Consider the following 72,089-nt stretch of genomic DNA (forward strand, 5'->3'; position numbering starts at 1 on the left):
CACAGACCATGAGATCATGATCTTAGCTGAAGTCAAACACTCAACCAACTGAGCCACCCGGGCACCCCGTTTGCTCCAAAATATTTATTAAATAAGTATTTACATATACACACTCTCTTAGTTTTGATCTCAGTCTTCTGAAAAATCGAATCCATTTGTCTCTTTATTGGAGAGAGGTAGTTGCATGTGACCTGAATAAGGACTGACAGCTACTTTCTGGTAACCAGTCTTTCTGTCACTGGGAATGAATTTTTCCCTGATGACTGGAAAAAGAGTAGCAACATTATCTAGTTCATTGGTGCTTTTCCTCTCCCCGTGGGGAAAATAAAATGCATTATGCATATACACATAATTGTACGTATACTTCCATGGCCGTATTAGGCAGTATTAGGCAGTATTAGGAGTATACTCCCTAAGCCACTATTTTATGGGTCCTTCTGCTGCAATGAAAAAAGAAATGTGTATTGGGAGCAAAGACATGAGGGTTCAAGTCTCATATCTGGCATTAACTAGTTGGTTGTCATTGCTTTGGTTTGTTGTAATAGCTTTGCACTGAGTTTCCTTTTCTCTGAAAATTAAGTAACCATGGATTCTCTATCTCCTTGAGCCTTAGCAGAGTAAACTGAGATAAAGTATAAGAGGAGGTTATGAGGAATAAAAAGGCACTAAGTGTGTATATTATTGTTATATATACTAGTAATAATAAAAGTAAAGAATATTTATGATATTACTGCAAAGTAGTTTGTTTAAAAAAGGGACAGTCTGGTTGGAAATCTTCCCAGAAGAGCCACAGAAAATATGTTCGGGTCAGAAATAAGACTGACCCTGATTTCAATTAAGGGAACCACTAAGCTTTTAAGAAATTTGGAATGAAATCTAATTGACTTATTTTTAACCATTACTGAACTGTAACAATGTATGCTTTCTGTGTGTTCCTAGAGGTACATCCATTGGAATGCCACGAAGTCAAATTCTTAGCATGTTTTTAAAAAACCATATAGGTCTTTTCAAGATGTTAACATGTCTGTTCAGAAACATCCTATCAGAGAATGCCAAAGCAGAGATTCACCATCTTGCTTTACAGAATTTTTTTGCTTCCTCATTTTTAATGTCAGATTTCTGCTGGAGATGGACAGATCTGGGAACTTAGTGGATAGCTCCAATCCCCTGAGGTTGCTTGACGATCACCCAGGAGGCAATTCCTCCCAGAGAGATTGGGAAGCAGTCTGCTCCTAACACCCAGCAGCCGGCAGGACCAAAAACAAAACAAAACAAAAAACCCCAGAGATTTTAAAACAAAGATGATTTGCACATTTACCCTTTAAGTTAAAAATATTCTTTAATTAGTCAAACGTCAGGAGCAAACTTTCCAAACCAGAAACTGTGGCCATACGTATTGTCTTCTGTTCTTTGACACTCCTCCTCCTTAAGTTGAGCTTTGATCTATGGTCTCTGATAAACCTCCTTGAGCACTTGATCAGATGCCTGGCCTAGAGGGAAAGAGAATAATTCAAATTGAATGAGAACACGGGACATCCAGGAATCCTTCTGGGCAAGAGAAATCTAATTGTATGTCATTTCTAAATTCTGACTCATTGCAGCAGGCTGAGAACAACCACACACAAATCGATAGGCAGATACAGTGAGTTGAGAGATAAATAGCACAAATAAGGAGGCCGACATGCAATAAATACGACCACTGATGTGAAACCTCTCTATGTAAACAGCAGCCCAAGTTGGTTGAACATGGAGGCCCAGCTGTTAGTTAGACAGGAGTTCCATAGGTAGAAAAGACGTAATTGGATAGAGTAGGTAAAAGGATTGACCTAGCCGTTTATACAAGTGTCTACTCCCCATTGGCATTTCAAAGAATGAATGCCCAGGGACTCAACTCCAGTCTGTATGCACCATCCATCTGCCTGTAATGAGGTCTATGAATCATGTTTCTCCTGAAAGACAGCCAGATCTGTCACTGTATTGGACAGCTGTCAATCCCAACAGCCAAGAGGAGCCTACCTTCGGCATTATTTTCTGATATTTACCGAATCCAATCAAACCATGAGCTCTCCATGAAAAGTGCAGATGCAGGCTGCAACCACTCAATTGTCTCAGAGTCCCTTACAATTTGTTTTCCGTTATTGCTCTGGTGAAGCTTTATTCCATTAAAAGACATCAGAGGGGACTATTTCTAACCCTGAGCACTGACACTTCTGTTAATGAGGTACTAAGAGGTAATGCCTACTAAGAGGTAATGAGCTTTGCTCAAACTGCAGTCTTTCTCCGTGCAGTAGTGATATCATTCCTCGTTCTGTGCAGGAGGCAGGCCTCCAATGCTTCCCCTCATGCGTGAGCTCACCTGTCTACTACGGTGTATAATGGGAAAACTGAAAACCCTGGGGTGTTGAGGCTGCCAAGAAATGGAAAATGGATCAAATACTGTTACCCTTGTCAAGGAGATTTTTTTAAATTTATGTGGAGTACTAATATCTTTTTTTAGTGCCTCGCCTCTAGCAGAATTCCAGAGTATTTTATGAGCTGTGTACAGCATGTGGGGAAATCACTTTGCATGGCCATGCCATGCAGCGATCTCTATAAGGGTATATGGAAGGAGACAGGTAGAGCCCAAGCAAAGTAATGCAGTATCGCCAAAGCAGTATGTCGTGGGAGGATGTTTCTGGAATGGCTAGTGGCCCAAGGTTTTGTTTTCACTTTTCATATGCTGACTGTACCTTTAAAATAATTTAGGCTGATGCCTGTGGGGGATTGTTGGTTTCTCTTTGGGGACTGTAGCCCCCCCCCAATTTTGATGCACCTCTTCAAACCCCCCCCCCTTTTTTTTGGACATGATGCTTAGTGACAGGCACAGGGTAGATACAATATCAAGATGTAGCCGGCTTTGGTGAGAAGTCTTTTTTTTTTTCCCTAGAAAAGGCACAGCAATCCTGTGAGGTAGACAGCGTGGGTATATTAGTATCCTTATTTTACAGTTCTTGACACAATAGATAGGTTCCTAGGACAACAGATTTGTTCTTTAGGGTACAAATGGTAGAGCCAGAACTTAACCTCAGGTCAACTGACTTTGAATCCTGTTCGTATGAACTTGTCTCATAAGATACACAATGGTTGTAATTCCTCGATGTCCCTCTGGAACTGCTGAAGTCCAGTGTGTCCCAAACATAGAGCTCCCTCTCTGGGAAAGCCACCCCCTCCAACTCTGCTCACTATGGAGCTTCCTTAAGACCCTCAATTAGACACTGATTTAAGGCAGTTGTGACTGGTGCTCAATATTCTCTACCTTGTGCAGCTAGCCAAGCCCTCAGGTACAACTAACTGCACGATTTCCTTGTCCATCAATTAACTTGTCTTCTTTTCTTGGTCCCTGAGTCCCACTTTCAGCTCGGTGTTCTATTGTTCAACACCTTTAGCTGTTTCTTTCCTTTTGCACATTTCAAGTTAACATCACATACCAAAATAGCTGTTTTCCCAGAGCGGACAGAATGTGACATCGTGTTTACCATCAAGCAGCGTTCAAGAATCTACACGGAGGAGACAGAGCCACAAAGGTTATGCTTCTCTATGGTTGACATCCCACTACAGGAGAACACAGCGGCATAAGCTGTTGTGCATTAGTTCCCCAGTACAGGACAAGATGGTGGAAACCAGAGTCTTTTCAAAATGTGGAGAAATTGGAGTCTGCCTTTTGGGAGATTGTTTCTTTTTTTCCCTAAAGTTTATGTATTTGTTTTGAGAGAGAGGGGTGGGGGGGGAGAGGAAGTAGGGGTGGAACAGAGAGAGAGGGAGAGAAAGAGAGAGAATCTCAACCAGACTCCATGCTATCAGCACGAAACCCATCACGGGGCTCGAACCCACAAACTGTGAGATCTGTGACCTGAGGCAGAATCAAGAGTTGGAGGCTTAATTGACTTAGTCACCCAGGTGCCCCTGGGGAACTGTTTCTAAGGGAGTAGCTGGGCAGACAATGCTAATATACAGGTATCTCAAAAATTGCTCCCTGCCCCTCCCCCTTTCTAGGAACATAGGCCTGGCTCAGTGACCCTTTTAGATTTATATAATTGGTCTGATATCTGATAGATACTTCACCAGTCACAGACATTCCCTAGTATTTTTGAATATCTGGTCAGAAAAGTGTGCTTCTCAACCGTAAGTGTGTGTGTGTGTGTGTGTGTGTGCGTTGACTGTGGACATGAAAGGATGAGATTGATGAGAAGAGAGAGGAATAGACATAGAGAAGTTCCCTTCAATGTTTGGGTCCCTCCATCCAGTTTATCTAGACCCCATCTCTGACCGCCCCCTCCCCCACCTCAGGGTTAAGAAAGCCAATCATGTCTTTGGATCTAAGCTGCTTGACGTTTGGTTCCTCTCACTCGCAATCAAAAGTGTACTGGATTACATGCCTATGTGCTCCTACATGGAATTGACTATAATCCTGACCCGTTTATCTATCTACCTACCTACCCACCCATCATGAAGTAGGTGTTCTGTCCAGGGGAGGTTGGCGTGACTGGATCAGTGTGAAAGTCAAAATGACATTGAGGTCAAGATTTATGAGTAACTGGAGGAAAAGTTTTCAGCAAATGCATGAGGAGGCTATGGCATCTTGGAATAGATGCGAGACAAGGGGGAAATCTGGTTGAAGCTCAGACTGAGGACAGAAGAGTGGTAGGAAAGGAATGAATTCAATGGGAGGAAATGCAACCAAGAGTATAGAACACAGCTGTGCTGAGAATCAAGCTTTCCTACTTCTGGCTTTGCTTCTCTTACCACATCTCTTGCCTCCGCTTCTCTCAGTGGGATAACAAGTTTCTTGCTAGAATAAGATGTTTGGAAGAAGGCGTTTGGCATAGGGAATCAAATGCATGCTCCAAACCACTCCCTGGTGCCCTATGCCACCTGACAGAGCTAATGTTTATTTATTTTTGAAAGAGAGAGATGGAGCACAAGCGGGGGAGGGACAGGGAGAGAGGGAGGCACAGAATCCGAAGCAGGCTCCAGGCTCCGAGCCCGCAGCACAGAGCCCGACACGGGGCTCGAACTCATGAACCGTGAGATCATGACCTGAGTGGAAGTCAGACGCTTAACCGACTGAGCCACCCAGGTGCCCCCAGTTACTAGAGCTGTTGTCCAGTTATTAGAGCTTTCCACACTTCCGATAACAGATTAAATCCAAGCAGTGGTTTCTGGACCAAAGGATCTGTTCTAATTGCTCTGTCTCTGGTCTTGAAGAATGAGCTGCATTTTATAGATCGGGGCTGAGCAGAGAGTATGTAGGCTGTACTGTGACCCACAGAGGCTCCTGACAGCTGTAAACCCTTGCCTCCTCTACCTAACGAAAACCACTGAATGTGCTCTCGTTAATATTCCAAAAGTATAAAGGAGGACGCAATGCTACAAAGCTTCTTTTAGAAAGTGCAAACCTTAAAAGCTACGTGCATTTGTGAGATATGTGGGCCTGTGTGTGTTTTATCCAGTTCTAAGGACAATACCCAGGTTTCAAAATCCTTACCAAAGAATTCAAAATATCAAACAGTTTAAATCTCCAGTGAAACATCCAATGGAAACATGAAAAGGAAAGCGAGGGAGGGAGGAAGGGAGAAAAGGAAGAAGGGAGGAAGAACGTGAGGAAGGGAGGGAAGAGGAAGGAGAAAAGGAGGGAAGGAGGGAGGGAGGCAGGGAAGGAGAGAGAAATCCTGCACCAGCCAAGTGCAACATTTCTGTGATCACTTTAGCTTAATTGCTGCAATACTATACATTGCAAATCATTTAGCCAAGAAAATCTCCCCAAATCCATCACCTCTTAGGTAATTACTGCTTCATTATGCTGAGTTTATAATGATCCATTTACAATCATGGAATGAATCAGCTCCCACCACAGAGAGCAACAACAGAGGCTGATTCTTCCAGCACCTCTTCCTGTCACCCAGCCTCAGGGAGGGCTTCCCTGTGGTACAGAACTTTCGCAAAAGATCTGCAGAGTGAACACCCAGCGCTAATTGGGGAAGGGAGCAGAGAGGAGAGGGTTGCCCAGAGAAAATGCTATAACCAAGAAAATCATACTGACATCTATCAATTCTTCACATAAACGTGAAATCATTTAAAATTTTCTCCTCGGGGGGCGCCCTGGGTGGCTCAGTCGGTTGAGCGCCCGACTTCTGCTTAGGTCACGATCTCCACGGTTTGAGTTCGAGTCCTGTGAGGAGCTCTGTGCTGACAGCTTGGAGCCTGGAACCTGCTTCAGATTCTCTGTCTCCCTCTCTCTCTGTCCCTCCCCTGCTCAAGCTCTGTCTCTCGCTCTCTCAAAAATAAACATTAGAAAAAATCTTGAAAATGTTCTCCTTGGTTCTTCAAAACGGTGTCTGACTTCAGAAAGAGAGAGAGAAAAAAGCTGGAAATCAATGACCTTAGCTTCGAAGCATGGTCAAAGTGATAGTCACACGGAGGCCTTATGCCATTCTACCTTTTAGTTAGAAGACCACCTTTCAAGTAGAAGGTGGTGAGAGCAGGGGCTCATGGAAAGCCCCAATAATGGAATGCTTTATTCATTCTGTGGATAAAGGAGGAGAAGGCGGAAAAATATGATTTGATGAAATGGAAAGTAGGAGTCAAATAATGGAAATCGGAAGACAGTTCACTTTCTCACATTAGATGGAGAAGCCCCAGCATGAGGAACAAAGTAAGCCTCTAAAATTCCTGACTTTGAGCCTAGGTATCTAGACTCTCATGTGACAGAGCTCCTTCCTTTCCCAGGAAAGTGAAGAAACAGACAGTCTACCTTCCCCCTCTCCGCTGAGGCTTTTTTATTTCTTTCTCATGTGCTTCTCGTCTGTCTTCCTTAGCTTGGCTACCCACTGGTTCATCAACTGGTTCATCGATTCCTTCGTTCACACATGTATTCAAAGCTTTTCCTTTGTTATCTACTCTGAATCTGCTGATGTTACAGGGTCCTTACTGAACTTTAGATGATGTAACAGTACAGGTGGATGGAGCTTGTAACTCTTTTGTCTAGTATACCCACTTCATTCATGCTTGTTAATCCCTTTCAAGCGAACTATGTCCATTGAGTGCACTGCTCTATACAAGGACTGTACCTATTCCAAAGGACATGGCCAGGGAAGTGAAGGAAAAGGGATGTTCCACATGCAGGATTGAGCTGAGGTTGACTGCGGTGGTAAGCCCAGAGAAGAGAGGGTTCTGATTAAGTATCATAACTCCCTTCACAAAATAGAACTGTAACTTTTTTTATGCTTTATTGTATAGTTCAGTGTTGCTGCTGGTTTTACTAATATAACCATGTATTGACCATGTGATTTGCACTGAGCACTATACATCATGTCAGGTAGACCTTGCAATGATCTAGTGAGATAAATATAATCCATTTCACAGGTAGTAAAACTGAGTCATGTGGAAGTAAACAACTTGCCAAGGGTCAGAAATTATTATGGTAGAGAGCCAGAATTTAAACCTAGGTCTGTGTGATTTGAAATGACAAGTTCTTAACTCTACTGTTATAGGGATTCACAAATTAAGATAATATATATAATGTGAAAAACCATGGTAATGCTCCATCAATAGACAAACTCTTCTCTTTCTCCTTTGCCTTCTTTCCTTTTCAGTTAGAGGTATGTATTAGCCAGAGTTTTCCAGAGAAACAGAATCAGTAGAATTTATATATGGATATAAACATAGATAGATAGATAGATAGAGATAGATAGAGATAGATTGGATATAGATATAGATGATATAGATATAGATATAGATGTTTGTCAAGGAAATGGATTACAATTATTGAGGAATAGAAGGAATTATAAGGAATAAAAGGAATAACAAGATACACAAGGAATATGCTTATGGAAGCTGAGAAGTCCAACCATCTACCACTTACAAGAAAGAGACCCAGGAAAGCCAGTGATATAATTCATTCTGAGTCCAAAAGCCTGAGGCCAGGGTAGCTGACGGTGTTAACCTCAGTTATATCTCAGAAATATCTCAGATATATCTCTGATATATATATCAGAGATATATCTCTGATATAACCTCAGAAATATCTCAGTTCACTAGTGAGGCAAAAAAAAGGGGGGGAGCAAATCCCTCCTTCCTTGGCCTTTTGTCTTATTCAGGTCCTCAATGGACTGGATGTTGTCCACCCACGCTGGAAAGAAGATTAAAATGTTAATCTCATCCAGACACACCCTTACAGACACATCCAGAAATAATGTTGGATCTGGGCACTCTGAGCCAGTCAAGTTGACCCATAAAATTAATTATCACAAAGTGTTTCTTATTCTGAATGGAGAAAGGACCAGAAACAAGGGTGGGAAGCTTCCAGGAAAACGTGGTGGTTTTGTTGTTGTTGTTGTTGTTGTTGTTGTTCTTATTTTTTGTTTTTGAATTTTAGAGAGAGAGAACATGTGCAAGCCAGGGAGAGGTGCAGAGGGAGAGGGAGAGAGAATCCCAAACAGGCTCCACCCTCAGTGCCTGTACTGTTACATCATCTAAAGCAGCACAGTGGGACTCAATCCCACAACCCTGGGATCATGACCTGAGCTGAAGTCAAGAGTCAGACAGCCAACCAACTGAGCAACAAAGGCAACCCCCAGGGAAACACTTTCTAGAGGTCCAAAGAGCTATCCTTGTGCGACAGAGCCACCCAGGAAAACACCTTTTAAAGAAAGACTCGAGAACTGCCCTCCTCCTGATGTGGTTGCTGTCCCCTGGTTAAAGATACACAAGCAGCCACATAACTACTTTTGCAAGGATGCTGGTCGAAGGCACTTGATCACCGAATGGGGACTTTTCCTAGGAGGCTTTCATGTTCTTTCTGACCCTGACATTCTCATTCTATGAGGCTTTGGAAACACCGACCCTGTGTCACCAAGGTATGTTTCCAGATTGCAGGTGGCAACCAACGGGTCTCTCAGTGTAAGCAATCTGGACTAATGTCATGGGAAGTGGGTGTCGATTAGTAAACGCACTTGTACATGGTAGGCAAATCAACAGTTCAGCACATCCAGAGTTGCCGAGCAGTCACTTGCCCAAGAATGAGTGTGTTTTTAATAATCAATTGCTGTTTATTTGACACATGGCTGTCTGGGTAAATTTAAATGATGTGTATTTAGGAACCTTGATATAAACCACTACCTTAGAAACAGAGTCATTTGTCAGGGACTAAGTTGTTGTTAATAACCTTCCCCAGGGGAATTGCAGGCAAATGGTTATGTATTTGGTGATATGGGGCCTTCAGTCAGACGCTCTGGAAAACTTAATCTTCCATTTCGGAAGAATAATAGGATGTTATGTGGTAGAACAGTGACAGGGTCTGCAAAATAGACTGCATTATTCTCTCAGAGTATTAGGACAGAGGAGGGGCCGGGGTGCACATGAATTTTGATTCTCAATGTGCTCCGTTTTGCACCAGAGGAAGCCTTATAAAGATGAGGTGAGAGTTCTCTCATGGAAAGAACCACAGAGTGTTCCAAAGTGGCACATCATCTGGTCTAATCCTGTAGTCAAACACCTTTGTGTTACTGATGAGGAAAGTTGGTGGCGAAGGTGTTGAAGTGGGGTGGGCAGATGTGCTGTCCAAGGTCTCAGCGGGAGAAATGGAGGAACTCATGTGAGAGAACAACCAAGATACCACTCTTCCTGGTTTGCAGCTCAGCGCCAGCAGTGACAGAAAATATACAATTGAAGAAGGAATGCTTTGGCTAAGTGACTTGCTGGGGGATGCAGCCAAGAAATGTGGAGGCCTCTGGCGTCTGGGAGGATGTAAGAACTTAGTGACTTGGTGTGACAGTGACATTGAAATCGTCAATGACGAAACCCCATTACAGGCAGAGGAAATGTTGGCACGGACTTGGGATCAGAGCCAGATAAAGCATAGCTAGAAAATAGTGTGTGCTAAACACGGAGTGGGCAGGAGTGAAGGGAGGTACCCGCATGTAGCAGGAGAGGGAAGGGGGGACAGTCAGGAGGGGCTACATCAGTGTCTGGGTAAGAGGAAGAAAAGTTCCTTCTGCCACCTGAAGATCTAAAAACTTGAAGGGTCTAGAATTGTATGAAGTTTGCAACTGTATCTGTCCAGTCAAAGTAAGAGAGCCAATAATGATACATCTTTCTAGTTTAGGACTTCTATAATTTTATCCTCGTATTTTTTTTTTAAATGTCAACTCCTCTGTGCAGTCTTCCAAAATTTCTTATGCTTCAGTAGTTTGCGTAGTGCTTGGAGTAGCAACATATTCATTCTCTCCTAGCTTTTCTTTGTGTCTACTGCCTCTGACATTCTTTGTTACCCTATCTGAAAAATCTTGATGACTTTGATATCTAGTACAATTTTCAGAAGATAATAAGTACTCAAAGTATAGCAAGGGAATAAACACATGTAAAATACTGAGTATTATGTAGGCAGTACTTTCTAGTTATACAAATGCTTTCACGTCAGTTATCCCTTTCAATTCTCACAATTATCTTAGGAAGCAGCTCTAATTATTATTCATAGTTTTTAAATGAGGGAATGTACTCAGGTTAATTATCCAAGATAGTGCAACTGGGAAGTGACAGAGATAGGAAGTCTTATAACTTCAATTTTATCATGCTGGGGAGGAAGCGCGGGGTGGGGGGGGGGAAGAGCCAAACTATCACAGGTAATTGCTTTAAAATTCAAACTTGCTTTGCTTATGCAGACCCAGCTGTCATGCTAGAATGCAACCAAGAAACTAATGCGTAATGACACCTGCTAGCTGTCCAGCTGTCTAAGCTAAAATCATCCGTCATGTTTAAACTTCTGTCCCACCAGGGACAAAGCCTTGACGTAAATGGAACAACTGAGTTATGAAGAAATGGTCTTGGGACCAGAGGAGGTGGGAACCATCAGTTCAGGGTGAAGAAATCTCAGAGCAGAGAGAGGGGCTGTTGTTGGACCAGGACCTTGGGAGATCAATAGGAATCTGGAATGCTAAAAAGAGAATGAAGGTTTTCCCAATTGGATGAAATGACTGGGCTAACAGCAAGAAAAAGTGTGAATATGTAAACATACTTGAGGACTTGACAAGGGTCTGGGAGAAGAAAGGAAGTGGGTGGTAGATAATTGGAGAGATATAGGGGAGCCTAGAAAGATAGGGTGACCATAACGAGCTGCACCATGCCATGGGGTTTGGACTTCACGCTGTAAATGAGAGAGCCCTTGCAGAGGTTAGAATTGGAGCCATGACTGGCCCAGACATGCCTTTCAGAACAATTGTTCTACTGACTTTGTGGAGAGTGGATTAGCTGGGACACAGATAGATCTTGGAGAGGCAATTGTAGAGTTGAGATCAGTACTCCTCAAACTCTAATGTGTGTTTAGATTACCTGGGGATGTTGTTAAAATGCAGCTTCTGATTTAGGTCTGGGTACGACCCAGTATTTTGCATCTCTAACAAGTGCTCAAGCGTGGAGTAACAAGGGTGTATGTGACAGATAAGAAAAGCCCATAGTAAAGTCACAGTAGTAAGAATGGAGAGCCAGGGATGCCTCTGAGACATTGCTGAGCTGCCCCACCCCCAACCTCCCCCCCCCCCCCCCCCAAAAACCAAACTCTACCTCTCTTTTATCGTCTAGCCAAATTTCTGCCAGGTGTTCCCAGCTATCTCTTGCCCACAGGTCTCCTTCTGCACTTTGAAAGAGCTTAATTTGCCATGCGCTATTTGGGCATCCAAGCAGATTTTTTTTTCATAGAAATTTATCATTATGTGTGCGCATTTCCTGGCTCCAAAATGAAATTAAAATTCCCTAAAGGTCACAGATTATATCATAATCTTCCTGCTGCACTCCAGTGAGCACATAGTATTTGGCACTAATAAATACTTATTAAACTTAGTATGTTCCTGAAAAACAAACTTATTGGCTTCTTTTGATAAAGGTAAATCATATTTTTAGTGCTGGAGAAGGAAATGTGACGCTCACAAGTTAAAGTTGACCTCTAGCCCCAAATGCTCAAAAATGCTTTTGAAGTATGAGTAATTATTACATTTATTTAGTAGAGTGAGATGTTCAGTAATAAATATCCTCCTTCTATAATCTCACTTCAGAAAGGTCAACCTAACCTAAGTTTTCCATATAAAGAGAAAATTCATACCCATGTGTTTTCAGAGCAAAACCTTGAGCCCCCATTTGGGACTCAGAATAAAAATCTAAGGATTCAGGAATTCAGTGAAGATAGGGCAAGTTGTGGCCCTTTGAAAGTGATAAAGTCTGATGGTAGCAACGGTAATAGCCGACACCTTTCTTCCCCAAGAGAATGGAAACAAATTGGTTTTAAATTCAATTGAGTTAACTCTGATTCTTTCAAATTGCTTTAGATGCCTGAGCTGGTAGAGCTTGGACTCGAACTTGGCTTATACCATAGCAATAAAATGTCCTTTACGCTCCCTAAGTCTGGAAATGAAAATGCCGCATGGCCTAAGGAAATGACTTTTAGAGGTAGACAGATGCGAGTTAAAAAATCTCATGGCCCTATCAAACACCAGAAGTATTAAGTAATTGTGGGCAAGTCATATAACTGCACTAGGCTTCAAAGTATTCATCCATAGAAGTGGTAAAAAATCATACTTGGGATGCTTAAATGGGACCCAGTGTTCTCACTGTTCAGACGTTTTCTTGTTTATGTTTTTGTTTTTGTTTGCATTTGGTCCATTCAGATCCTGACTTCCTTTAAGGCTGAGGGTGAAATCCCAGGGGTACCTGGGTGGCTCAGTTGGTTGACAATCCGACTTCGGCTCAGGTCATGATCTCACGGTTTGTGGGTTCGAGCCCCGCATCGGGCTCTGTGCTGTCAGCTTAGAGCTTGGAGCCTGCTTCAGATTCTGTATCTCCCCTCTCTGCCCCTCCCCTGCTCATGCTCTGTCTCTCTCTGTCTCTCAAATAAATAAATAAATAAATAAATAAATAAATGTATGTAAAAAAAATATATATGAAAAAAAGACAGGGCAAGGACATGGGCAACCAAAAGTTCTGGGTGATACTAATTATACAAAAACACAAAATGGATTCTTATCTTGTCATAAGCTAAATCTTGGCTTCAGTTTCAAACTTGTCACTGAATGTATAAAATGTCTTCGGTTGTCTGAGAAAATGTGAACAATATAAACTTAAGAGTTCTTTATTCTCAGTGTTAGGGCAGGTAGAATGTTGTGTGGTAGTCTGCCACCTTTTGGTTGGGTGGATCAGAGGGAGAGAGTCTTCTGGATGAATAGAGTTCACAAGACAATACAAATCTTCCAGTCATTCCAGTGGGATCAACTCCCATGTGAATTTTTTTTTAAGCAAATCTGCCTCTAATTTCAACCTTTAGGTGCTTTCTTTACTGAAACATGGTTCCTTTTCTTTATATTTTAATACTATATTCATCATGGGTTTGATGTGTGCTTTTGATTTCTTTGGGCCCGAATTAACCAAACACAAAATCCAACGTCCTCAATATGACTCATGAATATTTTAATAAATGAAGTGTTTATTTAGGCAGCAAAAGCATTCTTTAACGGAACGTCCTTAGTAAATTTGAGAAAAATCAGTGCAGAAATGTGATTTTAACTACAGATAGAGATAAATGAACAAAACTTGAGGTAGAGTCTATCCCTTCACTCTGTGTGTTGACGATAGTTACAAGAACAACATTAATAATCACTCTTTTTGTGTTATGTTTAACAATTTCTACCACACGTATAGTCTTCAGTTTTTTTTAGCCAGAGTAATGATACTTAAGTTTTCTTATTACCCACTGACTGGAGCCCAACCATATCTTCTCTACCTAAAATCTTCATCCATTTTTGATTTGTAGAAGGCATATTTATTGAGCATACGACATATGCCAGGGACTCTATTCAACTCCAGAAACACAGTAATTGCCAAAACAAAACATCTCTGTTCTCAGGGAACTTCTCCTCTAGTGGATGAAGGCAACAAACAAAGATACAGGCAGATGAGAGGAAGTGTCAAGAACAATAAAGCAGGGTAAGAGGTCAAGCTTGACTATGGTTAGAACTCCTTATGGAAGAGCTCACTGGTAGGTGATTTTTTTTCCCCATTAAAGATATAAAGGAAACAAGAGAGAAAGTTGGAAAGATATCTTAGAGAAGAGTTTTCTTAACAGAGAAGAGCTGGGGCGAAAGGCCATGGTGGGAGGGTAATTGGCTTTCTGGAGGAGGGAAAGAAGGTTGGAGTAGCTGGGGGAGAGGAAGCGAGGGGAGAGTGGAAGGAGACGGGATCAGAGACACACAGATGGGAGGCACAGCATTTGAGCCTTATAGGCTGCAGGGAGGATCTTTGATACTTTGGGGAATGATATAATGATGTGAAAAGACATGGCAGGGTTTTGAACATATACATGACTTAAGCTGACAAGCCCTCTGCTTGAGACAGATTTTTCCAGTTGCCTCTCTGGGTCTCCAGAGGGTCTCTGGGTCTCCACCACTCTCCATCCCACTCTCTGGGCCAGGAGTCTGACCTATAGGGAAATCTATGACGGACTATTGCATCTTATGGCTTCCAGGCGAGTTCTGCCAAAGGGGAACCCCAACTAGCGATGGAAGAAGAAAGTACTTATTCTTCTGGTTCCTCCCTAACAGTTGCTTCACACTAGCTGTGTCCTTCCAGACCAGATCATTCCACTTGTCTAAGCAGTTTGCTTACAGGGCTCTCTCTCCTTCCTGGTTCTGGTCATCTTTTCGTCCCCAGATCCCTTTTGGCCCATGGGGAGCACCTGTTACCTCTGCTAGCCCAGGCTTCCTATACCATTACTTGCGGTTCTCTAAAACCCCACCTGCTCCTTTTTGGTTAGTCTTTTTATAAGTAAACTCTCCTTGAGTTGTCCTAATTTGACTGTGCCATTTGTTCCTTGAGGAAGAATGGCTGGTACACTCTCCATCCCTGAAGATAGTTACGGGAATGAATCACGGCAAGATGTGCCTAGCGTGTGGAATCTGTGCTACACCATGCTTTGGAGTGGCCTCCATAAATCATAACGTGCATTAATTTCTTAAGGGAACAAAAGTAAAGCAAAGAGGATACTTTTCTTCTCTGACTCCCTCTAAACTCGGGAATTCATTAAGCAGCCTTTGAAAGGAAGCGTTCGAGACAAATCTTAAAATACCATGTTTTTCAACTGCAGCCTGAAAAGCCTGTTTTATATTTCAAAATAGGTTATCGAATGCCTTTATAATGAGGAGAGCTTCTCAGCAAAGGCAGCTCCAGATTGTGCCTTTGCCTTTCAAGGAGGTTCCTTATTTGCACGCCACTGAAAGGGCTTCACCTCAAGAAGGTGGCAAAGAAGAGACACAGCTGGTGACGCGAGAGCATAGCTTTGTGATGTTGAAAAAAAAGGGGATCAGAATGAGAATTATTTAAATCAAAAATAGTTACTTAAGCCCAGGGTGAACTAGAAATTGAGTTTGGTGCCGGATGAAATGCAAAATAGCTTAATGGGAATGCCCTGGATAATAGGGATGTTGTGTATGTGTTTCAATGACCTTGGAAAACTTTGAATAATCCAGAAATCCCAATCTTGATCCTCACAATGTTCTAAAAAGCGAAGAGCAAGGGAGGGTGAGGGGGTGATAACAAGCTCCAGAAACCCTACACTAGCAGAAGCTGTGGTCTGAGAGGCCCCCTCGTAATCTCCATATTCCCAGCACCTCGCACAGTATCTAGCAATGTTTTAAGAATTCACGTTTATCAAGCGAATGCAGTGAATGAAGAGGACAGCAGCAAATGAATTTCAGGATACACTAAGACACCATAACATCCACAGGATTTACTACTTCCAAATTGATTTAAATTGGTAACGAAGAATGAGTCAGGAGAACAGATATATTGCCTGCCATTGTGTAAGCTAAACAAATAGTTTGTCACACAATAGTTTTTATATTCAACCTGTTGCTTTGAATTGATGTGTCTACTGATGAGTCGTAATATGGTGATGCTCTCATCGTGACAATATCATTTATTTCCAACTCAAAAATGCTGAGTGGCGTGCTTTTTTGATGAATAAGGACAAAAATGATCAGGTTTGGGGAGAAAACTTGAAAACACTCCAAAAGCCAAATGGTTACACCTGAAGTGTGGAGAGACTAGAACTACCAGGGAGCGGCCCAAGAAAAGATATCTAATGTTGTGTAGGGGCAGGGATTGTCCAGCCTTGGCAATAGCAGAAAGGGATTGTGGGCAGAGGGACGGCACTGGTGCAGGAAGGAGGAACCCATCTACGGATTCAGTCAGGGGCTCTAAACCCTAGATTACACAGAGCCCCAAATTCACCAGTAGTCTCCACTTCCTCATTTCTAGGGAAAGAAAAAGAACATGACTAACTAGACAGTGTTTTTGATCAACTGGGGAACCAGTTGTACTGTTACATGGTATTTAATTCTTTTTTATTTTCTCACTTGACACTGTTCCAGCAACTGAAGGATTTAACTATTCCAAATGAGCTTGTTCTTCATACCATAGGTGCTTAGGTACCTAAAAGCTAAGCGAGGAATCTGAACGTCAAATGGATCTATCACAGTCTCTGACCATAAAAACAAGATAAGCTCCTTTGATTCTTCTAGTCGCCATCTGGCCCGGTGCAAATTGCAACTGGGAAGAACTTTTTCTTCTCTATGTACATAGTCTCCCATTTGGTAGACACCATTTTCCGTTTTTCCTGTAGGACCCTTTATACTGCCTCCTGCCCAGCACCCCATTGCCCCCTTGTTTTCTCCTTTTTATTATTTCTCAGGATAGGCATTGAAATCAATCATTGGCCCCTTGGGATGAATGTAATTAGCTGGATTACCTCTCTCAGAAGTTTTAGGATTTAAGCCTTAGTTCATTGTTGGCCTCAATAAATAAATTTCAAACATCAGAAAAGAGAGTTATAGTAATGGTTCAAGTACCATACCCTTTGTTCCTTAAGTCATAATTCACTGACAGAACCTATTTTAATATAAGACAATGTCTAGAATATCTTCATTGTCATTCTTTCTCTATGGAGTAAGAGAGAACACAGACTCCTACATCTTGCATCGTATGTACCTTATTAGTTATTTTAGTTTGGATTGATATTGGCTCTTAATATAAAAAATAGCCATACAATTGAAGAATGTGGAACAACTATATAGATAACCTTTTCTCACAAATAAGAGTTCACCAAATCACCAACTTACCCAGTGAAACACTCAAGTAAACTGTAAGTCTCTCAAAGTCCTGCCCCATCTTTTCCAAAATCCCACCCTGGCGCACTTGCTCTCTGGCCCCCAATGTTTTACATTATGCTGCTTTCTTCACGTTGAGATACATATTGGGTGTGTTAGTATATGCAAAATATCTGAATCGTTTAGACCCCAAATATATTTTTCTAGCTACCATTCAGTTATTTCAGGTGAAAGAGTTTCTTTGCTCCAATTATCAGAGTAATTTAAGTACATGAAATCAATCAGAGTTTATACCCAGTGCTAATGCTCAACCCATTTTCTTCCTCCTTTCTGAGTGATAAAAATTTTAAAAGAACAGAAAAAGCATTAAATGAATATATTTTTGCAGTCGTTTGAAGGTCTGTAATGAGAGCAGGAAATACATAATTGAACACAGAGTAGTACAAGGTAAGTCATCAGTGTAATAAATTGAAACACACAGTCGTGCAAAGTAATAAACTGGAACACTTTCGTCTGAGGTCAGGTGTGTTGCTTTGAAGTTGGACTGCAATTTGCCTTCCCTAGGACAGAACTATCTCCTGATTCTGCATGCTCGTTGATCTACAAGTCATTTAACGAGGTAAAGGGCGACCAACAGGTGGTATCAGGAAATTTGTTCCAGTGTCCACAGGGCTAGAGATCAGCTACCATCTTGAACATGCAAAATTAGGTTTCTTTATGCTTGTGTTGATTAACAGGCTGAGCTCATTTTGCACCAGAACATCTTACAAACACCTTCCTGTTGCCTTTTGACTATTATTCCCTATACATGGGAATAATCACACCAATCAGGGGATGTCTTCTCATCACTTAGTGAACAGCAGATCTGGGTTCTGGTTCCAGCTCTACTGAGATTCATTACAAGAAGAAAAACAATCTTTTCTTAGAGGGCCCAAATTCAAAATACTCCCTCCAAATCTTCATTCACTCCCTGTCCATCACCTTTCATGGCGGGGAGGGAGGTGCTTTAAGCATGAGTGGGCTGGTACAAGGGGTGTTTTCTGAGTACTTCTGGAAAGAAAGAGAAACCCAAATTCCAGAAATTACAATGCAGTTAAGGAGCTATATAGGTGTGAAAAAATTCTGGCAGGTGTCTGAAAATAAGCAAAGTCCAATTAGCCAGAGAATTCTTCCTGGTGATATTTGACAAACTTGACTCGCAGCTGAGCTAGAAGTATAAGTAGGATTCCATCCCTTAATGATTTTCAGAGAGATCTCCAAATGTTTTTATCAACATTGATGAAGCCTTAGAACCTGTCTTTGAGGAAGCCCTGGATAAACAGAATTGGGTGTTCCGGATACGGATGGGGTACTTATTAGGAACACTCTAGTGACGATGCCTTTACTTGACCCGTTAAATTCTGGAGTTAAAGTTACACCTGGTATCCTAATTCGTGGCACATTTTTCATGTCAGCAAACGCCCCAGGAGGAGCCTAACTCTGAACGGCTTAAAGGGTTTGCCTCTACCTTAAATGAATTACTCGACACATTTCTTTGGAGCACCTACTATGTATTCAGCCTGTCCTAAGCATTTTGAGTTCTTGAAATGGGGGCCTGAGACAATGAGCCATATGGCAGGGGAGAAGTGGGGGTATAGCACAGAGAAAAGCAGCAGGACAGTGAACTACAGTAAGGAAAATAGGCCAGTGGGGACAAGGGAGACCTGGTTTTTAAGATCTGATCTGATGTTTAGCTAATATGCTACTATTTTGCCTAATGAATATTAACATACCCAGAAAGCTGGAGACAAAGTATTAACAAGACACTGCTTTTGTTACCAGTGGATAGAAGACTAGAACATCAACCCCTAATCCTAACCTGTTGCTCAACATTAAAGGCAAAAAAGGTATAATGACAATTGTAAATTCACATATAAATCACTTATTTTTTACTGAAGCAAAAGTTCTACCTGATTTAAGAGCAGTAAATGAGAAATTAGATGTGCAGTAGCAACAAATCTAGGGACTCCCAGGAACGTTCTAAGTATACAAGAAATAAGTTGATGCTGGGTGCATGGCGGTCACTACCCTCATTAGAGGCCATTTACCATTTTGCGAGGCTGCATAAGTCAACTTGAGCTCCCAGTGACCTTTCTGAGACTGCAGTTAAGACATAGAAACAAAGAAGACCCAAAGACACAAGGTGCGTGGAGGTTCCTCAGAAAATTAAAAATAGACCTACCCTATGACCCAGCAATAGCACTGCTAGGAATTTATCCAAGGGATACAGGAGTACTGATGCATAGGGGCACCTGTACCCCAATGTTTATAGCAGCACTCTCAACAATAGCCAAATTATGGAAAGAGCCTAAATGTCCATCAACTGATGAATGGATAAAGAAATTGTGGTTTATATACACAATGGAATACTACGTGGCAATGAGAAAAAATGAAATATGGCCTTTTGTAGCAACATGGATGGAACTGGAGAGTGTGATGCTAAGTGAAATAAGCCATACAGAGAAAGACAGATACCATATGGTTTCACTCTTATGTGGATCCTGAGAAACATAACAGAAACCCATGGGGGAGGGGAAGGAAAAAAAAAAAAAAGAGGTTAGAGTGGGAGAGAGCCAAAGCATTAGAGACTGTTAAAAACTGAGAACAAACTGAGGGTTGATGGGGGGTGGGAGGGAGGGCAGGGTGGGTGATGGGTATTGAGGAGGGCACCTTTTGGGATGAGCACTGGGTGTTGTATGGAAACCAATTTGACAGTAAATTTCATATATTAAAAAATAAAATAAAAAAAAAATAGGTAAAAAAAAAAAAAAAAAAAAAAAAAAAAAAACCAAAGCCACTTAGCTTCCATTCAGTTATATTCACTGTTAATAAGGCCAGGATTGAGGCTTAGCTCCGCTCCAATTACTCAACTTTACCTATCTCTATAGATTCTATAGGCTATAGATTTTCCCGACAAAGCCGGGTATCTATCTGTAAGTGGATTCAGTCGGAAAACAAAGGAGCCCCCAAGGAATAGCAGACACTGGGTGGGGCCATGGTAGGGCTGGAGTTAGGGTTATCTCTTTTAGAAGCAACTATAATTATGATGGCTATTTCCAATCGCATATTTTGGGAAACAACATTCTCCTTAACTGTGGCTACCCTGCTATGCTAAAATTTTATTTTTTTTTATTCAATTAGACAACTCGTGCTCTCATTCTTTCCTTCCCTTTCATCCTCACCCGAGTTGACCTTTTGGATCTCCCATGACAAGGTACCAGTGGCTGAAGCTAAGGCCGCCCTGATAATGATTCTATTCTAAGTCACAGAATTAAAAAAGGGGGTTGTATGGATCAGACGGTCCCACATAATTCCTTCCATATTGAATATGAGATTCCTTACTTCACGCTGAAAGTTGTGGGTTTTTTTAATCCTTCTTGAAGGTCTCGGCCCTCTAATTAGCCCATTCATTCAACCATTCAATTAATACGTATTGAGTGCCAGACACTGTGCTAGACATAGGATGAAATGGCGAGTAGAAGAGCAAATAAAATCGGGTTTAATGGAAGTTTCAGCCTAGTGAGAAACAGACTTAATTAAGTGATCACACACAATTAAATCTAAATTTTCAACTGTGAGAAGTGCATCCAAAAAGTTCAGTGTCCTAATCTAGGTGAGTGTGATTTCCCTTTGGCTGGATTTGAGATCTCTTTATTTCAAAAAATCAGTCTAGCAACTATCTTGACTATTCACAACAAATTGGTTCTTGGGCCTTTGAAACTTTGCACAGCGGCTGCACTTTTTTTTCCCTGCCACCCCGTTATTTCTCCAGTGGTCACCGGGTACAGGGAGACTCTGAGGAACCTGTAAAAACGCGGGAGAATGAACAGAGGCAGAGCATCTCTTGGGAAGGCCGTGATCCATCAGCCAGTTCAGTTCAATTATTTACTCGCTCTGTAAACTTGCACAATTCTCTTATTCTCTGCCCATACCCTCTTTGCCTGTGAAATGGGGATCATGATTACCAACCCCCTATTACGGGTGCCATACTGATATACACGCACAAAAACCGTCTGTCAGTCGTGAAATAGAATATAAAATTAAATCAGCGTTATTATCATCATTTTCTTGATGGGTATTATGGCAAGAACAAGAAGAACCAAAGGGAGTAGGATAAAAATTCAGTGGTCTTTTTCATCCCTTGTTTCTCGTAGGAAAGCAGAAAAGCCACAGGAAGGGTTCTTCACTTTCACCCAGGCAGACCTTGTCACAGCGTGAGCTTTCTAGCTGTGGTGACCGTAAGTTTCACACACACACACACACACACACACACACACACACACGCAAAATGGGGACCCGTGATCTGACAAAGGCTTTTTCCCACTGATTTATGACTTTAGCTTATGAAAATCTATAATAATTACAACACCTTAAGCTATAATTGTAATGTTTCAACGTTATATGAAAGAATGCAAGAAAATAAAATGGTACTGTCTCAGAAATCTGAGGCATCCCCTTACCCTACCCTTGGCCTGCCTTTGTGGCAAACGGTTGCAGATTGGAGTCTCTTCTAGCTCTGGTGGCTTTCAATGCAAGGTGAATAAATCTGTCCCCACGGGCCACCTTCTGAAAGGATGATCATCTCGATTCTGAAGATATTTATTTACCTCTGTCATGATTTAGAGACGGACTCCTCCTTCACAGGCTCCCCCTGCCCTTTGCTGCTGATAAGGCATCCCTGAGGATTTATGTCGTTACCCAACAGTGGGATATGTGAGTTCAGACCATGTTGCTAGCACTATCCTGGATAAGATACATTTATCACAGCTTTGCTTAGTCTTATTTGCATTACGTTGTGTACTGCCTATATTGTTAAAACCAATTGCTTTTAAATTGTGGGCTGGTAGGTAGCGTGTCTCCCAGATCTATCAGCAATACAAAATTCTGCCTTTAAAATCAGGAGAGCAGAAATTAATCATGCTCCACTACTCAAAGTATCTCCACCTCCAGTCTGCACTTGCTGGCATTTTGGGTAGGCTGAAGGCTCGAAGTCATCCTAACAAGACCTTATCCGAGAAGCCAAGTAGCAGATGGGTGTCAGAACCCCCAGGGCACGGGGCTCTTTGAGGAAGGGCTGGCTCTTCCAGGGTCTTGTTAGGTAACTGGCTCTTTTGGAAATCTCAGGGTGAGAATATGTATAACCTGCAAGTGATCAAGTCACTTGATCATGATTCAGACTGGATCGAAGGCAGACTTAGGTTTCAGAAGCATCCAGCCAGTAAGGTCAGGGTTATGAGGTCACAGAAAAGAAGGAAGCACTGAATAGACAAAACACCAATCTGACTGCAGTTCAGTAAGGCTAGAACAATGTGTCCACACTTCCCAGAGTCAAGCTTTGCTGTTCCTCTTCTGTGAAGTGTTATTTAGCAAAACACAACCAAACACAAAGCCATGGCAAGGGTCATTTGCAAAACAAATGATTTCTGTGCCCCCTACTGCAAGAGCTTAAAAGGAGATTTAAATTCCTGGAGTCATAAAGGATTTTCTGAGGGTTTTGTCTGTTTGCTTTGCTTTTTTTTTTTTTTTTTTCCCCATGGAAACAGCAAAGACTCAAGTCAATTCAAGTTACCTTCAGTCTTAAATAATATCTTAAATTTCCACTGCAGAATTGGTACCGGGAGTGACACTTTTCCTGGGCTTTGGCTGAGCCATCCCCCTGTGCCAGGGCTTTGTCCTCTTTGTGATGTATTACCACCCTTGACTCCTAGTACAGTTCCGCTAGAAAGGTTGCTCCTGCTGCCTGCCAGCCATGAAGGCTTCTAGCACACGGTGACCTCCCCACTTCTGAACTCACAGACTTCATTGAGTCTCTCATTCAGCAATTTATCACACCCTCCTCTGGGACAGCTCCTGTGTGTGGTCTTTGTTGTTGTTTAGTACTGGATTGTTTCGGGTGTTTTCATGTCTGGTCTCAAATGCTTTAAAAACATTTTTTTAATGTTTATTTATTTTTGAGAGAGAGAGAGAAAAAGTGTGAGTCGGAGAGCGGCAGAGAGAGAGGGAGACACAGAATCCGAAGCAGGCTCCAGGCTTCTGAGCTGTCAGCACAGAAACCGACGCAGGGCTCGAACTCATGAACTGTCAGTTCATGACTTGAGCTGAAGTCGGCCGCTGACAGAGCCACCCAGGTGCCTCGCCTTGTCTCAAATTCTAGATGGGAAATTGAGGAAAGGGATACAATGTTATATGTGTTATAAAGGTAAAATGGGATGAAAGAAATTTTCGATGTGACATTTACTTGTCAGCTAAATTTGGTCAACTCTTTTAAATGCCAGTGATCTAATTTTATGACTTCCCATAATCCCAGGCTAGGTGAGAGTACTTTGGGTGTGATGGATGCATAATAATTTTGTTACTTGATGAATAAGCTTTGCCCAAATCCCTTGTTACATTATCCAGTCCAAGTGAACGGGGGTGGGGTGGGTCCAAATGTGATCCAGAAGGACTACATGTGGGCAAGGACATCTGGAGGTCAAGGCCAAGCAGGAGGGACCATTCCTGGAAGATTATTAATAGTGAAGCAAGATCCAAGGAGGACAGGTAAGGAGTAGGTAGAAGGGCCAGGGGCGACTGCATGAAGCCCAGGCAGCATGTGGAGTCAATGGCAGATACACAGGAAGATTGGCAGCCAAGACGTCTGGGAAAAATAGAGTGACACATGGAGAGAGATCAACAGTGCAGTGTCGAGCATGGGAAGCAAACTATTTGGAATTCAAACCATGAACCCTGGGCATGTGGTAGATGTTTCTTTTATGGCACTTACAGCAACAGCCAGAACAATGGCTAAGTGATATAGATTGCCTTGGAAAATCCTACCCACCCACACAATGGTTTCTTTCAATCCCTCTCTAATATGCATAACTACCTTAAGGCCAAAGCGGGGATCAGTCAGTTGTGAATAGTTTCTAGACACGGGCCCCCTAGAGAAAGAATACTCACCAGGAGACTACTGGGGGGCTTTGCTCTGTTCACTGGTCCCAGGCTTCAAGTAAACCCTGTCAGCTCACTGCCCAGCAAAACTATATTCAGACTGGTGAGAGAGGCCAGAACCAAGGGTCTGAGGAGATAGATGCAATCCCATGTGCACACCATCTAGAAAAACAGGGCAATCACAATGAAGCTGGGTTGATCAAACTGGCATGGGAAGACATTTGGAAATACTTGCAACTAGTGAGCTTTTGCTGCATTAGCATTTTGCTCAGTGAATGGCAGAAGAAGGGAAGGAGGAAGGATGGACCGGTCAATATCATGTGTATGAATCGCTGCACTTTCTCTTCTGGAGGAACTAATTGCTGTTTTCTTCTTATTTCTGCTATGAACACTTGAGTCCAAAATCTCATCTGGTATCCTTCCTCAGTTGGCTGAATATTCTTGTGCCATGTCTGGTAAGAAGATTGATCTTGGCTCACCAGCTTGTCCTGGACTGTATGCATTTCGATTCAAACAGTTTATCCGGGGGGCTCAGTCCAGACGGCAAACTGAGCTGATATATAAATGGCCTCTTGGGGGTGCCTGGGTGGCTCAGTCGGTTAAGCGGCCGACTTCGCTCAGGTCACGATCTCGCAGTCTGTGAGTTCGAGCCCCGCGTCGGGCTCTGGGCTGATGGCTCAGAGCCTGGAGCCTGCTTCCGATTCTGTGTCTCCCTCTCTCTCTGCCCCTCCCCTGCTCATGCTGTGTCTCTCTCTGTCTCAAAAATAAATAAACGTTTAAAAAAAAATTTTTTTTAAATAAATAAATAAATGGCCCCTTGAATTGTGGCCAGAAATGGCAATCACCTTGGTCATTCTAGCTGGCCAGTCAGTGCTCAGAACAAAGTTGCTAATCATGAAAGAGTTTTATCGCTGCGTTTTTCCTTCCCCAGCAGAGATGGGCGCTGCTGTGCCATTTGAAATCTCTCCCCTGCTTTAGGAATGTGAGGTCAGTTGCTTTCACATTAAAAGGTGCTTCTAGGGGCGCCTGGGTGGCTCAGTCGGTTAAGCGGCCGACTTCAGCTCAGGTCAGGATCTCGCGGTCCATGATTCTGAGCCCCGCGTTGGGCTCTGTGCTGACAGCTCGGAGCCTGGAGCCTGCTTCAGATTCTGTGTCTCCCTCTCTCTGACCCTCCCCCGTTCATGCTCTGTCTCTCTCTGTGTCAAAAATAAATAAATGTTAAAAAAAAATTTTTTTAATTAAAAAAATAAATAAAAGGTGCTTCTAGTTACAAGTTATTTTTACATCCCGTGAATTATTGCGTCTTTACAATGAGTCAGATGAAAGCAGTGACTCCAAAGTCCATTATGTAGGTGGGTAAACTGAGGCCAAATGATTGCACTGTACCCAAGGAATAAGCAGAATTCTGTTTGTTATCACCGGAGTGGCAGAGCTCGGCCAGCAAGCAACCAGCTTCCAGGACCCCAGACTGATGCTCTGAAGTCAGAGCGTATGTGCTATGCCAAATACACATACTATATTTCACAATGCAGATAGGACACCAGGCTAGACGCAGAGCAAGAAATAAGCAGTCATGGGGCGCCTGGATGGCTCAATCGGTTAAGCATCAGACTCTTGATTTGGGCCCAGGTCATGATCTCACGGTTTGTGAGTTTGAGCCCTTCATCAGGCTCTGTACTGTCACAGTGCGAGATTCTCTCTCTCTCTCCCTCTGTCTCTGCTCCTCCCATGTGCTCTCTCTCTCTCAAAATAAATAAATACACTTGAAAAAAGAAATAAACAGTCACCGCAGGGTTGTTAAATGACCAGTCTTCCACTCTAGCTGCATATTTTGTGCCAAATATGACACAAAGTGACACATTCTGAAGGCCAGAGTGACAGAATTGTGAAAGCACTGCGTTGTGCTCCCTTCTTCATATCCATGCTGCTCTGAGGCTTGTGGAGGAGTGTTTGGAAGGACGCGGAAGCTGGGGAAGAGGAGAAGGAGGGAGGGAGGGAAAGGGAAAGCACTTTTTGGGCACCAGCTCCACGATCAGTTCTGGTCATTTTTGCCATTTGTGTCACTTCATCCTTTGGGCAGATCCTTGGACATCACCGGGCCTCAGTTTCTTCATCTGTCCAGTAGAATTACGATGCCTACCTCCAGGTCATAAAGTGGGTAGAACGTGTTGGTACATATAAAGCACTTAAAACGGTACCTGGTGCTTATTACGTATTTGTTGTTATACTTGCTACGATTATGTACACGTGAAAGAATGAGACTCAAAATTTTGAATATTTGGCCAAGATTTCAGCTGATAAGGAACTAAGGTATAAACCCAGGTCCATATCATCTGGGAGGAATCAAGGTGACCTATCTGAAATATTCTTATGTTGGTAGCTGGGAAGACCTTAAATTCTTCCACAAGGCAGACATTCTAAGGAAGAATAAGCAGATCCAGCTATAGGTGAGCAGAGAAGAGGGAGATCGGGGTGGAACTCTCTGTTGGCTAGGGAAGCAAAGGAACGAACGAAAACAAACAAAAACAAAACAGAGCAAAACAAAACAACCTCACGGAAGACCTGAAAGCCTGCACGGAGCATTAGCTACTTAGCACCACGCTTGCCCGGAGGAAAACAAGAGCTCTTCCTCAAAATCTATGGAAACAAAAATAATTAATGGCCCAGTACCTGTGAATGTCTTTCACACAGCAACTTTTACAGCGGACCAGCCTCTGTTTTAAGAATTCTCCTACACGGTATTTAAAAAAAAACAAACTCGGGGCGCCTGGGTGGCTCAGTCGGTTAAGCGTCCGACTTCGGCTCAGGTCATGATCTCAAGGTCCGTGAGTTCGAGCCCCGCATCGGGCTCTGTGCTGACAGCTCAGAGCCTGGAGCCTGTTTCAGATTCTGTGTCTCCCTCTCTCTCTGACCCTCCCCCATTCATGCTCTGTCTCTCTCTGTCGCAAAAATAAATAAACGTTAAAAAAAATTTTTTTTAAATAAATAAATAAATAAAAACTATTTTCTTTAGCTGTCCCAACAATTCACTCGAGGAGCAATAAATTGTTCCTCTTTACTATGTCTTATATGGAAAAATATCATGTCAGTGCTCCGGTCACATATGCATACAGTGTCATTTCAGTAGAAGTTGATTATTTTTCCATTTTAAGCTCATAACCTCTGAGTTAAAGTGAGCAACCATGCAGGTCTTTCGCTATTAAATAAATCGCCTGCGCTAAGGAAGGGTCAAGCTCCTCTGTGGGACAACTAGGCATCTCCCAGGAGCCACTGGCTAATCTGGACTTCTGGAATTTTCTATGAGTAGCAGGCTGCCTAGGTTAACATCAACTGGAGTGTGGGGTGCTGCTTGGCCTTCTTTAGGGAGGTTTTCTGGGGCTCATCAGTGTGCTGTCTTCTATTTGCCCTAAGAGGCCCCTCTCAGCTGGATTTCACGTTTAGCACAAAGGAGGTATGGGCCTGATACTCACTTACTGTTAACGTATTTCTCGACCCTTCCTAAAGTCAATAGCAGACACACAAATAAATTTCTATCTGTATGTGGCCGGAAATCTCTGTATAAAATCCGCCCACAAAATCTCTGTATAAAACCTGCGTACAGTATTTCCTAATAGAAGACTGCAGTGGGGGCGGGGAAACAAAATAAAACTGGGTCCCACGTCGCATTAGATACAGGCTTTTAAAAAGACTAATGCATTGAAAAGCAAATATATTGGCACTATCCATAACCCTGACATTTTGACAAATACCTCAGTGTCTGCCTGTGTGATCAAATTGATTATCTCTGTGAGTTTTCTTCAAAGCCAGTCACCTCTGTGGCATCTTCCACTTGGTTCTAGAAAACCCTGGGGCCTGATGCCAGCATGCTGTTTGTATCCCAGAGTTCTTTGCCGCTTTGTTCCATTTTTCTCATCCCCCAAAGAAAACCAATTCAAGGAATGCAGTGGGACGCCTCTTGAGGGTGAGGTAAATATGGTTAATTGCCAAGTTTTGTTGAGGGAAGCAAGTTTTGTGAGACGGAGCTCAAGGCAATTCATTTTCTTCTTTCTTGAAAATTGCCCTGGGAAGACTGTCCAGGTGATTTGCCCTGTCTGGGTTCAATTCTATAGAAGACAGAACTGCTGGAATTAATTTACCTTAATTTACTGAGTTGTAAAGAACCATTCATTCAATCATTCATTCAGCAAACGTTTAATGCAACTTTACTGGGTCTCCGGCCACGTGCTAAAGCACTGGGAATGTTAACGAAGGTTATCTCTCAGGATACAGGCAAGTTTGACTAATTCTTGTTCCAAAGAATCTTCCTTTGTTTTGCATATTCTAGTCTTTGGCAAGGAGAACAGGATCTGAGGGCGGAAGCTGGTTCTCAATTTTCCTTCAGAAAAGAATAAACTAGAAGGTGAGAGACGTTTCAGCAAGGATATGAGGAAAGCAGAGCAACGTTAAGGGAAGAAAGGTACCGAATTGTTCCACAGATCAGTCTTTGTGAATAGCACTGACATTCTTTCCGTCATTAGCTTGAAGCATATCCCACTTCCAAAATTGTTCATTCATGTTCTCTCTTGTCCACCATGACCAACCTGCGTCACATCCCAGTTATTATCTTTCTCCTTGGTTCGCCACAGTGGCTTCTAAACTGATCTCAGTTCCAGGCTCGTTCCAAAATACCTTGGATTCAGCCACCAGCAGGAGCTTTGAGGAACCAGTAACCCACCACATGAACTCCCTGAATTTCAACCTGCCCGTTCAAATACACTCTGTACACGGCCACCAGATGAACCAAACTACCCCGCAACCTCTCTTCGTGTCGCTCCAGCCGAAGATCTTTAACCAAAGGAATATTATGGTCATCTCCTTCGTCTACTGCCACAGGCTTTCTACAGTGCTTTGCATGTGGTTGACATGCACCCCCCTGACTGGTCCCTAAACCCTCTGGCTTTCCCATCTCTTGGGCTTGCTTGTGTTGCTTTCTCCCTCTGGACGAGTCCCTGAAAATTCCTTCCTCCTATGCCTTTAACTATTTTTTTAAATGACTTTATTTTATTTATTTATTTAGAGAGACAGGGAGAAGACACAAGTGGGGGAGGGGTAGAGGGAGAAAGAGAGAGAGAGAGAGAGAGAGAATTCCAAGCAGGCTCTGTGCTGTCAGCACAGAGCCCGATGCAGGACTCGAACTCACGAACCGTGAGATCATGACCTGAGCCCAAATCAAGAGTGAGAGGCTTAACTGAGCCACCCAGGTGCCCCCCCCCTTTTTTTTTAAAGCAGGTCTCGGTGTCTCCTGTGTGCTGCTTTTGTGCACCCATTTTATAAATTGTGACATTCCCTTCACCCTGACAGTCCTAACTCTTTAGCCATTTCAGAGAGATCTGGCATATTCTCCCTTGAAGCTCCCCGCGGACCACTTGTTTACCCCTGACATGCTGAGACCTCAGAGGGTTATGAAGGTGTCTTTTCTTTCCCGCCAAACTCAGCACCATGCCTGGCACGTCATCATGTTATTTTTGAAGAAGTCCAAAGAGTAAGTTGATGATACAAACTTAAAAAAAAAGTCTTAAAGTAAATGCAGTTGTTAAAACTTGCCTTAGTTCTTCAACAAGACTTGTCCTGTAGCATGGTCGTGAATCTGCCTGAGGAATGACAAATTTGAGTGAGGATGGTCTATCGTGGGTCCTTTTTTCTTGGTGACGCTTCTTTTTTTTTTTTTTATGTTTCTTTATTTTTGAGAGAGAGAGAGACAGAGCGTGAGCAGGGGAGGGGCAGAGAGAGAGAAGGAGACACAGAATCCAAAGCAGGCTCCAGGCTCTGAGCTGTCAGCACGGAGCCCGACGTGGGGCTCGAACCCACGAACTGCGAGATCGTGACCTGAGCCAAAGTCAGAGGCTTAACCGACTGAGCCACCCAGGCGCCCCATGTGACGCTTCTTTCCACATATAGGGGTACCATTCTTAGCCAGTTGCATTTAGCAGTGTGACTCTGGTACTCTGAAATTGCCCGCCTCCATTTCAACAACGTTTGCTGCGAGTCCTGTCATTGTGGTTTTGGTCATTTTTGTTGGTTTGGTTGGTTGGATTTTTTTTAAAAACAGCTTAAATAAATACATGACAGGCAGAAGCCTGCTTTCTTATAATGTAACCCCATATACCTGTCAATTGGGCCATTGAATTCCTATTGATGACATCCCTCAAACCCAGGACTTTGGAGCTGTTATCAGCAAGGAGTCCCAGATCTGATGGCCTGGGACCCACCTGGCCAGCTGGTGTCTGGCCCAACATTCTCAGGACATATGCTGAACATGAGTCATGGTGACAGTGAGGTCACTTGGGCTTCTCACCCAAGTGGGTATACTCTGACCACTGATGATGGCAATCTGGATGGCCTGATGGTTTCAGCGTCCCTGGAAAAAACAAAAACCATGTGCCAGCCGCAAGGAAAGCCAAGGTAAAGCCCACGTGCCCCTCCAGAGACTGTTGTCGCTGTTTTCCTTTCGCTAAAGATGGAAGTATTCACTCTTCCACCTGCGGCCGAGGAGACCAGCCTCGTCTTCCGTTTCGTAACTGAGGAAGCACCAGTGGCTCAGACCTTAACCTGGAATCTTCTTTTCCGCGTTTACTGACATTTAAAAGCCAAGACCCATTACCTTAAAATTGGCTAAATAAGGTCTCTCCAGTTAATTTTGCCTATAAAACAATTTTCCTATTCAAGAACACTGAACACTGGACTTCATCTCTCATAATAAAGAGGCCATTAATTCTCTGCTACTGCTCATTATTCTTATTAACTATTCGCAGACTTTTTGCTGGAGGCAAAATGTATCTATTAGAGCCAGCAAATCGGGATTGCTAACATGCTGAGGCCAGCGTCCTCTCCCAGGCACTCAGCAAAGCCAGCGACATTGGACTCCACCAGCTGGGCCCTGTGCTGAGCATCTGTGCTGTCGTGAGCCCCGAGAGGGAAGGTGGGAAGACAGGCTGTTCAGGCAGCAGAGTCGTTACTCAGATTTGCTTATTCAGAGCCCTCTATCTTGAATATGTAGTGAAAACAGTTTTCTAAGACTAAAAACTGACTGATCACTTGGATTTATCTTTAGTTTTTTTGTGGGTTTTTTTTTTGGGGGGGTGTCCTATTTTGTTTTTTAATGTGAAAAACAGACATTTTCTCTGAGGGGAGAGTGAAAAAGAAAAGAAGGCGTGGGGTCTCACTTGGTGCCCCCTGTGAAAAACTGAGGGGTGAAAGAGAAACTAAGGAAATGGATATTTCCTGAGCAATTGACTGACTGACTTCTTACAGGTGGCTTTTTAAAAACAACTTACCAGGGGCACCTGGGTGGCTCAGTTGGTTAAGCGTCTGGCTTCGGCTCAGGTCATGATACCCCAGTCCGTGGGTTCGAGCCCCACATTAGGTTCTGTGCTGATAGCCCAGAGCCTGCTTCAGATTCCGTCTCTCTCTCTCTCTCAAAAGTAAACAAACATTAAGAACATTTTTAAAAACAACTTATCCAAGTATATCTTACACTACATGAAATTTACCCATTTCCTACATAAAATGCAATAGTTTTTACTCACTCTACCAGGGAGTGCAATTATCACAATAGATCGATTTCAGAACACTTTCATTCCCACACTAGAAATCTCTTCTGCCTATTTTCAGCTACTCCGAACCCACTCACATGCCCTAGCCCCTGGCAACTACCAATCCACCTTCTATTTCAATTTGCTTTTTGGTGACTTTTTTATGCAAAGGGACCAGACAATACATGGTGTCTTGTGTCTGGCTTCTTTCGTTTAGCATCACGTTTGAGGTGCATTCTTGCCAGAGCACGTGTCAGCAGATGCTTCCTTTTCATCGCCAAATAGTGTTCCATGTAGGGTATACCACATTTCGTCTATCCATTCACCAGCTGATGAACATTTAGGTTATTCCCAGTCAAGGGCTATTATTAATAATGCTGCTTTGAACATCTGTGAACATCCACATATCAGTCCCTGTGCGGACCTATGTTTTCAATTCTTTTGGACATATACCCAAGGGGGGAACTGCTGAGTCATCTGGTATTTTTATGTTCCACCTTTTGAGAAACTTCCAAACTATTTTCTGAAGGGGCATTCCCACCAACACTGTATGAGGGTTCCCATTTCTCTGCATCCTCACCAGCATTTGTGACTGTCTGTCTTATTTATTTTAGCCACTCGGCTGGGTGAAATACGGCAGCGTGTTGTGGTTTTAACTTGCATTTCCCTAATGAATAACACGTTGAACATCTTTTCAGGTACTTATTGGCCATCGGTGTCCTCTGCGGGACAATCTCATCTATGTTCAGTACCTATTTTCTTTCTTTCTTTTTCTTTTTTAAAGTTTCTTTCTCTATTTATTTTGAGAGAGAGAGCAAGTGAGCAGGGGAGGGGCACAGAGACAGGGAAGGAGAGAGAGCATCCCAAGCAGTCTCCATGCTTTCAGCGCAGAGCCCCGTGTGGGGCTCGATCCCACGAACCCTGAGATCGTGACCTGAGAGTCAGCCACTTACCTGACTAAGCCTCCCAGGCGCCCTGCCTGTTTCTTTCACTGGGTTGTTCATCTTTCAGTAGTTGAGTTGGAAGTATTCCTGTAAATTCTGGATGCCAGTACTTTATCAGATTTGTGCTTTGCAAATATTTTCCCCCCAATCTGTGGCATTTCTTTTACATTTTTTAACAGTGTCTTTTGAAACGTGAAAGTTTTTAATTTTGATGAGACCCAATTCATCACATTTTGTTGGTGGTGGAGGTGGTGTCCTATCTAGCAAATCTTTGTCTAAGACGAGGTCTTAGAGCATGCTGAGTTAATTTTTGTGTATGGTGTGAGGTGAGAGTTGAAGTCCCTCTTTCCTTTTATTTTTTTTAACTTTTTTTTTAAAGCTTGTTTGTTTATTTTGAGAGAGAGTGCATGTGCTCATGAGCAGGGGAAGGGCAGAGAATCTTAAGCAGGCTTCGTGTCGTCAGCACAGAGCCCGCCTCGGGACTCGATCCCATGAACTGGGAGATCATGACCTGTGCCGAGATCAAGAGCTGGATGCTTACCTGACTAAGCCACCCAGGCGTCCCCCATTCCAGCACCTTTTAATGAAAAGACTATACTTTCATCACTAAGTTAATTACCTTGGCACCTTTGTAAAACCAGTGATTGACTCTAAATATAACGATTTATTTCTATGCTGTTAATTCTGTCTACAATTAAGTTGGGACTGGAGTCTTACTGTCCCAGTTTCCAGATGGTAGAACTGCGGCTGGTCAGTGGTAGAACAATCTCCCAAGGTTGGTCTTCTTTGTCTAATATTCATATTCATGCTCTTTCTTTCAAATCACTCCAAATACAGAAGAAATATTATATTAAAAATCATAATATTGATTTAGGGATCAGGAATCTGGGATTTGTCTTGAAGGATGCCAGTTATCTTTCAATATTAGGAAAGATAATTTAGATGTATGGAACCCCCTTTATTTTAGCCATTGACAACATAATGTAAGAAATGGGTACCCCACTTCTTCATTTATTCCTAAAACACATCTTTATTAAGTGTCCACAATCCAGAGAACCCACTAATCTATTAATAGCAGCTATTTATAACATGTCCTTTATGGTCTTGGGAAGAACCTCCCGTTAATTGATTCTCCCCATCTTCCGACGGACATCAATTCAATCACATGTCCCCAAATATTTATTTTCTGTCCTCCACCACAGCAGGCCAAGGTCCAGAAGTCACAAAGACTTTGGCACTCAAAAGAACTATAAAAAAGTGCGAGGGCCTGAGGCGAAAAGCTGTCTCCCATAGCCTGCTCAGTCATGATTTGCTACTCCACATCTGTTCTCTTGTGTGTTGGCTCTCTTCCTTTGGTTCCTGAGAATTCTGGGTTCCTGCACATTTCCTTTATCTTTTGAATACCTGTTTTACCCTTCTTTTTGTTTTGTGCTGTGTTTTCAACGTCCACCTCCTGTTGACCTGGTCTGACCTTCTCTACTGATCTGTGTAATGACCTCTCCTTTTGACCTGTACCCTTCCCTCGACCTCCTTAGCGTGAGAAGCATCTCGAGTAGGAATTGCTTACCTGATTCTAAATGCTCAGTTCTGCCTTGACCACAGAACCTTGGCTCTGAGCTGGAACTGGTGTGGTTCTCACTCCTTAGGATCCGCCTTCTGTTTTCATTGGAACAATACCCTGTTTCAAGTATTATAGGGCAGTGATTATTAAGGATGTGGACTCTAGACTAAGACTCTCCGGGTCAAAACTTTGGATACAACCTCTACTACCTACGTAAGCTACATAAGCTTGGTTAAATTACTGAGTCTTTCTCTGTCCTAACTTCATCCATAAAATAGGAATAATAGCAGTGTAACTTCCTGGGGTGGTGATTACAATAAAAGGAGTTAACATGCATGTCAAAATAGTGTCTGATACATAATAAGCCCTCAGTAAATTTGAGGTATTCTTCTGTTTTGGATACATCCACCACTGTAACTTGTCTCCCTGCCTCTGGGTCTGCTCCTCGAAAATCCATTCTTCGCACTATAGCCAGACTAGTTTTTCCAATATGCAAATCTATAATGTCACCCACTCTGCTTTAGGTAAAATATACATGCACCCTTGACCTTGCTTCCAAGGCCTTTCCTCACCTCACCTTTATCCCTTCCTCAAAGTCATCAGGGTCAATTTCTTGCCAATGCTACAGTCATATTTTACTTTTTTTTTTTTTTTTTGTATTTTTAAAGTATTTTTATGTGTTTGTTTGTTTAGGATTGCACGGCCTCTTGCCTCTGTGCTTTCACACATGCTGCTCCCCCTGATGGACACAAGATATATCTTATCCCTGTTCCTAGGGAACTTCTTGTTATCTTTCAATTCTTTTTTTTTTTTTTTAATATTTTTAATGTTTACTTATTCTTGAGACAGAGAGAGACAGAGCATGAGCAGGGGAGGAGCAGAGAGAGAGGGAGACACAGAATCCAAAGCAGGCTCCAGGCTCGGAGCTGTCAGTACAGAGCCTGATGCAGGGTTCGAACTCATGAACCGTGAGATCATGTTCTGAGCCGAAGTCAGATGCTTAACTGACTGAGCCACCCAGGCACCCCTGTTTTCCTTCAATTCTTAATTATCAGTTCCTTCTTTGGGGACCTTCTCTGGTTCCCTGAAGCAATTTAGGAACCTCCTTTGGTGTTATAGCGCCTTGAATTCCCTTATTGTGGAATTTATCATGCTGTATTATAATTGTATGTACAGATGCCTTTCTCTTTCACTTGATAGCAAATTATTTAGGTCGCAGCTTCCTCTCTCCTGTTCAGAGTTTTACTTCTAATGCCTAACACAGTATTTAGGACGTTATAAGCTCCCCCAAAGCTCTGTATTAGGCTTCTACACAGCTGACAATCGTCTAACAATTTTGATAGGTGTTAGTAAGTGTGGGAAAGGCAACTCACAGACAAAAATCTGAGACTATTCATTACCTGGTCTTAGTATTAACGCATCTCACGAAGCAACTTTACTTAAAACAACAACAACAACAACAACAGGGTAGGGCTAGAATAGATTGATTAATGCAAAAAAAGACAAATGGAAGAAGATTGCAGGGCTCTCTTACTCTTCCATATATCTTCGAGCAAGTCAAAGACCTTTACTACAGACGCACACACACACACAAAAGAATCAAACACATGGCAGAGAGAAAAGTGCAATGTTGTCACTGACATAATACCACTTGAAGATTGGCTTTTTCTCCTTTTGGAGACCCAGATGGTGGTGTGTGAAATTGCCACCTAGTACGGAGTCCGTAGATGGTTTCATGGGAGTGTCCCCATGCATTTCATTTATCTGTCACTTTTGTTTACTGCAATTTATATACTTAACTAATTTGACTTGACATAATCAGGACATGACCATGAGAAATGAGATGACGTCTTTTAAATATTTCATTTAATAAGAAAGTACTGGATGCTGTCTCCTGTTTCTTTTTATTAAGGAAGGAGATATGGACTAACCATCATTACTCACAGGGTTAGCATGAATTTATAATAAAATTCTCCAAGACATGTACAATATCTACACTTTAACTAATAGGGGTTGGTTGAGAATCGTATTCATTTTTAATGATTTATAATGAACTTTTCTTTTACATCGCTCCCCCTCATACATTAAGTGCCATGCAACCTAAAAGAAATCTGTACACTATAACAACTTATGATGGTGTATGTCCAGCCAAATGTTGTCTTTGGCTTTTCCACCGCCTCTTGAATGGGACACAGCCCAATCCAACATGGAGGATTTCTCAGTGGATTGGCTCCATTTCCTTTGACAAATAAATGTAAAGGTTTGGAAGTCCACTAATTTCAACTGCACTTGTTCAGTGGAAAATTAAGGATTTATAAGAGACTTATCTTGTTTTTATAAAGCTGTGGTTTCAATGAGCTGAAAATCCAATTCTCTTAATGGCTCTTCTATATTCAGTTCAGTTCCCAGAGATCAGAAAGAAGTTTTTAAGAAAACCAAAGAAAATTCTCTTACTTCCTACTTTGGATCATTTTAAAGGTAGTGCTTGAAGATGTAGTGTGGGCTCCTTCCTCACAGGTATCTACAGCATATTAAGCCTTACCTATGACACATCAATTGTTCTTAATCAATAAAACATGATCTACCAGCAAAGGAGGAAAAGAGTGTGATGCCTCTAAACTGAAATGAATTTTTTTTTCATTTAGGAATGATTTACTTGCACCTTATCTCATAGAAGTAGCCCATATGGGACTAAGGAAATACATATTGCCCAGGAGAGTAAGAATAGTAGTGTACAGTTATTTTTTTAATTATTCAGAGGGAGTACATTTAGACATTCTGAAATGAATTCTAAAGCATAATCATGCTTTAATGGCAAAATGCTTCATGATAACATGGCACCTTGTATCGAATCTTCATGTGACTGGCAAGACTTATATATTCAGCACACTGCCCAGAACAGCTCTGTGTGGTGGCAGGTGGTAATTTCCTCAATTATTATTATTCATATTATAACAAACATGGTCTCTTTTCCCTTACCATTGGTCACTGATTGATCCCAGTCCTTCAAATATTGCTAAACCATGTTAAGGAGCCACAGATGAAGCACTGCTCACTTCATCCGTTGAGTAAATTAGCTGACGTGCTCTCCAAGGTTGACTGCTACTGACCTCAGTCCTTTCTCAAGGTCTTATCTATAAGCAGACAAAGAATTTTTTTTCTAAGTTTAGGATCTGGTTACAAGGGTGTGTGTGTGTGTGTGTGTGTGTGTGTGCGTGCATGTGTGTGTGTGTTCTCTCTCTCTCTCTCTCTCTCTCTCTCACTCTCGCCCTATAATTGTAGTCTACAAATATAGACCTCATCCATCTGTTGATTCCTTTACTCATTTACAGGTGACATAAGGAGACGTGAGACTAGCTGGGGATTGAAGATCCATGTAGCTCTACAACTTTAGTTTCTCTCGTTCCTGGAGCCAAGGAATATGGCTTCTAGGTTTGAAGAGACCAGAAGCTGTGGTTCTTCCAAATGAGCCTCTACCCCTGACTGGGCTGCCCTTCTGCCACAATCTTAAGATTATTTGTGAGTGTGGGTACCTTGTCCCTTCCGTGAGCATTAGGAAATCAAATCTTAGAAAGCATAATTCACTTCTTAGGAAGCTTCCTGTTTAGGAGGCGCCTGGGTGGCTCAGTCAGTTGAGCATCTGACTCTTGATTTCGGCTCAGGTCATGATCCCAGGGTCATGGGATGGAGCCCTGTGTCGGGCTCTGTGCTTAGCATGCAGCCTGCTTGAGATTCTCTCTCTTTTCCTCTGCCCCTCTCCCCGACTTATGAGCTCTCTCTCTCTAAAAGAATAATAATAATTAAAAAAACCAGAAGCTTACCATTTAGGAAAGGAGATGGATACAAGAAGGAAAATGAAATAATTCTGCTTCTATCTTGGAGGTCTGTATGAATTATAGTAGAAACACAGGAAAAGAAACACCAACATTTCTTTTGGAGGGATGCAAGGAGGGCTTAAGAGAGAAAAGAGAGTTTGAGCCGGGCCCTGAGGGATGGGTGTTTCCCCGTAGGCAGGCAGAGGGGGTGGCATGGTCAGAGACACAGGGCGTGATGAGGTAGGAAACCTTCTATAAGAGAAGACACTAGTGTATCAGCAGAGGCCATCTCTCCCCTCGAGTGATCCACAGGACCTGTACCTAGTATCTTGCCAGAAGAGGAGGGGAAACCAGACAACAAGGGGCTGGCTCTTCATTCATCCTGCTGAGCAACTTTAGAATATGCTGAGGCCAGTGGCGATGAAGCAGAACCCTAGATGGGAACCAAGCCCCTTTCTCCTTCTCTTCACCTCATTTCAGTCTCAAACAAGGCAACAGCCTGTGACTTCTGTCATTCTGATTAGGCAGGCGAGATCTGTGGGTGTGATTCTGGAAAAAGTCTCAAATAAACACCCACGGCAGTTGGTCCTAGTTTGAATGTTGTACACTGACTCCTTCGTTAAACCAACTGTGCTCAGAAGCGCCTGCTTCATCTCTGGCTTGTGTCCAGGCATTGCTGGGAGGCTTGAAGCTGAAATGCTTTGAAAACCTAGTGAAGTTTTTAAAGGGGCCCATCACTAGGGTGATTTGGAAGTTCTGATTCCGGCAAATGAGGTAATCGCTCATGAGAAAACACACTCTGTTTTTGTGGAATGAAGGTGGTAGTCGGGCAGATGAGCAGGGATGCTGTACATCCTGGCCACTGCAGTGCAGGTAGGAGGATTTAAAAAATAAACTGCGATAGCGTTGCTTCCCCAGAACACAGGAGCCCATCAGTAGCACATGAAGACCTAATTTCTTATCAAGCATTACCTTAGGAGGCCATGACACAGACAGCATATAATTTAGGGACACGAAGTCCCTTTTGGGGGGTGAGCCATTAACGAGCAGATGTGTGATTCTGGAATGCTGAGAAAATAATTTCATAAAATTTCTTTTTGAAGGGAACTTATTAAGAAGACTGCTCCAGACAAGTCATCCTTGAAGAATACTGAGGACTTCTTGCCACTGGGTAAAAACAACAACAGAGTGCAGAGAGAGGGTATTGCTTATCAGACTAGGATTCGTGTTTTCCTGTTCTCTTTCTGTAACCTGCTCTTAGTAAACAGAAATACCTGTTTTCTCAACGTATAAAACTTAGGAATATATACAACATAGAGAACATGGTTTCGGGGAGTGGAAGAAGCCACTGTGATTATTGAAGTTTTATGATGACCTGTGAGGCCAAGGCGTGGAGAGCACTCCTCTGCCCCTTAGGAAGATACTAGAACTCCAGGAGGGCTTCGTTAGGATATACATTTGCCATCAATTGCCCCATTTGATCTCATTTATTTTGCATAAAGTAGTCGGAATTTGGGGACTTTTTGGATCAATATGCAAATATATGCGAACTGGAAACCATGTTTGTAAAATATACCGTGAAAATGTTGTCTGGGTTTCCTAGGAAAAAAAATTCATTTAACCTAATCTCAGGCAGATCAGAGAGGATGTACCCCAAAGGGGATTAAGATTTCTACAGTGGAACGGAGGGTAGATTCCAGAGCACCCTTTGTATTATGAAAGTTTAATTATTACTCCCACACTAAGAATCCCCACTTCTCTGCACCGGTGCTGGGAATCTTGGGGTACTGCATGGTGTTGTATAGGGGGCAAAATGCAGGTGTATATAGGTATATGTATGTGTTCGTTTATTCATTCACTCAGCCAATAACATACTAAATGGTTTAAGAGAGCTTGCTATGTGGTAGGTACTGCTCCTATGCACCAGAAATACAGTGGCAAATTCTGCTTTATGGCCTTTAGGTATCAGTTGTGTAGGGAAGGCCAGACGTATCAAATAACAAGTAAAATACATCGTAAGATGAAATGTTACAAGTTCTAGGTAGGAAAATGGAGCAAGGAAGAGGAAAAGGGAGTGTTGGGAGAGCTATATTTTTTTAATGTTTATTTATTTGAGAGAAGGAGAGAGTGTGAGTGAGGGGGGGCAGCGTGCAGAGAGAGATGGAGAGAGAGAAATCCCAAGCAGACTCCATGCTGTGAGCTCAATCTCATGACCTGTGAGGTCATGACCTGAGCCGAAATCAAGGGTTGGACGGTCAACCGACTCAGCCACCCAAGCGCCCCAGGGAGGGCTATTTTAAATAGCGTGGTTACTGATCAGGTTACTTTTGAACCAAAATGTTGATAAAGTTGTGAATCATGAAGCCATGTAAGGGAAACCATGCCAGGTGGAGACAGCGTAAGCATAGGGCCTTGAGGAAGAGACATGCTAAATAAACCGATAGGAGCCAAGTGAGGAAAGAGAAACGTAGTAGATGAGGCTGAATGGGTAGTAAGGGGCTTTAGGATGTGCATATTTATGTGCCTTTAGGCTTTGGAAACGTGCCTATGTGTGTTTATGTATACGTACTTGTGGGGTGGGTGGGGCACACTTCCCAACTACCCATTTAGGATTGCTGGTGTAAGACATTTGAAATAGGAAAGGGGCCTCAAGGTCAAAAGTCAGCATATATCCTAGCATTTCAAGTTGCCAAAGCGTGCAGTGGTTTATCTGGTACGGCATAATGCATATGGCGCCAGGAATGAGTCCAAGGTCATTTCTCTGATTACACGCATCCCTTTACTACCTTCTAGTAGTGCCTGTGCAGTGAAGCATCTTGAGGCCAGTGTCCTTTCCTGGTGTTGTATTTTCCAGAGAAGCTTAAGAGACCTTCCCAGGAGTAGCCACCCACTAACATTTATTGGAAGAATAAGTGAAGAAAATCATAGTAAGAGGTCATTAGAGCTTGGTGATATATAACGACGCAAATATCACATGGTGTGTGACACAAATACGTATCACAAGCCTTCATCATGAAAAATTTAAAGGATGCCTCTTGCAGAATCACATCATTGAGTGAAAGAAGATTCGCAGCCATGTGTTTCCACATCATAGGAATGTGAGCGCAAGGAGAAAAGAGCTTTTTTTTTTAAATCACTTTTCCTTCTGAGGTAATGAATATAGAGGCAGCATCCAGCTCATCATTTCAAACTGCTGAGTCATTTGCCACTTGAAATGAATTGAGGGTTGTTAAAGGTTTTATAGAAGAATTCATTAAATATGTATTGAGCCAGCTTAAGATGGAAATTGTTATAAAAACTGGCAACAGTTCAAACAGCAAAACGTTTCAGTTTATGATGGAGAGATTTTTCTCCCGCCTGGACTGTGTCCTCCATTAGTCCATTCAAACTGGGTTGGCTACAGTCGTCTACACGGGGCGTGGTAATTGCCACCACTGCTCACACCGTCGTTCTGTGAGCCAAGTAAAACACAGCGATTCCAGCCAGGTGATCCCCCTCTCAGAAGGCATGGTTTTCAGCGAGATCTGCGCATTCGCCCAAGTGCTGACACCTTCTGATCGCCTGGAGGTGGGATTTGGGGGCCTTGGAATAAACGTACATGTACACGTTCGCGTACGCGTACGTGTAAATAAACGTGCATACGGGTGCACGCGCAGTCACCACATCGCAGTGCGCACGCATGCATGCGCACACACAAACGGGATATGAGTGTTCTTCCCTCTGAACTCTCGCCAGCTTGGGGGATCGGGAGAAGATGAAAGAAAAAGGGAGAATAGTGCGATGGGAAAAAAGCAAGTCGTTAGAATGCAGCAGAACTGGGTTCGTCTTCCAGTTGCTCCGCTAGGCGGCTAAGTGATCAGAGTCAAGCCACCTGATTCTAGCCCTGCGACCCTGTGTATTCATACAGTTTTGAAAATAATACCTATCTTTGGGCCTGGTACTTAGTGGGTACAGGTGTTTCTGCTATAGTGTTTTATTTTTTTTTAATATTTATTTATTTGTTTATTTTGAGAAAGAGCCTGCGTGCAAGTGAGCGGGGGGAGGGGCAGAGAGAGGGGGAGACAGAGAATCCCAAGCAGGTTCTGCTCTACCTGCAGAGAGCCTGATGTGGGGTTGGAACTCACCAATGGTGAGATCGTGACCTGAGCTGAAATCAAGAGTCAGGCGCTGACCCAGCTGAGCCACCCAGGCGCCCCTCTGCTATTAATGTTTTATATGCATTTCTGATATTCTAAAAAAATCATGCTCTAAAAACAAGATAAAAGAAAAATAGTAGGCTATTCAAAATCTGTACAATTTGGTAACCAGAATACTAACAAGAAGTGGTAAAAAAAAAAAAAAAAAAAGACAACTAGCAGTTTTAAAATGGTAAAACTCCTAATAAATAACAAATAAGTATAAAATTTTAAAAGAGGGAAGCCTGAGTGGCTCAGTCGATTAGGCGACCGACTTTGGCTCAGGTCGTGATCTCACAATTCATGAGTTTGAGCCCTAAGTGGGGTTTTCTGCTGTCAGCACAAAGCCTGCTTGGGATCATCTGTCTCTGTCTCTGTCTCTGTCTCTGTCTCTGTCTCTCACTCTCTGTGTCCCTTCCACACTCATTCTCTCTCTCTGTCTCTCTCTCTTTCTCACCACCCCCTTCTCAAAAACAACATTAAAAACAAACAAACAAACTGAGCCTGGGTGGTTCAGTCAGTTAAGCCTCTGACTTTGCTCAGGTCATGATCTCATGGTTGGTGGGTTCGAGCCCTGCATCTGGCCATCTGCTGTTAGCACAGAGCCCACTTCAGATCCTCTGTCCCCTGTCTCTCTGCCTCTCTCCTACTCGCGTGCTCTCTCTCTTAAAAATAAACATTGTTTAAAAAAATTTTTAAATGAAACTTTTAAAAGGAAAAGATAATGGTAGTTTGACCCAAGGCAGTATAAAGGTGGAAACACTGAGCATAGAGACAAGGTCAAAACGTATAAAGATTGAGATAATCACCAGTAAGCATTTTTTTTTTTTTTTTTTTTTTTTTTTTTTTTTAGAGATAGAGCACCTAAGCAGGGGAGAGGGGCAGAGAGAGAGAGAGAAAGAGAATCGTAGACAGGTTCCATGCTCAATGCAGAGCCCCATGTGGGGCTCCATCCCCCAACCCTGGCATCATGACCTAAGCCAAAATCAAGAGCCAGCTACTTAACCAACTAAGCCACCTGAGGACCCCCACCAGCAAGTATTTCTAAAAGGCATGTGGTGAGGATGAGTTAAAAGCAAGAACATGGCGGGGGGGGGGGGGGGGGGCTCCTGGCTGGCTACATTGGTGGTGCGTTTGATTTTTATCCTTGGGGATGTAAGTTCAAGCCCCATATTGGGTGTATAAATTAATTAAGAATAAAATCTTAAACAAACTAACATAAAAAAATAAAAGCAAGAACATGGGGCAAATGGGTATTAAATACAAAATTACGTGTTTTTTTGCAGCTTGCTGCATTCTGCTGGGTTAGTGTACTTCACGTTCAGGTGTTATTTCGTGGTGTAAAATGTAGGGGGCTGGGAAAATGTTCCTTATTAACCAATAAGATTTCTGCATCTCACTGATGACGTTTCCTTATGTAAGTGAGCTAATTTGCATTACAAAAAATACGGTGGAGAGAACAGATAGTACTTAACATGCACTTTGGAATGTAACATATAATGCAGAATTATGAGTAATTATGTGGTATTGTAGATGATATATAGTGTAAACGACTCGGCACAGTGTCTGATACCAAGTATGTGATAAATACGTGTTTCTCTCAGAAGATGAAATCAAGAAGGGTCTAAGCGTTTAGAATCTTGGCCAGAAATGGGACCAAGAAACCGAGAAGGCTAAGAGCCTTGCTCGGCTTAACATCAGGTTGAAGTCATTCCAAGTGTCAGAAATGGGACAGAAAGTATCATTGGACAGGAGTGGTTCTGATACAGAGAGAGCTACTGTGATCCTTCACATGCTGCAGAGGAAAATCAACAAATACCAAATGCTCTGATATCCTGGTCGCTAAGACAAATGATGACCTTTCAACCTGCCAAGAGAGTTCTTGATTCCAGATTATAAGACAGCCTAACATGGAAGGGCTTGATAAATTATTGAAAGCCACTGTGCCTTGGGTAGGTGTTCACTCTGGGACCCTAAAGAAAACCAGTCTTACTTACATAACATTGCATGCTGCCACAGATGTGATTACCACTTAGAATTTAGCCTTGAATTCTAGATTACAGGTACAAAACCAATGAGCATAAATACACTGTAAATTGTATAATAATCTATGGTTTATAAAATGTATGAAAGCATAAAGCATATGAAATATAAAACATTATTATGAAATCCCAATTGTCTGTAACAGTTGGGTAGGAACCATAATGTGAAAAGCTCTCCATCCTCTCGTTGGCCATGGATAACCCAGACACAGGCATTTTGAGATGAATTTCATTCCATCTCATCTGCTGACCCACTTATTTCAACACAGTTGATGCATGTGTTGATACACAGCCTTCATAGGGTATGTAGTGTGTGTTTACAGCTATGCTAAGAGATGACAAGACATAGTCCCTCTTTTTGAGGAACTCACGATCCAGTGTGCTGTGTCCAAAGAGGAGGATGTTTAGGGGGCGTTTGGAAAGCACAAAAGGGAAGCTCCACCTCGAAGAAAAGGTCAAGTTTCCAGAGATCAGAAGACCCCTCTGCAGAGTCTGAAGGATGTGTAAGAGCCTGGCAAGGAAACATGGAGGGTGTGACTAGACCCCAGGATATGAGACCTGAAGAAACGTGGGCGAGGTGTGCAAAAATATCACCACCCCTGGAAGATAAAATGCAAGGCAAGGACAGAAAATGATGATAAAGATGTATTAGGGGCCACACCATAGGCATATCTAAGAGGTAACACGGGTTCAGTTCCAGACCACTGCAATAAAGCAAATAATGCAAAAAAGAAAGTCAAATGAATATTTTGGTTTCCCAGAACGCATAAAAGTTATGTTTACACTGTACCATAGTCTCTTAAGTGTGCAGTCGCAGTATGTCTAAAGAGGTACGTGCCTTAATTAAAAAATATTTTATGGCCATCAAGTGCCTTCCGGAGCCGTAACCACTGATCACAGATCGCCGTAATAAATAGAATAATAATGAAAAGGTTTGAAATATTGCTAGAATTACCAAACAGTGAGTGACACAGAGATGCAACGTGAACAAATAGTCTTCAGAAATGGTGCTGATCGACTTGCCTGACATAGGGTTGCCACAACCTTCAGTCTGTAAAAATGCGGTATTTGTGACACGCGATAAAGTGAAGTTTGCCTGTACAGGGTTTGGTTTGCTCTACAAAAGAGTTTCGATTTCATCGTGTAGCCACTCGGATGAAACCGACGGGTATTAATTCAAAGAGGAAATGAGTCCATTTGGCACGTAAGAAAACTAAGTGGAAGAAAATCAGGAGAAGGAAGCAGGCCCGGCTCCCTTGAGGGGAACAAAAACGAATTACATTTTTTTTGTGTGTGACCAGAGTTTTGTCTAGCCATTGTTGCCATGTTCTGAGTGCCCAGTGTTCAACCCACCTCTCCTGTCCTCGTTTATTACCTCGTTGTTCTCACCAGTCTCTCCTACCTCCATTTGAAATGAGGGCCTATTGAAATTCAACATAGGGCACCTGGGTGGCTCAGTGGGTTGAGCAACCAATTCGGTTGAGCTTCCGACTTCATCACAGGTCATGATCTGGGTTTGAACCCCACGTGGGGCTTCATGCTGACCGTGTGGAGCACGTTTTGGATTCTCTGTTTCCCTCTCTCTCTGCCCCTCTTCCTCCTCTCTCTCTCTCAAAAATAAATAAACATTAAAAGAAATTAAATTCAACATAATCAGATGGTGAGACGTCTGGAGTCCGGATGTGCCACAGGCTATTCTGAAATGGGGAAAAATATGCTTAGCTGGAGCAATCGTCGCAGGCTTCATGGAGGAGGGCGCTGTTGAAGAGGTTACGTAAGTGAATAAGGTAGAAGAGCAGGAAAGAACACTGAGCGAGGACTCGGGATTATAACGTAGGCTGTGTTGTGAGTACCACGTGTGGCCGTATGCTCAGTTTACGTCACCTCTCTGAGAATCGGTTTCTGTGCTGTTTGAGTAGGAAACCAAGTGAGAGGATTGCTAAAATGGCTTCCAGTTGGGGCGGGTCTTTGCGGTTCTCAAAGGTGAAAGGAGCCTGGGGAGGCAGGTGCTTGCTGAATGGAAGAGGAGATACGGCATGGGGTGAACAGGGTCTAGGCCGCAAAGGCAGGGCTGAGCTTGAAAGGCTGCAACAAAGTCGTTCTGTGCGCTCCGCCACGAGAGGAGATATCACACCATTCTAAAGCAGCTCCCTCTAAGGCGTGGGGCTTAGTCATTTCCCGAATGTTCAGGTTTAGTAAAAGGTTATTGGAACCTTTTCCTGAGTTGGATCCCTGGAAATAAGCTTCTGAGATAGATGATGTCAGCTGAACTCTAGATGCAAATTATACTCTGCTCCTCACATGGCTGCTATTTTTAGCCCTTACAGTATGTGATTTCTCTCAAGGACAACAGAAATGTTCATAAACTATGCATGGGTCATGATGGCGCTTAATGGGGAAATAGCCATTTGTTAACAGAGCATTAAATGTTTAATAGTCCATTAGCATAAAATCTTTCTTAAAATTTCGGAATATTTTCTAAAATGCCTCATTTCTAATATGCCTCCACTAACCAGATGAATGTTGCAGTATCGAAATTCATAAAGGTGCCTAGTCTTTTGACCCTACCGGAGTCCGGCAGGTTTTTCACCTAATTCTTTGGAAATGTCAAGCTTAATCACTCTATAATGATCAATTAAACATTCAGCTGTATCTCCTCATGGGTCCTCTGCATAAACATTTAAAACAATTAGAAGCTGAATCACCCGCGAGCCCTTTACGAGTGGGGGTGGAGGGGGTGGGCCATTCCTTGTTAGAGACGGGCCTGTGGTCACTATAAAGGCTACACCGCCTGAGCTCCCTGGAGGGAGTTAAACACACCTGGGCCCTCTGCTCGCAGTCTGTCTTTGGAGGTGCTGGCCACGGAGTCACATTCACCTCTGTGTATCTCAGCAAGGGAAACTGAAAGGGGGTTGATAGGAACAGGAGGCAAAAAGAGAAGGAAGTGGGTGGTGTTGCTATCCAGGGCTTTGCCAATCAAGCTGAGAAGAGCTGTAAAGTGGAAGAGCCAAAATCTCTCCAAGCCAAATCCTCCCTACTCCCAGAGGCAGTCGACGCCGGACTCAGACTTAGTCTGGTGCCAGGAGAAATGGAGACAGAGCTGGTCAGCAGACCAAAACAGGAGGGCAGGGCGAGGCACGTTTCCTGCCCATTCAAATGCACAGCATTTCCTGCTCCCAGGCCATTCCTAACAGAGCTGGGCTTTACTCGCTGTCTGGGGGAAAGCACCCCAGAATTTAGAATGCCCCCAAAGGACTAACACCTGAACGCTGTGGGGTTAGAGCACCCCGAGTCTGTGTGTAAGGTCCTAACTCCGACTCTCCTGAGACCGAGGGAAATGCATGGCAATGCTTTGATCAGAGAAAAGAATGAAATATTTCTTATTACAGAAACTTCCGTCCGTTTTGTTTTCTTAGAGCACTTGTGTCTCCATTTTACAAATACCACCCCCCCCCCCAGAGGCTTTGGACAGGGAGTATTACTGAAAGATCAATAATAATTACAATAGTAGAGAAGAAAACAGATCAAAAATTGGTGTTGCCTTTTAAAATTAGACTAGTGAGGACCATAGATCACAGATATTTGGAATATTCGGTCTGGCAGGGGCCTTAGAGGTTGGCTAAACTGACTCCTTTGTTTTGGGAATGAAGAAATTTGCGGAGGGTAAATTACTGCCCCAAGGTAACAACTCTAGCCTGTGGCAGAACTGGTCCTAGAAACCGAGTGTCCTAATTTGAAAGGGAGAGATTTCACAATTAGTCTTATTTGTTATCAATAACAATCAGAATAACAGCAATTGCATTTCCCCAACCGAACAGCTTGAGGTAATGTGGTAATTTGAAATGGAGAATGATTAATATAAACCTAAGAAAAAAGAGGGTGGTCATATGTTTTAAAATATGTACTTTTAAATTCTAACATTGGTAAAGTTGAAGCTTTGGGGCTCAGAGTAACATTTTCTTGGGCTAACCGCATATGTGTTTTAATTAACATAATTGACACAATTATACACACGCACGTTACATAATTGACACAATTATACACACGCACGTTACATTTAAGCCTCAGCTACTTGCCTTTATTATATTGACAAAATGAGTCATATGCTGTTTTATTGAGGCCTTTGGTAATTACATTCCTCATGCTCCTGATACATTGTAATATTTTATATCAGTTTGTATTTGTCTTTCTACATCTCAAATGCAAAACAACCTCCCTTATTGTTATGATGAGTTACCAATCGGAATATACTCGTGTCGAAACATGCAAAATTTAAGACTCAAAGCCCTGTGAGTTTAATAGTCTTATTTATAACCCTGAATATCGTACAGACCTTTTCACATTTACTAAATCCCGTGTGCTTTAATTTGCCAATGTAGATCTGTTTCAAAATAAATTTCCAGGGTTTAATATCCATTTTTTAAAAAGTAAAATGATTTCAAGTACTTAATCACATTCCCATTTGGATGACCCCAGTAGGTGTGAAGTTAATAACTTACTAAAATGAGTGGGTGAAGAAAGGGACAGATCACATTATTTGAACTTCACTGCAGATTTTCATTAAGGAATGATTTCTTTGTCTTGTTTCTCTTTTCCCTGAACTTTGTTTTCGTTTTTGCTTTTGTTTTTACATGCTTCTTCAGGAGAAAGTCTTGCAATATCCAACTCAACCTGATAGTTGACTACCTATGCCCCTTAGTCATGGAGACAAAATGGAAACGACTAGAAGGAAGTTATCCTCTACCTTTCCCTGTGATATGTCAACCTGTAGAAAGGGCTATGGTTCCTATCAAGAATAATAAGAATTGAGGTGACATTGTGACAGATTTTGTCTTCTCTGATTTCTTATTTACCACTCCTCTGAATCCACGTAAGGTTATTGCATGTTGGGTCTTCTAGGGAAAAAAAAATAATTTTTTAGCTAAGATATTGCCTTATAAGTCTTCATTCTTCTTCCTACCCATCCTTGTGATCTAGCCTTTAAGTTTAGAAAGTGTTCTAAAAATTTTTGGTAAAGAGAGTTCTCATGGAAGCGTTACATTCCACGATGCCTGGAAACATGTCTCTCTTGGATGCCTCACCTTGCCATCTAGAATCTTACAAAGTGTGAATCATTCACCGGGGAGGAGAGGTGCCATGCACTGTCTGCTAGGAACAAATCGATAGGCGTGTCTGGATTTGTGCACTAAACTTGCCTCCACAGTAGCCTGGCAAGCAAGAATTAATAGGGGCTGCCCTTACTCTCTCTCTCTCTCTCTCTCTCTCTCTCTCTGTGTGTGTGTGTGTGTGTGTGTGTGTGTGTACCCAAGCAAAATGTTTGGTTATGAATATTGACCGAGTTGATTAGCATGGACCCACTCTGCAGGGCTTGGAAAACAATAGACTTCTCTTCAAAGAAAACAGAAGTGCCAGATATGGCATAAGAATTAAATATATGATTAGGGGCACTCATCCTATTGAATTTCAAGGTTTTACTATAATCTTGAGATGGATAGGCAGGCCTAAGAAGCAAAACAACAACAAAAAAATTAGTTGAGAGGTTGGTGGATTGTTTTGAACCTATTGGAAAATTGATTTTAAAAATATAAGTGTTACAAACGATTGTACAAATACATTGTAAGTCCTGTCCTCTTATTCATTTATTTGTTCATTCGTGCAATAAATGTTAGTGACAACCTACTGTATTTCAGTCCCTCCTGTAGGTACCACAGATAGAGAGTGGTGAACAAAACCAACAAAATTAGTGGCTTTCATGGGGTTTGTATTCCTTGGAAGAGAAAATCAGTATTAGCCACATATTATTAAAAATTCCTAGGCTAGGGGCACCTGGGTGGTTCAGTTGGTTAAACATCCAACTCTTGATTTCGGCTCAGGTCAGGATCTCATGGTATGTGAGTTTGAGCCCCTAGTTGGGCTCTGCACTGAAAGCACAGAGCCTGCTTGGGATTTTCTCTTTTCCTCTCTCCCTGCCCCTCCCTCACTTGTGCATGTGCATACATTCATGCTCTCTCTCTTTCTCTCTCTCAAAATAAATAAATCAACATTAAAAAAATTTCCTGGGCTAAGTTTAGAATAATAACTAGTGGTAGTCTACTAAATATTCCCAAATATCTAGATTGTATAGTTTTCCAGCAACATACACATATTTTATGTTCACACGCTATTAATTGTTTAGTTGGTCACTGGCTGAATCCTGACCATCTGCTCATTACATTTGGACCTGTTGAACTGAGTTAGGAAGTTTCTCCTCTTCCAGCTTCATGTTCCCAGTGTCCACAGAAGTTGAACTGAGCAGACTGTGCTGTGTTATTGCCTTCTGTCTGGCTTATTACCACCATGACCTCTAGATCCCTCTCGGCACCAGCTCTAAATAAATTTAAAACTCGAATCCTTGGGTGTCAGGCATTGAGAAAGGATATGGAATCTGCACTTGACCTCATATCTTTTCATTGCAAGTTTATACTCAAGGCATTATAATAGACATAACAAATCTCAAGACATTTATATCTCAGTCTTATAAAGTTGAAGAGGAATGATCCATGTAAATTAAAATGAGCCAGCTGTCTTTGTTGTAGGGGAAAGCATGGCTTGCTGTGTGGATTCCTGAGAGTTGGGCTATTAGCCATTTTGAATTCACATAACTGAATGTAGGGGCTTGGAATGGGTTAGGCGTTTACTTGGAACCTGGATCTGTGTTCTTGTAGAGATTGCTTCCATCACTTTAACAACACCATGATTCCACCTGGAGAAAAGCAATTGGCTCAGCAGCAGATACTCTGAATATGATTGATCCCATGGTTCTGGCCCCAGATGCTCTGTCCTATCTTTTGGTCTTGCTGGCAGGTGAGGTTTACTTGCAAAAGAGGCGATCCTTCTGGAGTCCTTGTTGAAAGCATCGACATCTGTTATTATTGCTTCAAAGAAAAAAAAATCCCCCCCCCCCAAAATATGTTCTTTTCCCGGACTTAAATCCTTTATAGCCTAAAAGGCAAATGGGGAAAGGAGAGCTGGGTTTTCTCTTATTGAAGTTTTTGATTCATCTCTACACTTTGCTGGAACAGTAAGTGTATCAACTCATGTCCCTGCAGTCCACTTAATGTAGCACAACATAAGAAGCCTGTAGCTATGTTACGGTCATTCTCAACTGTGATATTTTAACAAAAAATAAAAATAAGAAAAGACCATGTCTGTTGTGCAGGTACATGAACAAGAGTCACAGTGCTAACTATGGGGTATATGCAATGTTTCGTTGTTAAATTTTTTTAGCTTCCCTCTCTTTCCAGATATGTCGAAGGGAGAAGTTGGCTCTCCAGATTCTGAAGCCTGAGTGTCTTTGTGAAAACTGTGGAGTCAAGTTTTGGTCATTGTGATGCAAATATTAAAATTGTATGTGTTATTGACCACAAGGAAATGATTAGGGGCCTTTTGACTGTACAGCGGTCACTTCTTTCTGGAGAGGAAATTGCGACAGGAATTGACTAATGCGTGTTGAAGCTATATCTCTCTGCATTTTTGCAGGCTGCCTTCATCTGCAAGGCCTGCTCGCCTAGCATGAGTCCCTGGCCTGTGTGCTGGGACTGCAGTGGCGTGCAAGGATGGTGACCTTGGCCTCCTAGAGCTTCTGTAATTACAGAGCATGCAGATGTGACAGAGTTATATATGTTGGGGCTTGACTTTCACTGTGTAGAGAACTCAGAAGTCCTGGCTGCTAAGAGAGCATTTAATGGAAACGACCTAATGGTGGCTGACAGAGAAACCTTCCTGGAAGAAGTGATATTCGGGCTAACATTTGGAAGATGCTTGGAGTAGGCTGATTCCTTATCATACGTTGGTTAAATAAGGAAATTCCATGAATCCAAAGTCCTTTTTTTATTTCCTCAGAATAAATGTTTTTAATAGTGAAGCTGGATGTTAGATGCTATTCGGCTAAAAATTAATATTAATTATGAATATAAATAATCATCCACATTATATTATAGTAGAGGGTGTCTTTAAATTTCCCCCCATCTCTGGCTCTGTCCACTCCCATCCAAAGGAACGTATGTGACTGTCACCTATCTCCTCTTTGAAGTGGAATGCGAAGTTTCTAGTTAATATCACTTAGGGAGCACTAGTTTTGGAAAGATGCTGGAAGACTATTGGTGTTCCTACAACCTCGTTCAAGCTTCTGACACCTCCCTCTAGGATTAGTTCACTAGCCTTTAGTTGGTTTCCATGACTCTGTCTCTTCCCTATTGAATCCATTCTCCATTGTACTGCTGGGGTGAGCTTTCTAATAAGCAAATCTTTGTGGTGATACATCTGACGGTGATACTATATATTAAGCCATAACACAGAGTCCTTCCTCATCAGCCTCTTTCCCTGCCTTGGCCCTGCAGCAAATTCCAAAACCCCTGAGCTGCAGCTACTGTGAACAGTTAGCAGTTGCTAGAGCAAACCATGCTCTCCCACACTCCAGTGCCCTTACATTTACTGTTTCATCCACCCACAGTACTTTTCTCGGCCTTCAATCTCTACCTTGTTAACCCTTATTTACTCTTAAATACTCAGGTCAAGCTTCAGCGTCTCCAGGAAATCATCTCTTACTGTCTCAGTCTGAGTGAGATGTCCGCCTATGCGAGCTCATTGCTTCTGGCACATTTCTCCCTCACAGACGAATCACTCACCGTGATATCGACGGCCACTGGCCACATGTGGCTATCTGATGCCACATTGTAGACTAGGACAGGCACAGTGGAAAACAGTATGGAGTTTCCTGAAGAAATTAAAAATACAATTATGGTACGATCCAGCAGTCCCACAGCTGGGTATGTATCCAAAGGAAATGAAATCATGATCTCAAAGAGATAGCTGTATTTATTTCCATGTTCAGTGAAGCAATATTCACAGTAGTGAAGGTTTGGAAACAACCTAAGTGTGTGTCATCAGATGCCTAGATGAGGACTGACCATAACTACATACATACAAATGTGTGTGTGTGTGTGTGTGTGTGTGTGTGTGTGTGTGTGTATTTTTCTTTTAAGAGAAGTGATTGAAAGTGTTGCTAGAGGCTATGGTTGGGGCAATAGGGAGAGGTTGGTAAACCTCTTTCAGCTACAAGATGATTAACGTATGAGGATCCAATGTAAAATACGGTTACTATAGTCGATAATACGGATAATTGTTAATAATGCTGTATAATTGAAATTTGCTAAGAGAGTAGGACTTAAATGTTCTCACACACATCAGAAAAGGTAAATATGTGAGGCAATGGATGTGTTAATTAACTCAGTGAGGGGAAATCCTTTTATAATGTATACATATATCAAACGATCACATTGTATACTTTAGCTATCTTGTAATTTTATTTGCCAATTATATCTCAATAAATCTGAAAAAAAGTTAAATTTACAATAATTAAAGTTAAATAACGTTTTAGGTTCTCACTATAGCCACATTTTAAACGTGATATGGCATGTGTGGCTAGAGGTTACTGTCCTGGACATGAGAAATATAGAGGTTTTTCACCATTGCAGGAAGTTCTGTTGAACAATGCTGGTTAAAAGGTTTGGAATATTTATGTATGTTCCTCTTTGGCTCTGAACTTCTTGAGGTCATGTGTTTCCCCAGTGTTAGCAATGCTTAAGAGACATGTGCTAAAAAATTAGTAAATTATTAAGATAGGAGCTTTACGTGTGTTATGTTATTGCATACAAGCAATCAAAAAAACATTTTTTTTTTCAAACCTAACAATACAAATTTTGACCAAAGGGGATTCTGGACAGGTAGGATAAAAAGAGAAGAAAAGAAAGGCATCTCTCCTTGCATATCTCTTTTCCCAAGCTCAGGAGAAGATCAGGACTCCATCCCAAAGCCTCATAATTAGAAAGGAAAGCAGTACAAGTCTGGAGTTTCATTCTGGGGAAACTACCCACACAACTGTTTGTTTTTGTGGGTTTGTTTGTTTGCTTGCTTTCTTGCTTTAGTTGAGTTTAAGAAGTGGTAGCTGGTACAAATATCGCTCACAGAAACAGGCTACGTTGTCTTTTCTACACACGAAGTCCACTAGACCATGCCACTTTGGGTTGGAAGGCAACACTAATCATGGCCTAAATGTTCTGTTTTAATTGCTAAGGGGAATATATGCTGAGCTTGACGTGGTAAGAGGAGCGATTCAAGTGACAGTGCATCTTCAAATTATTCACCAGCCATCTCCCGTGTGATTAGCCAAAGATATTCTCTCAGGCACGGACTATTCTCTGAGGTTATAGGGTGATCGGAAGCAATGGGCAGACCTAGGAGGATCACATATAACAATCAAGGCAAATGTATTCTCCCTTGGCAAAACATGTGAGCCTCTGGGCCCTCAAACCTGTTCAAAACAAAACAAAACAAAACAAAACAAAACAAAACAAAACAAAACAAAAGAAATTGATCCTGAAAAGAAGGAGGCAGGAAAGAAGAGAAGAAATTTGGTTTGGGTTGTTGCTTTTGCTTTGTTTCCTGAATACGACTGCACTCTACGGTCTCCTAACTCTCCTAATTCTGCACCTAGTCTGTGGCAAATAGTCACTGATCCAGTGTCCATCCTTTTCAAAGTTGGACAGGCTTCTAAGTCAAGCCTTTATCCGAGGTAGCCAGTGGTAACTAGTGTAGCTTCTGGTTTGAACTAAGCCTTGGAGTAATCCCTGCCTTTGAATGACTCTTAATTATTGGCAGGTTTAGGCAGATTTGTATGACTTACATGTTAGTTGTCTCTTTTTCTGTCCTTCTTCCTCTGACGACTTTGGGTAAAAATTTGCCTAATTGGGGACAGGGGGAACAGATCGTATTACATTCATAATTTTGGTATAGCCATTTGGCAAGAAGACCAAACTATGACTCTTATCATTGGTTGAGGTAACCTAGGGACAGACGATCCAACAAAATGTGTTTGGAAAATTTCTTTAAAATATCAATTAGCAATAACACATGGGAAGGGGCACCTGGGTGGCTCACTCAGTTAAGCTTCCAACTTTGGCTCAGGTCATGATCTCATGGTTTGTGAGTTTGAGCCCTGTGTCGGGCTCTGTGCTGACAGCTCAGAGCCTGGAGCCTGCTTCCAATTCTGGGTCTCATTCTCTCTCTGCCCCTGCCCCACTTGTGCTCTGTCTCTCTCTGTCTCTCAAAAATAAAGAAAATGTAAAAAAAAACCCACAAAAAACCCAAACCAAACAAAACCAAAAAACAATAACACATGGGAAAAGAAAACCCAACTTGAATTCCACCACCCCAGGTATTTGTACCTATAATTTTCCAGTATCTACCTATACATATACACGTCCTACCAAATGTAGTTTGCATACTACTTTACATTCTGCTTTTTCTCTCTTAAGATTGTATTTCCAACATTAATAAAATTCAATTTGGGGAAGCAATATCACTCTGGTATCACTCTGCAACAGTCTGAAGAGGCATTTATGACCTAAGGAAACCTAGCAAATCACTTCAGGTTTCTGTCAAGCTCCAATGACACCATTTAGGAAGCAGTGGAGGTAAGAAATAAAAAATAATGTAACCCTGCGAAGGAAGAAGGCAACAGAGTTGCCGAGCTCTATTGTCTGACAACTTATCTCCAGAGAGGCTAGGATGAAAACCACACAAATTACTGAAAGCAATTTAAGAAATTGGAGACCCTTCAAGTGTGGGAAAGGAAGATGTAAAGGATAGTGTGGTCTGGAACAATCTTTCTTCCTCTCAAGAATATGCGGTCAAAGTGGTTAGCTAAGTGGGTTTGTGTATTTCCAAAAGAGTGTCCTCTTGGTCTGGAAGTAAGGTGTGCCAGTCACGCCACCCTGGCGGGGAAAGTGCAGATTTTGTCCTGTGCCGATGAAGGCTTTTGAGGCAGGGCCCTCCCTTACTCAGTTATTGTCCTTGGCTTGACCTTGCAAAAAAAGAAGTTTTTTTACATTTTCTGCAGCTAATCTGCTTCTGACACGCTGCCCTTTTGAAGGGGGCACTGTTACCTAGTAACCGAGTAAACACACACATATTCTGTGTGCGCATGTACGTATTTTATGCAGTCTCCCCATCCACTCGTAGGGTACAAGGAAGACACACTTTCCACCTTTTTTTTTTTTTTTACTCATCTGCTGTGCTGGGTTATTTTTGTTTGCTTTTGTGGTGGTGGTGTTCTTTGTTTTGTTTTGTTTTGGTTTCGTTCTTTTCCTTGAGAAGAGAGAGGTCTAGGTTCACCACACAGCACTGAAGATTTAACTCACTTTTTTGCTTTGGTAACGAGGGCCTCAGTAAACTTCAACTAAGTTTTTTCCCTTCGAATTGGTGGGTCGGGCTGAGAGAAGAGAAAGGGAAAAGAGTGAGCCCCTGCCCTTTTCTTGATGCCTGGTGTGTCCCTGGCACTTTGGCTGGTTGACAGAAGGGTGTGAGGTTAGCCGCGGTCATCATCAGCCAGAATTCTCAGCAAGGACCTCAGGTTGATTTCTTTTCATAATACCAGGCTCCTGGGATGTGCCACATCCTCTTTGTGAGCCCTTGACATTTCTGGTTCTGTTTCCTTTCTCAAAACAAGAGGGGTGGTCTTTGTAGATGCCCTTGCCAGTTCCTTCCAGTTCTAACGCTTCCATTAGGTCTATGATTTACTCATGGTTGGACCGGCACAGTGAGGATGATGACTTGGAAGCTAAGGAGAGGAGCAGAAAGGCACTAAAATTCATCAAGAGCTTACCCTGTGCTGAGCACCAGATTGAGCACTGCACCTGTGTGATATCCTTTAATCCCTAGCTACCGGGTGACAAAGTTCTACTCCCAACGTTAGATGAAGAAATAAATCAGAGATAAATAACTGGTCAATGTCTTCCAGCCGGCATGCCACAGAATCAGAACGGGGGCACGATTTTCTTGGAGCTCCATACCGAACCCTTTTCTAATTCTGCTTTGTCAATAGCACACCGCCCACGCCCCCCCCCGCACGGCCCTGCCGTCCTCGCTCCCACACGACCCTCCAATCTGAGGCTCTCGGAGGAGGTCGTGGAGAGGACGTGACCCGGAGTCGACTCACACACTGGACCTGGGGAGCTGGAGGCTCCTCACCCCCTCCCGGTGCATGGAATGTTCATCCCACCCACAATTTCCAGAACCGGAGCCTTTTCAAGGACGCAGCCTTGAGAGAGTAAGGCCTGGTCGAGACCGCCTGGGCCCAAGGTGGGGCTGAAGTCAGTGAAGGCTCTAGACCCGCTTTCAACATTCTGGAAGGCGGGTGTGGAGATCTTGCCTTGCCGCTGGGACGAGCCTGGCGGGTAAGTTCCCTTGCGTATTAAACGTTCTCGCTATGAACCTGGAACAGTCTGCTTCTTTGTTCTGTCCCTCCCTGCCCTCCGCTTATGGGGACCAGTTTCGGATTTCACCCTGGGAGCTCCCAGCTTCGGAATCAACAGGGGGAGAAGAGTAGAGAGCAGAATAGTGGTTAAGGGAATAGGCTTTGGAATCACTATCTAATTTGGGCAGAGCTCAAAGAGAACAACTGTGAAAGATCTTTGTGCTTTATTAAATGCAAAGCATCAAAACAACATTCGAGTTACCGTTAGGAGTCAGAATCTCATAATCCCATCGTCTGCAAGCAGCTATTTTAAGTAGTGCGTGCTTTACAGATACATATTTCATACATTTACATATTTCATACATTTACAATTATAGTCCACGTGTCACTTCTGTTCTTCCATTTTTTTTAAATTAATATTATCTCATAAACATTTTGAGGGGTGCTTTGGCTGTCCCACTAGATCATGTTCTGCCTCTCATTCTCTCTAACACACGCGGAGCATATGGCAAAGAATAAAGCTACTTCAGACCAAAGGACTATTTTTCTAATTTCTTTTTGGAATATGTCATGCTGAACATATTGATTCTATAGAAATGAAAACATTAATTCTATAAAAATTAATATATTCAGGGTTTTAATTCTCTCTCTCCCCCCCATGTGTGTATATATATATATTTTTTTTCTTTCCTAAAAAAGGCATTTATGGTTGATGCACTATGTAAGTGAGTGTACCTTTGAGTCATTGATCATACATATTAGCATAATGTCACATCTAAATTTCATTAATTTGATAAGCAATCTACACGTTCTAGCTTGGTTTGCCATATATATAAGTACGTTATATATCCATAAAAATTTGGAAAGCAAAGATTTCAGTTAAAGCCCAATTCTAATTAGGAGAAATAAATGGTGTATTATGTAGGAAGAAAAGCCAGGCATCATCATTTACTGTTACCACTTTGCCATATTAATTTGATGGCAGCATTTTGTGCAGGATGAGAGAGATAAACATCGCATGCAGACCACTTTGATGTGTGTCATTGCCCTGATTGACCTAGTCCTGCCAGAAAATCGGTTCCAAAAAGCTTATAATCTGAGGGCTCTTTCATTTATCCCCAGAGAATTAGCAGCCTGAAGTTATCTAGATGGAAGCAAGGTTGTGTCCTACGGCTGTGTCCTGCCGTTTACAGCCAAGATGAGCTACCCCAGATCCCCAGCAACCTCAGATGCTCAGAGTTTTGCCCTTGCCCTTGTTGACTAAGGTCGCTTGTTTTACAGCTGTTATTTATTGCAGATTTGATCTGCCTGGTTTATTGCACTGCTCCAACTTTCCTAATCATGTTTCCCTTTAACCAGGCAGTTTGATGATCACGAATGGTGTAAGGATGTGAATAATCCCTGGAGAGCTGGAATCTGAAGAACCGTGAGTCTGTTACTGACCTATCCCTTACACCCCCTGTAAGAAGCAGGGGATGAGACCCCCGTGCTCCAGGCTAAACCTGTGTTTTTGTGGGTGTTGAAGCGGGGCTTTCCTGGCGGGCAGCGGTGTATGTGACCTAGGCAGAGCCCTGCCCGATGTATCAGGGAAACAGCTGGCCCCCATTAGGGCACTAATCAGACTAAATAGGACCTGATTAAGGTAAGCCCTTGATCGCCACAGCTGGTTAGTTCCTGAGCACTGCCCAATGCTTGGCTCTGACATGCTGAGCTGTGCAAGGAATCTCCCCTTCCAGAAGCCACAGGCACTGGTAAGCTATGGCTGGACTGATCACCGTTGTACAGAGAAGCCCTGTGGGCCTTGACTCCATTTCCTGCCAGGATTGCTTTGTCCTGAGCTTCTAAATTTCTTCTCTCTGCCGTTAGCAGAGGGTGATTAGCAAGCTGTCCATTTCCATTTCTATGCCCTTTGGTCCCAAATGGCACAGCAAATGCCCCTCAAAAGTAATTCCCAACGTACAGGTGACTGGCCTAGCCCTTATACCGTGGGTGGGAACTTCTGTGTCTTCTCAGACCCTGAAAGCACTTGCCTAGCAAGCTATGCCGTTAGAAAGGCTTTGGGATCCGATGGGAATTCAAATTCCACCTTTTTCATGTAGTATATTGTGATATTGAACTAGTCCTTTCACTTCCCTGCGTCTCAAATGTCTCCTCTCTTCAATGGAGTTAATAATACCTAATTTTCAAAGTTGTTGTTAATAATAAATGAAACAAGAATGATCATAGTACCTGATATACAGTAAGCTCTCAGTGATTGTTAGCTAAAAAATTATTGGTTAATGTAATAATTTTTAAAGCCTAGACTTTTCGAATATGCTTAATTCATGTTAATTATAATCACTGATATGAGTCAGTATCTTGTATGATGCTGTCCCTAGAAGGCAATGATGATCAGGCCTCAGGGAGCAGTTGACTAGTTAGTAAACTGAGAGAGCATGCAATTACCCGTTGCAACAAGCAAGCACTGGGACACCTGGGTGGCTCAGTCAATTAAGTGTCAGACTTTGGCTCAGGTCATGATCTCACAGTCTGTGAGTTCGAGCCCCACATCGGGGCATGTGCCTTCGGTTCAGAGCCTGGAGCCTGCTTCGGATTCTGTGTCTCCTCCTATCTCTGCCCCTCCCCCACTTGTGCTCTGTCTCTCTCTGTCTCTCAAAAATAAATAAATGTAAAAAAAAATAAATTAAAAAAAAAGATACAAGCAAGCACCAAGTGGGGCTGAAAGACCATTGCCCACTTGCACTGACCCAGATACACAAAGGCCTGGGAGGGTACCTACACTTAGCGGAGTGTATGTCTGAGGCTGGCATGTGGGGAAAGGAAGGGCCAGGAGCACTGTTAAACGGCAAGAAAGCTGCCTGTACTTAAAGCAGTTTGGGCCCAAAGCCAAGAGCTATCTTTTTTTTTTCTTTTTAATGTTTTTTTAATGTTTATTTTTGAGAGAGAGAGAGAGAGAGAGAGAGAGAGAGAGAACACAAACAGGGGAGGGGCAGATAAAGAGAGGGAGACACAGAATCCAAAGCAGGCTCCAGGCTCTGGGCTGTCAGCACAGAGCCCCACGTGGGACTCGAACCCAGAGCCATGAGATCATGACCTGGGCCGAAGTCAGATGCTTAACTGACTGAGCCGCCCAGGTGACCCGCAAAAAGCTATCCTTTAATATACTCCCACCTCCCCCATCAAAATAGCATTTTATTTTCCATATTCTAAAATGAAGTCTAAAGACATGAGTTTAGCCCAGGACAAGAAAATAGGTATAAGGTGCACTGGACAGAAAGTGTCTAACGTAAAATAGAAGAAATAATTGAGAGAACTTTCAAATACATAATATAGTATTGTTAACTGTAGTCATCATGTACATTATATCCCCAGAACTTCTTTATCTTATTACTGGAAGTTGGTACCTTTTGACCACATTTACCCAATTCGCCCCACCCCCACCCCTCACCTCTGGCAACCACCAATCTGATCTCTGTTCCCATGAGTTTTATTTCTTTAGATTCTTTATTCATTCGTGTGTTGATGAACACTTAGGTTGTTTTCATGTCTGGGCTATTGTAAGTAATTGTACCATGAACGTGGAGGTGCAGATCTCTCTTCAGGATGGTGATTTCACCTCCTTCAGATAAGTGTCCAGGAGTGGAATTGTTGGATCATAGTTGCTAAGGGAATAAACCTTAAAAGTTCTCATCGGAAAGAAAAAAAAATTATAACAGTGTGAGGTGATGGAAGTGGTAATCATTTTGCAATATACACACATATCAATTCTTTATGTTGTGCACCTTAAACGTATACGTTATATGTCAATTACATCTCACTAAAACTGGGGGAAAAAAACAATTGAAGGGAAATTGAAACAAAGAATGTCCGGGAAGGTTTGGTATTATTGCCACTTGGGACCTTGTCCATGGTGCTTTACAGATTGTGAAACACTTTTGCTGTTTATTTAATCCACCAATGATGTGATAAGTAGATGGATATTTTTATTCTCCTTTCCTGCAGATGAGGAAACTGAGGTCTAGGGTGGCTACCTGATTTGCCCAAGGTCACACAGAAGGCAAAGAATAGGCTCAGGGCTGAAATCCTGGTCTATATTATCTGGCCATCTACTAAGCTATGAAAAGCTGCTCATTAAACTATATTTTTAACTTATTTGTATTTTAGAATCTCAACTATGTACATTTTTGAAGCCCTGGAATTCTCTATTTTAGTATAGGTCAGTAAGGAACTTGAGCAGACAAGAAGAGACCCATATCCTTAGTTGGCTGCACACAGTAGATATGACAGTAAAAGAAAACAAGCTGTAAAAAAATGTTTTACAGGGGTGCCTGGGTGGCTCAGTTGGTTAAATATCCAACTTCGGCTCAGGTCATGATCTCACAGTTTGTGACTTTGAGCCCCACGTCAGGCTCTGTGCTGACAGTTCAGAGCCTGGAGCCTGCTTTGGATTCTGTGTCTCCCTCTCTCCCTGCTCCTCCCTGGCTTACGCTCTTCTCTCAAAAATAAATAAACATTGGGGCACCTGGGTGGCGCAGTCGGTTAAGCGTCCGACTTCAGCCAGGTCACGATCTCGCGGTCCGTGAGTTCGAGCCCCGCGTCAGGCTCTGGGCTGATGGCTCGGAGCCTGGAGCCTGTTTCCGATTCTGTGTCTCCCTCTCTCTTTGCCCCTCCCCCGTTCATGGTCTGTCTCTCTCTGTCCCAAAAAAAAAAAAAAAAAAAAAAAAAAAAAAAACGTTGAAAAAAAAAATAAATAAACATTAAAAAGTTTTTTAAAAGAAGATATTTTGCAAATGTTAGCTCTTCCTATGCTGAATACTCAATTCTTAACATATGCTACAAGATACAATCACAAATCATTTGATAATCAGGCTAAAAGCATAATTTGAGCCAGTAAAAGGTGGGAGAGGTGGGGAGGAGAAAGAACCAAGGAGTATCGTTACCTGTTTTTCTCCAGTTGCATTTGGGCTTGGAGTAGAAAGCACTGGAAAGACTCTGTGGTTAGCAGATGCTATGAAAGGAGTGCTTAATATTCACTGGTGGGATCAGGAATAGGGTTACTCCATCTCTAAAGCTGCCTCTGCCAGTGGAACTTGGGCATTGACCCGATCTACAGAGGAAATTCCTTCTTGTGGGGACGAAACGTGGACTTGATCTTCCTCCTGATGGGTTCTTATATATTTAAGACCTTCTAAGGACAATTAACCTTCTCTGGAAACGCAAAAGTTGTTTTGTATAATAGAACGCCTGTGATTTCATGGCAATAAGTACTGATTTCATAAGTCCTAGACTATCAGCACAGGAAGGGAGTGATCTTCAACCTCCTCATTTTGTCGAGCAGAATATTGGAACCTAAAGAGGCTGTTTGACTTACCAGAGTTCACACAATTAGTAATGGCAAATCTAGGACCCCAGGTTAGTACTTTATCCATTATGTTACACTCTCTTCCTTGCTCAGAGGTGCACGTTTGGGTACGTGTTGTGTATCAATCATTGCTTTCTCTGGGTTGCTAGTAAATTCAACACAACACTCAATTTATGGAGCCTCCACACTTTACAAAGTTCAGTGCCAGGTACAGTATCCATACACAAGGAGCATCTGATCTAATGGAAAGGTGGAACAGAACCCATTTAATGTCTCCTGTTTCCGGGCTGTTGGAATTTCTCCTGCCAGGGGTTCAGCTCCTAGCTGTCTGCCACAAACTAACATTGTATCTTTTAAGTTTCCTGTTTACATCCCCTTCACCTCTGTGCCACCACACCATTACTTATGATGTATTTTCCACCACAAATACCCCCCTCCTAATTTCATAAGTATTTTCCTCCAAAATGTCCTTGGTGCTTTCCCCATACCTGTATACTTTTCCTTCCATTGAATTCATACAATACTATCTATGTCATGTTATGTTATCTACAACTCTGTGTCTTTTATTATACTTATGGATATATATATGTATATATATATATATACATACATATATATATGTATATGTATATGTGTATATATATATATACATATATATATACATAAATATATATACATATATATATATATATATGTATATATATATCCTTTAGATCCTTGGGGCAAAAATGTAAGTCTAATCCCTATCCTGCCTAGAAGAGTTATCACATGAGTAAAGTTTCAATAAATATATAAATCTAGAGATTGCATAAGTTTTTCAACACTCATAGATTTAACATTTACTATAAACCTGCCATGCTGAGTGAATATTAGTTTTTTATTACCAAACAGATGCAACTTCAAGCATGTGGAGGCGATTGTTCCTTTGGATTTTACCCATAGGCTAACTCTTCAGTGAATGTTGAGGGAACTCTGGGAGATTGTACAAGCAGTGATGTCTCCATCAAAAAGGCTACTGAGGTCTTTTCTTAAGGTTGGACCTTCAAGAACCTCCGGACAATGCAAGACACTTTTTCCTTAAGCTAGATCTTCAGGGAAGTGTAAACAAATCTGTTTCTTCTTGATTCTCCAAACTTATTAACTCCAGTTTAAGTCTATGGGTAATTGTTTGGTTGAGAAGCCATATTTTGCTGGGTAGCACTGTCTATGTAGCTAATGTAGAGTTCGTAGGCTTTTTAAAAAAATAATTTCTTGTCAAATTGGTTTCCATACAACACCCAGTGCTCATCCCAACAAGGAAGGGCTCTCCTCCGTGTAGAGTTCATAGGCTTAAAGGGAAAGTCCTATCTTTCAAAAGATGCACTTCTTTATTCCTGGTGAAATATTCTTTCAAGGCTACGTTTGTGTGTTTGGAATCTTCCTGGGCTCCTACTTAAGCCACTTTCTATAGAGTTCCCATTAACTGCTTTACTGTCTCTCTTCCATATCCAATGGAATTTACACATGATCCAATGCATATCCAATGGCATTTACACATGACCTCATTAGTTAATACCCACCCTGCTTGGTATTTACAGCATTGATTTCCAGTTACATAGAACAAAACGCGAAATGTTCTTACACAGAACAACCTTGGAATCTTCTTTCTAGAATAATAGAGCAGGGTTCTGGCTGTCTTCATTTTCTGTTTTCACTTTCTTTTAACTGAATTTTATAAACACAAGACAAGCCATGCCCAATAGGGCTTTTTAATGAATTTAGAGCCTAGATTATAGCTATACTAATTATAAATTAGCATTTTCAATTCTTTTTACATTTCACAAAGTTTTCATACATTGAATTACCTTCATAGAACAACCTGTCAAGCTGGTATTACCACTGCATATAAATGAGGAAACTGAGGTTCAGAAAAGTGGAATGGCCTTGTAAGGTTTGTATAGTCAGTGGTTTGCAGAGCCAGGATTGGAGCCCAGATTTTTTTTAAACCCAAAGCCACGATTTTTTTATCCCTCTATAGGATTCTGGATTCTTTTGAAAGTAGACTATATGTAGCAATTCTATGCTGCCACTAAATATCCAACAAGTGCTAACTAAAATCTACCAATAAACAGCCCCCAGGCAGACCTTGGCATCAATGTTCATGGTCAGTATATGATAGAGGAAGCATCACAAATCAATGAGGAAGGGGTCAATTATTCAACAAATGGTGCTGGGAAAATAGGCTAGGTTTATGAGGGAAAAGAAATCAATTTAGATCTTCCTATAAAACTAAACATCAAAATAAAATCTAGATTAATTAAGACTCCTCCTAAAAAAGAAATAGAAATGGAAGAAAATGAAAATGAATTATTGCCCAGTCCTTGGTAAGGCACAATTTCCATGCTTAAAACTAATGAGAGAGATCTCAAAGGAAGCAATCAATAGAGCTGGTAGATAAAAGTTTAAACTTCTTTGTGTCAAAACCATAACAGCAAATAAAAAAGGGAAAAATATTTGAAACATGTATGGCAGAAAAAGCTTTATAGCCTTGATATAGGAAAAGCCCGTATCGATCAATGAGCAACCATAAAAACATTTAATAAGAGAGAATAGAGGAGGGATAGAAATATGTGAAAATGTGTTAAACTACTAATCAAAAATGTTAAGCAAGAAGTTACTTTTAAAAATTAGGTATACAATGTTTGTAGAGGTCCAATGAGGTAATATGGTGTCATTCATATACACATATAATGTAGTCCTTGATGAATGCAATTGAGTAGAATGTATAAGCAATGTCAAAATATTCATAGCCCCTAAAACAATCCATATCCGTTAACCTAATAATGCTGCTTCTAGTAATTTATCCCAAAAGTAATTAGAAATGTGAACAAAGAAGTCCACTTGAACAAAGGGGTACACGTAAAGTATCAAATTCAACCTTATTTAAGAAAACACATTAGAACAGAAATCCTTATGGTTCTAACCATCCTGTCACTCTTCTTTGCCCAGAACAGGGTCTTCCAAAATTGGTTGATTGGTGGAATCAACAATGGGTTACAACAAAACAGTTGAGGAAGTACCTTGTAATGATTATATTATTTGGATATATTATAATCAATGCTTTGAATTTTAAGTGAAAAAACACTATTGACGTAACATTTTTAAGAAGACAGGAATGTGGTAAAATGCTAATATTGGTTATTTCCTGGAGTTGGAGTCATGGGTTATTGTCATTTTCTTGATAGTACTGTTCTGTATTTTTCAGTCTTCACAGAAAGTATATGTCACATTTAATTAAACACACACACACACACACACACACACACACACACACAGGGTAATCTGGAAAGATCCATGTTAAACAATCAGCAGTGATTTATTTCTTGGTGGTGGGAGGTTTTTAATTTTTGCCAGTTCTTTATAATAAGCCTGTATTATTTTTAATCAGAAAAAAAAAAGTTACATTAAAAAGAAACAGATGATCAGTCTATGCTACGTACAGGCCAGCAGTGAGACTGAGAAAGAATGGACGTCACAAAGTCAAGATAGGATAGGTGTGCAGCAAGGTGAGGCCTTCATCAGAGTGTGATCAATCGATTGCTTTAATGACCCCAATTCTTTTTCTTTTTTAATTGAAGTAGTTGACACAGTTGGTACATTAGTTTCAGGTGTACATCATAGTGATTTGACAAATCTATATGGTATGCTATATATAAGTACCATCTGTCCACACATGCCATTACGTCTATATGGTATGCTATATGTAACTACTATCTGTCCACATATGCTATCATCATACCATTGACTATATTCCGTATGCTGTACCTTTTCTCCCTGTGACTTATTTATTCCATAACTGGAAGCCTGTACCTTCCGCTCTCCTTCAGTCACTTTGCCCATCCTTTCAGCCTCTCCTTTCTGGACACCAGCAGTTTGGTCTCTGTGTTTATAGGTCTGTTTCTGCTTTTTTCATTTGTTCATTTGTTTTGGTTTATATTTTTTAGATCCTACATGTAAGTGAAATCATTTGGTATTTCTCTCTCTCTGACTAATTTCACTTAGCATAATACCTTCTAGGCCCATCCATGGTGTCAAAAATGGCAACATCTAATTTTTTTGTTGGACTGGGTAGCATTCCAGTTATATATATAAATCGAATTTTTATCCATTCATCTATCAATGGACACTTGGGTGGCTTCCGTATCTTAGCTATTATAGATTATGCTTCAGTAAACATAGGGGTGCCTATATCTTAGTGTTTTCATTTTCTTTGGGTAAATGCCTAGTAGCAGAATTACTGGATCATCTGATATTTCCCTTTTTAATTTTTTTTTAACGTTTATTTATTTTTGAGACAGAGACAGAGCATGAACGGGGGAGGGTCAGAGAGAGGGAGACAATCTGAAACAGACTCCAGGCTCTGAGCTGTCAGCACAGAGCCTGACACGGAGCTCGAACTCACGGACCGCGAGATCATGACCTGAGCCGAAGTCGGAAGCTTAACTGACTGAGCCACCCAGGTGCCCCCCTTTTTAATTTTTAAAGGAACATCCGTACTGTTTTCCACAGTGGCTGCATCAGTTTACATTGTCACCAATAGTGCATGAAGGTTCCTTTTTCTCCACATCCTCACCAATGCTTGTTATTTCTTATCTTCTTGATAGTAGCCATTCTGACTGGTATGATGTGTTATGTGGTTGTGATTTGCATTTCCCTGATGAATAATAAGGTGGAGCATCTCTTTCTGTGTCTTCAGGCTATCTGTATGCCCTCTGGAGAAAAAATGTCTATTCAGGTCTGCCCATTTTTAATTGGACGTTTGTTTATGTTGGGTGTTGAGTTGTGTAAGTTCTTGATATGTTTTGGATTGAGTGGCCCTCATCCCCAGTATTTCCCTTTATCTAATGCCCCTGCTATCTAATGCCACTAACTTTTAGTGCCCTTCCACCATTACTCCGGACTTGGCCATGTGGTCTGCCTTAGTCAAGGGCTTTGCAAATAAAACGTCAGCAGAGTTTGAAGTGGGCTGGTATTTTGGGACCAGTTTTCCCCCTGTGACACCACATATTCCATCTGTCTGCTGGAGATGAGAAATATGTGTATCAGTCAACTTTGTTACCTCGGCTCACCAACAACGAGCTACCAGACATGAGGGTGAACTCAGCTAAGCTCAAAGCCACCTGGCCAGTCCAGGCTACATTTCTGAGCCAAAGATATATGAGCTAAATAAATCCTTATCACAGTAATCCGCCAAGTCATAGGATAGTTTGCTATTACAGCGTTATTGTGACAATAGATTCTGATTTAGAGGTGTATAATGACTATTTGTTGATTATAAAGGTCAAAGCAAAATCCTTGCTTCTTGTGAGGAGATTTATCTCTTTAGGCCTCGTGGAGGGCAGCATGAAACCTTTCTCTTGACAATGAACTTCCCATTGCTCAGAGGGCCTTCTTTCCAGTCTGCTCATAGCCCACCAAATACATAGACTTCAAGGGGAAGGAATTGCCCCTAAGAAAATACTAGAACATTCTAGTTCCTGGAAGTATTTCCACACTCACCCCTCACAGATATTAACACACTGACGTTCAGATTAATTTAAAAATCTCATGTAAGTTTAGTTCGCATTAAAATGTCCCCATGATTCTGATCATCTTGGGACAATGGCAGGCTGCACTTTGTATGAGTAAAGAGCTGAGGACAGACCTTGGAACCTGGGCTGTGTACCCATAGATGAGTGTTGTATGGGCTTCCTAGCAAAGCAAAATCTAATTTTTTCCCTGGCTGTTGCTATAATTGTTCCACAGTTCTTTAACCTTCAACAGCAAACATTAAACCAAGTGTTGAATTAAAGGAGACCAAAATTTAAATGTAGAATGCACTACTTATGAACTCATTAAACATCATTAAATTTCTATCCAAACACTATTTCAGGGAAAGAGGACCTTGTCAATCTGATGGGCACATCAGGCTGTCAGAGACTGATGTCATCATCTATTTGAATTACACAAGTAATGATAAAAACTTCCATTTACAGAGTGTCTAAAGTGTTTCAATATTGTTCTCTGTACACAATGACAGGCTAATAACCCTGTAAGGTAAGTGTTATTCCCTCCATTTTGCAGAAATGTAAAACAAATACAGTAGCTGAGGTTTCCGGAGGCAAGAAAACCTTTCCAGATCACAGGCTGGCGCATGACTGAGTCAGGGCTCCTACCCGCCATGCTGTAGGCCAGAGGACCCATTCTTACAGGCCCAGATCCTTCCACTTCCCAGGCGTTAGTTACCCTCTCATGGGCAGACAAGCTGGTTTCCAATTAGCTTGGAAGTTACATTTACCCTTGTACATCAACAAGTCGGCATTTTCATTTTGAAACAAAATTTGATTTCTAGCCCAGTTTTCTCCTCCAGAGTCTCTTTCATTTGACAATGAGACTTTTATACTTGCCCTGCCTACATCTCCGATAGTCTCAAACACTCCAGAAAAATATAAATTCTCGCAAGCAATCGGTAGTCACTTTAATATGAAGACTTAAAGATCAATGCATTTTCTTCATTTGATGCTTAAACATACGGTACCTTCTGATTCTGTTAGTGTAATATGATAATTACAAATGCACATGGTTTAATTATAATGTTTACCATGAGGTTGGTAGGCTCCTGATTGTAGAAATGAGAAATGAGATCCCCATATAGCTAATAAGCATTATTCTGCATCAAAGCAGGCCCTGCCCTTCCCTTAACCCATTCCCTCCAGTCTTCTGTTGCCCCTCCCCCCATCCTCTACCAGGGTCGGCTTTTTGGACAAATGAATCCCAGAGCCTCATATGGCCTTCTTCCCCATCAAGCCTTGTACAGGGTGAACCGTCTCCTGGAAAGATTTAAATAAACAAGTCACATTAAGATATGAATTTACAGCAGCTTAAAATCGTACTGTCTCCAGATTATGTAGGAGATAGTTTTTATAGGAGCAGTGATAAACTTAAAAAATGAAACTGGCAGAAGTCTTAGCATTAACTGAAAGCTTAGGAATTGAAATACTTTTAGAAGTGAATCGTTTCCCAATGCTCCTCTGCTCACATTGCTTAGGTCCTGTTTCTCTCAGTGACCTAACATTGTTCTAGACCAGTAGCAGTAAGTCATGGTTTGGGGGGTGGGGTGCAGAAGCGCTGCAAAAACATCTTGCTTTCTCAAGGCCAGGAGAAACCAAGGTTGAAGCTCAAAACTTTAGGGTACCTTCTAAGTGTCCTTCTTAGAAAATTTTATTTTCTGCAACAACATTTTGGCCTGAGTCGAGAAAGATCCATCCTCGTCAGCTTTAAGGTATTTAAAGGAAGATTCGAGTAATTATAATTCATTGTGATGACAATAGTCCCAATTTAACTGAACAAGAAAGACTGTGTCCACATATACTCAGTGGTTCACCTTCACATCTGAAAAGACAGTAGGCAGATCTTAGATGGTTATCTGTTGAATGTATAAATTGGGAACATTTGCACACACACATGCATACACATATCGAACATGCACTCACATGCCACACATAGAGCCATAATCCTATACATTCACTACAGGACATACATTTGCTGTCCTTGCGTGTGCACACACGCACACACACACACAAATACAATCATTTCTTGAAGTTTGGGGAAAAAACACTTTCATATATCATTCTTCGCACTGTGTATATTTTGCCTTTATGAAAAATCCCAAGAAGGGGAAAATAATGCCAATTCCTTTTTCTTCTTTGTAAAATATTGAATCTGATCGATTGGCAGGTTGATGGATTACTTGCTATAGGGAAGTTTAACTGAATCACCCAAATATTTGTAGTAGGCATTGTTTAACCATCTTGAAACCTTGAGGAAATTGTGGTAGCGCAATGCCTCACTGAAAAATTAGGTCTGGAACGGATCTGATCCTATTAGGTTTCTCTTTACTGATAGATAAGGACTAGCAACTCTGTACTCTTTTATGGGATCCTCAGGTCTGTCAGACAACCCCCCCCCCCATCCTTGTAATTCTGGATTTAGAAGCATTTCTGGAATTAGGACACTGGGGAAGGGGTATGGAAAGAGGAAGGGAGTTAAGTAGAACTGAAATGCTCTGTCCCTCACACCCACCCAGTGATATTTTCACCTCACTTCAGGACTACAAATATGAAGGAACACCAGCCAACAAACCCTGTAGCTTGGATTATTACATTTGTCAGATGAGTCTTGAGAACAGACCTATGACAGGAGACCACAGAACTTCATGAATTAGCCCACTTTTACCTAGTTCTTTACAGCAAGTACTTGACTAAAGCACCAAATGGTACTGTGGAAGTCACATTTTATTCTTTATTTATTTAGAAAGTGTTTATTGAGCACTTACTATATACCAACCTCTTCTAAGTTCTATGAATAGAGTAACAACTCTGTATTTTAAAATGCCACTAAGGGGTGCCTGCATGGCTTCATTGGCTAAGCACCCAACTCTGGGTCTCTGCTCAGTTCTTGATCTCAGGATCGTGAGTTCAAGCCCCACGTTGGGCTTTGCACTGGGCGTGAAGCCTACTTAAAAAAAAAAAAAAAAAAAGAAAGCCAAAAAAAAAATCCTCTGAAAGACACTGAACTTACATTTAATTGACAGAAAATAAATTTAAAAAGATAAATTAAAAATAAACAAGACTTTGTATCTCCCTCCCACACACTTCAGATGATAAGGAATGTATTAGAGCAGGGGGATGGAGAGAGTTCTGGATAACACCTTTGAAACATGTTCAGTTCTCTTGCATTAAACCAGGGACACAGATTACATTCAAAGGAATGTTTGGCAGGTGTGTTGGTGCTGTGCGGGTGGCAGTTTGGGGGAGTGATGTTGGGTACTGTCTCTTCCTTTCCTTCCAGGGGCTGGTTTGAAAGGTACCAGCAGTTGCACCTCTCTGATAAGGTTGCTTCAAAGGGGAAGTATGGCTGTTTGGCAGGCTGTGAATCCTGCCTGTCCTGTTTGTAGGTACAATGAAAACCAAATGAAAGTCAGCTGGATTTCAGTGAAGGCTGCCAAGAAAGCTGTGCTCCGAGCTGCTCATGATACTGTCCTCTTTGTTGGGTCTATTTTTGTTGTAGAGGCATAGTTGTCTCTGGCGAGAGCCTGCAGACTCCCCACAGAGGGAGAGAATCAATCCGTGTTTTCTCTCCTTTCGAGTGGAGCTGAC

Source organism: Panthera leo, chromosome D1 (genome assembly GCF_018350215.1).
Source record: "Panthera leo isolate Ple1 chromosome D1, P.leo_Ple1_pat1.1, whole genome shotgun sequence".
Taxonomy (NCBI): Eukaryota; Metazoa; Chordata; class Mammalia; order Carnivora; family Felidae; genus Panthera; species Panthera leo.